This window comes from Salvelinus sp. IW2-2015, linkage group LG2, assembly GCF_002910315.2.
Source record: "Salvelinus sp. IW2-2015 linkage group LG2, ASM291031v2, whole genome shotgun sequence".
Classification (NCBI taxonomy): Eukaryota; Metazoa; Chordata; class Actinopteri; order Salmoniformes; family Salmonidae; genus Salvelinus; species Salvelinus sp. IW2-2015.
In genome coordinates, this window is record NC_036839.1 from 30354079 (window position 1) to 30419430 (window position 65352).

Below are 65352 nucleotides of genomic sequence, written 5' to 3' on the forward strand. Positions count from 1 at the left end.
TGGACTGTGCGGAATACTGCCTGATATATAAATGTTATAGAAAAAGTCAAATTAAAAGGTCAATTCAATACGGAGACTAACTTTGTGATGGTTCTCAATGGAGACTCTTTAGATGAGATCACACCATGTTCATTGTATTTAGAAAACACACCCATACAGTGTACAGTACCATTGCTACTACTGGCCTTTTTGATATTGCTAGTTGTAAGTACGAATACCTGCATACATACTGGACTGGTAAGGAGCACTGCTATAACTATTATTATTAGTAGTATTATAATGATTTAAACATTTGAACAAGTTGGTTAAACCCTTCAGTTAACTACTGTACCTATCAATTATTCAGTTGTAGGAATTATGGTTCCTCAATATACATTTAACATATTACAACGTAGGCTATGTGTTACAGCACTACTTTTGGTGTCCCCCTCAGGAATTGCTCTTGAGAAAATGTAATGTAATTGTCCCCTCCAAGGTTGATATCAGATTTTCGCCCCTGACACTACCCATATCCTAACCTTAACCATCCAGAGGGGAAATGCTAACTGACTTCAGAACAGCATCGAAGGGTTAGGTGTGTGAGAGAAAGGGTGAGAGAGAAAGGGTGAGAGAGAGAGGGAGAGAGAGAGAGACCTCAAACAATGGACGATTCTCCTGAAGCCTCTCTCTCTCGCTCTGCCGGCGGAAGAGAAAAACACTCCTCATTAATTCTCACTGACAACTTTGTGAAAACAATGAAATTCAATCATGGCCAATTACTGAGAACATGAGAGGAGTGGAGGGGAGAGCCAGACACAACAGACTTGTTGGGGTAGGCCTGATAACTGTTGACGATGAGACAGCCTAAAGGGAGGAGGTCAGTGACCTGGCAATGTGCTGCCAGGACAACAACCTCTCCCTCAACAAGTAAAAGGAGCTGATTGAGGACTACAGGAAACGGAGGGCCGAGCACACCCCCATGCACATCGACGGGTCTGTAGTGGAGCTGGTCGAGAGTTTCAAGTTCCTTGGTGTCCACATCCCTAAGGAATTAACATGGTCCACACACACCAACACAGTCGTGAAGAGGGCACAACAACGAATCTTCCCCCTCAAGAAGCTGAAAAGATTTGGCATGGGCCCTCAGATCCTCAAAACGTTCTACAGCTGCACCATTGAGAGCATGTTCACTGCAGTGGAGGCCGCTTGGGGAGGACGGCTCATAATAATGGCTGGAACGGAGTAAATGGATTGGCATAAAACGCATGGAAACCATGGGTTTGATGGATTTGATACCATTACTCCTATTTCGCTTCAGCCATTACCACAAGCCTGTCCTCCCAAATTAAGGTGCCACCAACCTCCTGTGGTTGACTGGCTGCATCACTGCTTGCTATGGCATCTGCTTGGTATCCGACCGCAAGACGTAACAGAGGGTAGTGCGTGCGGCCCAGTACATCACTGGGGCTGAGCTCCCTGCCATCCTGGACCTCTATACCAGGCGGTGTCAGAGGAAGGCCCTAAAAATTGTCAATGCCACCCAAGTCATACACTGTTCTCTCTGCTACTGCACGGCAAGAGGTACCAATGCACCAAGTCTGGAAACAACAGGATGCTGAACAGCTTCTACACCTATGCCATAAGACTGCTAAATACGGTAGTTAACCAACTAGTTACCCGGATTATCTGCGTTGACCCTTTTTGCACAAACTCTTTTCACTCATCATATGTTGCTTCATTCACCTGACAGGTGTGGCATATCAAGAATTTGATTAAACAGCAGGATCATTACACAGGTGCACCTTGTGGTCGGGACAATAAAAGCCCACTCTAAAATGTGAAGTTTTGTCACACAACACAATGTCACAGATGTCTCAAGTTTTGATGGAGCGTGCAATTGGCATGCTGACCACAAGAATGTCCACCAGAGCTGTTGCCAGAGAATTGAATCTTAATTTCTCTTCCATAAGCCGCCTCCAATGTAATTTTAGAGAAATTGGCAGTACGTCCACAACCGCAGACCATGTGTAACCACGCCAGCCCAGGACCTCCACACCCGGCTTCTTCATCTACGGGATCGTCTGAGACCAGCCACCCGGACAGCTGATGGAACTGTGGGTTAACACAACCAAATAATTGCACAAACTGTCAGAAACAGTCTCAGCAGGGTCTTGACCTCACTGCAGTTCGGCTTCTTAACCGACTTCAGTGGGCAAATGCTCACCTTGGGTGAGCATTGGCACGCTAGAGAAGTGTTCTCTTCACGGATGAATCACAGTTTCAACTGTACCGGGCAAATGGCACATAGCGTGTATTGCGCTGTGAGGGCTAGTGGTTTGCTGATGTAAACGTTGTTGAATGGAGTGCCCCATGGTGGCAGTGGGGTTATTTTATGGGCAGGCATAAGCTACGGACAACGAACACAATTCTATTTTATCAATGTTAATTTGAATGTACAGAAATACCGTGACAAAACCCTGAGGCCCATTGTCATGCCTTTCATCGACCACCATCACCTCATGTTTCAGCATGATAATGCATGGCCCTATGTAGCACGGATATGTACAGCTGAAAATGACCCAGTTCTTCCATGGCCTGCATACTCACCAGACATGTCACCCATTGAGTATGTTTGGACAACGTGTTCCAGTTCCTGCCAATATCCAGCAACTTTGCACAGCCATTTAAGAGGAGTGGGACAACATTCCACAGGCCACAATCAACAGCCTGATAAACTCTTTGAGAAGGAGATGTGTCGTACTGCATGAAGCAAATGGTGGTCACACCAGATACTGACTGGTTTTCTGATCCACGCCCCAACTTTTCTTTGAAGGTATCTGTGACCAACATATGCATAAAGTGCATTCGGAAAGCATTCAGACCCCTTCCCTTTTTCCACATTTTGTTACGATACAGCCTTATTCTAAAACTGATTGAGTGAATTTTTTCATCATCAGTGTCCACACAGTACCTCACAATGACAAAGGAAAAAAAGGTTTTCAGATAAAACATTAAAAAAAGCTTATTTAGATCTCTTAGACCCTTTCCTGTTGAGCTCAGGTGCATCCTGTTTCTATTGATCATCCTTGAGATGTTTCTACATCTTGATTGGAGTCCACCTGTGGTAAATTTAATTGATTGGACATGATTTGGAAAGGCACACAACTGTCTATATAAGGTTCCACAGTTGACAGTGCATGTCAGTGCAAAAACCTAGCCATGAAGTCGAAGGAATTGTCTGTAGAGCTCCGAGACAGGATTGTGTCGAGGAACAGATCTGGGGAAGGGTACCAAAAAATGTCTGCAGCATTGAAGGTCCCCGAGAACACAATGGCCTCCATCATTCTTAAATGGAAGAAGTTCGGAACCACCAACCCTCCTCCTAGAGCTGGCCGCCCTGCCAAACTGAGCAATTGGGGGAGAAGGGCATTGGTTAGGGAGGGGACCAAGAACCTGATGGTCACTCTGACAGAGCTCCAGAGTTCCTCTGTGGAGATGGGAAAAACTTCCCGAAACCCAGCCATCTCTGCAGCACTCCACTAATCAGGCCTTTATGCTAGAGTGGCCAGACGGAAGCCACTCCTCAGTAAAAGGCACATGACAGCCTGCTTGGAGTTTGCCAAAAGGCACCTAAAGGACTCTCAGACCATGAGAAACAAGATTATCTGGTCTGATGAAACCAAGATTGAACTTTTTGCCTGAATGCCAACCGTCACGTTTGGAGGAAACCTGGCACCATCCCTACGGTGAAGCATGGTGGTGTCAGCATCGTGCTGTGGGGATGGTTTCAGCAGCAGGGACTGGTAGACTAGTCAAGATCAAGGGAAAGATGAACCAAGCAAAGTACAGAGAGATCCTTGATGAAAATGCTAGGGGCCTCAGACTGGGGCCAAGGCAACGCTGGACCGGCTTTGGAACAAGTCTCTGAACGTCCTTGAGTGGCCCAGCCAGAGCCTGGACTTGAACCCGATCGAACATCTCTGGAGAGACCTGAAAATAGCAGTGCAGCGACGCTCCCCATCCAACCAGACAGAGCTTGAAAGGATCTGCAGAGAAGAATGGGAGAAACTCCCCAAATACAGGTGTGCCAAGCTTGTAGTGTTATGCCCAAGAAGACTTGAGGCTGTAATTGCTGCAAAAGGTGCTTCAACAAAGTACTGAGTAAAGGGTCTGAATTCTTAAGTAAATGTCATATTTTTTATTTTAATTTTTTATATAAATTTGCAAAAATGTCTAAAAACCTGTGTTTGCTTTGTCATTATGGGGTATTGTGTGTAGATTGATGAGGGGGGACATATTTTTATCCGTTTAAGAATAAGCCTGTAACGTAACAAAATGTGGAAAAAGTCAAGGGGTCTGAATACTTTCTGAATGCACTGTATCTCTATTCCCATTCATGTAAAATCTATAGATTAGGGCCTAATGAATTTATTTAAATTAACTGATTTCCTTATATGAACTGTAACTCAGTAAAATCATTGAAATTGTTGCATGTTGCATTTATAATTTTGTTTAGTGTACATACAGTATTTACTTCCTCAATTACCTCGTAACCCTGCACATCGACTCGGTAGTGGTACCCTGTGTACAGTATATAGCCAAGTTATCGTTACTCATTGTGTATTTATTCCTTGTGTTATAATTTGTTTCTATTATTCTGCTATTTTTCTCTCTGCATTGTTGGGAAGGGCCTGTAAGTAAGCATTTCACTGTTAGTCTACACCTGTTGTTTACAAACCATGTGCGTACGTGCTTGCATGTGCATGCCTGCGATTCCTATAGCTGACGGATGGCAGGGAAATCTCCAGCAGAAGTTCGGTTTCATAAGAATTAAATACGTTTCAGACCTGTTAGTTTGATTTATGTCGACTACATAATGGATCCTAAATATAAGATGGCACCGAAGAGGATGAATGTCGTTTTACATGCTCCTGACCAACTGTTCTATTTTGTTAGTTTTTTCGTTGTTTGTATCTTATTTATTATTATTTTTTGTACATAATGTTGCTGCTACCATCTCTTATGACCGAAAATAACTTCTGGACATCAGAACAGCGATTACTCACCACGAACTGGAAGAAGCTTTTTCCTTTAACGAGTCTGACGAGAAGGATATACTGCTTTCCCGAGAACAGGCCCAAAGCCCCGTCATTTGCTTGAAGAAAAGACAGAGGAAAAGAGGGCGCAGATCGGGCTGCCTTCTGAGAATCCTTAGGTGAGCGAGTAAACTCCCACTGCCATTCGTTCTACTTGCTAACATGCAATCATTGGAAAATAAAATTGATGACCTACAATTACGATTATCCTACCAATGGAACATTAAAAACTGTATTATCTTATGTTTCACCGAGTCGTGGCTGAACGACGACACGGATAATATAGAGCTGGCGGGATTTTCCATGCACCGGCAGTACAGAGAAGAAGCTACGTCTGGTAAGACGAGGGGTTGAGGTGTGCTTTTTGTCAATAACAGCTGGTGTGCGATGTCTAATATTAAAGAAGTCTCGAGGTATTGCTCGCCTGAGGTAGAGTACCTTATGATAAGCTGTAAACCACACTATCTACCAAGAGAGTTCTCATCTATATTATTCGTAGCCGTATATTTACCACCACAGACTGATGCTGGCACTAAGACCGCTCTCAACCAACGCTATAAGGCCACAAGCAAATAAGAAAATGCTCATCCAGAAGCGACACTCCTAGTGGGCAGGGACTTTAATGCAGGCAAACTTAAATCAGTTTTAGCAAATTTTTACCAGCATGTCACATGTGCAACCAAAGGAAAGAACCAAAGAAAGACCACCTTTACTCCACACACAGAGATGCGTACAAAGTTCTCCCCCATCCTCTATTTGGCAAATCTGACCATAATTCGATCCTAGCAAAAGCTAAAGCAGGATGTTCCAGTGACTCGCTCAATATGGAAGTTGTCAGATTGAGTGGATGTTACGCTATAGGACTGTTTTGCTAGCACATATGTTCTGGGATTCATCCAATGGCATATAGGGGTAAACCACCTCAGTCATCGGCTTCATCAAAAAGTGCATCGACGACGACGTCCACACAGTGACCGTACGTACAGTTGAAGTCGGAAGTTTACATACACCTTAGCCAAAAAGATTTAAACTCAGTTTTTCACAATTCCTGACATTTAATTCTAGTAAAAATTCCCCGTCTTAGGTCAGTTAGGATCACCACTTTATTTTAAGAATGTGAAATGTCAGTATAATAGTAGAGAGATTGATTTATTTCAGCTTTAATTTATTTCATCACATTCCCAGTGGGTCAGAAGTTTACATACACTCAATTAGTATTTGGTAGCATTGCCTTTAAATTGTTTAACTTGGGTAAAACATTTTGGGTAGCCTTCCATATGCTTCCCACAATAAGTTGGGTGAATTTTGGCCCATTCCTCCTGACAGAGCTAGTGTAACTGAGTCAGGTTTGTAGGCCTCCTTGCTCGCACACGCTTCTGCCCACAAATGTTCTATAGGATTGAGGTCAGGGCTTTGTGATGGCCACTCCAATACCCTGACTTTGTTGTCCTTAAGCTATTTTGTCACAACTTTGGAAGTATGCTTGGGGTCATTGTCCATTTGGAAGATCCATTTGCGACCAAGCTTTAACTTCCTGACTGATGTCTTGAGATGTTGCTTCAATATATCCACATTTCCTACCTCATGATGCCATCTAATTTGTGAAGTGCACCAGTCCCTCCTGCAGCAAAGCACCCCCACAACATGATGCTGCTACCCCCGTGCTTCATGGTTGGGATGGTGTTCTTCGGCCTCCCTCTTTTTCCTCCAAACCTAACAATGGTCATTATGGCCAAACAGTTCTATTTTTGTTTCATCAGACCAGAGGACATTTCTCCAAAAAGTACGATCTTTTTCCCTCTGTGGAGTTGCAAACCGTAGTCTGGCTTTTTTTATGGCGGTTTTGGAGCAGTGGCTTCTTCCTTGCTGAGCGGCCTTTCAGGTTATGTCGATATAGGACTCGTTTAACTGTGGATAAAGATACTTTTGTACCTGTTTCCTCCAGCATCTTCACAAGGTCCTTTGCTGTTGTTCTGGGATTGATTTGCACTTTTTGCAACAAAGTACGTTCATCTCTAGGAGACAGAACGCATCTCCTTCCTGAGCGGTATGATGTCTGCGTGGTACAATGTTGTTTACACTTGCATACAATTGTTTGTACAGATAAACGTGGTACTTTCGGGTGTTTGGAAATTGCTCCCAAGGATGAACCAAACTTGTGGAGGTCTACAATTGTTTTTCTGAGGTCTTGGCTGATTTCTTTTGATTTTCCCATGATGTCAAGCAAAGAGACACTGAGTTTGAAGGTAGGCCTTGAAATACATCCACAGGTACACCTCCAATTGACTCAAATGATGTCAATTATACTATCAGAAGCTTTTAAAGCCATGACATAATGTTCTGTAATTTACCAAGCTATTTAAAGGCACAGTCAACTTAGTGTATGTAAACTTCTGACCCACTGGAATTGTGATACAGTGAATTATAAGTGAAATAATCAGTCTGTAAACAATTGTTGGAAAAATGACTTGTGTCATGCACAAAGTAGATGTCCTAACCGACTTGCCAAAACTATAGTTTGTTAACAAGAAACTTGTGGAGTGGTTGAAAAACTAGTTTTAATGACTCCAACCTAAGTGTATGTAAACTTCCAACTTCAACTGTACATATCCTACTACACTGGCTCTGACGCTCGTCGGATGTGGCAGGGCTCGAAAACTATTACGGACGACAAATGGAAACCCAGACCTCAACTAGCCTGTACCCCCGCACACTGACTCGGTACCGGTACCCCCTGCATATAGCCTCCACACTGACTCGGTACCGGTACCCCCTGTATATAGCCTCGTAATTGTTGTGTTATTGTGTTACTTTTTATTATTTTCTCTTTTTTTATATTGGTACATATTTTCTTAACTCTTTTTGAACTGCAATGTTGGTTAAGGGCTTGTAAGTAAGCATTTCACGGTAAGGTCTACAGTTGTTGTAGTCGGCGCATGTGGCAAATAAAGTTTGATTTGATTTGATATACAAAGGGAATACCATGTGGTGATTAGGCTTAGATGTAACACTATGCACTATACAGAACCAAACCATATGGATACACTCAAGTACTGCCTGACAACCCCTATCGGTATCATGAGGATAATTATGTGATATTAAACAGCTAATCTAAAAGTCTGATTAGATATTACGGTCATTAAATAATTCAGATATTTTCAGACATTTTTGCCAAAACATTGTTTTAAGAGTTTAAAACATTGATCAGGTTGACTCTACCCTACTGATCCCTCTATCCCTGGAGGCTGCTACACCACAGCGGGTTAGAGGTAAACAGTTAAATATTCATGCATCAATTAAACCTGATTAAATTAATCTCATAAATAACACCTGACAAAGCTTTCCTAACTGCTATTACAACTGTTTTAACTCCAACTTTATTATGAAGATAAATCCTGTCCTGTGCTGCCTATGGTCTATACTGTCTATACCCAGTGATACTCTACATCAGCATTTTCCACTGCCAGGTGGTGGTAAAACAAGACCCTTCTAGTAGCATCCACAAAGATAGAGGTAAGCTAGGCCCTAGGGGGACTACTGCGCTCTCAGGTGTCTAGTCAGGGAACAGGACTGAGTTACAAAACCTGTAAGGCTCTGGGGGTGAGCGGCTTGATGTACTGTATGTGTATTTGGGGAAGGGGCGAGGGGTTGTGGTGTTTCTGGGGGTATCCCTCTTCTTGGCCCTGGTCTGAACAGTGAAATTGCTCGGAGTCTCTCTGAGCCTTTGCTCTTCCTTACAGCTGTATTAACATATTTAACACATCTCCCAGGACCCACTAACCTAAAAGCAATCATTTTCACAGCAGAACACTGGCATCACAGATTAAGCGGTGTGTGTGTGTGTGTGTGTGTGTGTGTGTGTGTGTGTGTGTGTGTGTGTGTGTGTGTGTGTGTGTGTGTGYGTGCGTGTGTGYGTGCGTGCGTGCGTGCGTGCGTGCGTGCGTGCGTGCGTGTGTGTGTGTGTCTGCATTGCTTTGTATCAGGAGACAGGAGATAATTGCCTGAGCAGTAGAACATGTTAAGATGCTGGTAATTCAGTGATTGCTTTTGTATGGTTATCTCCCCAGACTGGCTGTGTGTCAGAAAACAGACGGTAGAGACAGTAACTGCTGGACACACACACACGCACGCACGCACGCACACACACACACACACACACACACACACACACACACACACACACACACACACACACACACACACACACACACACACACAGCTCCAGAATCAATTGAGCAGTAGGTCAGCTGAGAGCACACTCAGGGGATTCTGCATGGCCATGCTATATTAAAAAGTGAATATGACATTACAGTCTGCCAACAGTGCTGCTGTTTAGACATAATCCCATCCCACCTTCCCTATTAATGTATGTCTTTCTCACAGCAAACCTATATGAGCCTTTTACCACAAAATTGTTTTTTCTACAAATCAGGGAGACAATAGGAGAATGTTTATATGTTAGTTAATGGCTAGGGTTCTGTCTGTCTCATCTTCTGCACCATAGTATCTCTCACTTTCTTTCACAAGAATGACAGTAACAAATGTTCCCTCCACCTGAATATGGTTTGATACTGTTCCGTAATGCTCAGTAAGACTTGAAAGAGCAGTATACTCCTGCATAAGGACCACAGGAGGTTGGTGGTACCTTAAAACCTTTGAAGGCTCCCGAATGGCGCAGCGGTCTAAGGCACTGCATCTCAGTGCTAGAGGCGTCACTACAGACCTTGGGTTGATCCTGGGCTGTATCACAACCGGCCATGATCGGGAGTCCCATAGGGCGGTGCACAAATGGCCCAGCGTCGTCCGGGTTAGGCGAGGGTTTGGCCAGGGTAAACCGTCATTGTAAAATAACAATTTGTTTTTAACTGACTTGCCTAGTTAAATAAAGGTTAAATAAAAAAATATGGGCTTGTGGTAATGACTGGAGCGGAATCAGTGGAATGCTATCAAATACTTCAGACACATGGTTTGCAGATGTTTGATGCTGTTTCCGACCATTATTATGAGCTACTCTTCCCTCAGCAGCCTCCTGTGATAAGAACATATAGATGAAGGACATATACGTAAATACAAGTGGTAGATATGACATGACTTGTCCTGGGTGGGCAACTACTGCCCCCTTCTGGCCAAAATCTAACAACACAGTCAGATCTGTTAGGTCAGAAAGACTAGAATGGGATGCATTTACTATCCTTTGTCTGATGATAGAAAACCCACTCAATTTCACAGTATAAATTAATTGACAAAGTCAATAGATGTCATCTAGATAAGTCTGAACTCTATAATTAGAGTGATTGGCTAGATGTGTAACCTCAGGGACAATGGGATTGGCTGAAAATTGTTCTACAGATTACTGCCTATTAATTACCCAGAGAAAGGCATCCATCTTCCCAAAAAAAAGAGTGAAAACTACCAGCTATGGCCACCAACTCACTTCTCACAGTAACAACAGTATAGAAATGGTCATAGAAAAAAACTATGAACACAGAAAGCTGAACTATAAACAGACGAAACCGAGCAAAACAGCTGTCGTTGGAAGGCTATGTGATGCCTACAATGCTAAAAAGAGGGAAGGCATGGTTTTATGGGGAAGAGTCCAACACAGTCAGGACCAGCAGATTAACGTCACTAAAATGGTATACCTAACCTAATCACACTTTCATTTTTTGCAGTCCCCACTATAGGGTTATGGTGTCCAGTACAGTTGCTTTGCATGCACTAATGCCCATTGGAATTAGATTGTCGCGGTACAGTGGTTGTTAGACATGGCCATAGAATTAGAATGCGTAAATTCTAAGAATGGAACATTGAAGAACTACGGCAGGCAGAAGGTGACCCAGGTCATGGTCTGGGTCACCTTCTGCCTGCCGTAGTTCTTCAATTCCAACAGTCTAATCAAACATTCCAAACATCAGATGTCACCTATCTCTTTTGGTGAGAGGCTTCTTTTTCAATTTGCTCTGATTTTACTCTTCATTGTTGAGAAATGTGTTTCTATTGTTATCTGGGTGGGTGTTTTGGCGTTACACATCGGAGTCCCAGGTAGTGAGGCTCTTTGTAAGGCTCGGATGCCCCCCATGATCCCAAAGCAGTGGGCCAGCACCCCACCTATCAACATCGACACACACACACAGTTCTAAGAAACATGGAATCAGGCCACTATCAGAACTCACTTCTCACCAGACCACTAGAGATACTACGCCCAGCTTTTCAGCCATGTCTGTAAAACTTCTTACCCGGTTAACTGAGCTCAGGAGTGAGGAAAGAGATGGAGTGAGGAAAGAGATGGAGTGGCAGAGCCTGTCTGGAAGAGGAAGGTTGGCGAGGTCCATGGGAGAGCTGAGAGGATGAAGGCTGCAAGATGTGTGTTCTGTGGCCCCTTTGCTCACATCCACTGTCTGTTGGGCGGCATGGGACTGATCCATTTCTGGTGGCTTCTACAGGTACAGTGATGTAAAGGGGCACAGGGGACATGAGCCTATAGGAGAACACCACAATGTTACACATTGGCAACAAGGCAATAAGATTAATAAAAAATTGCACTTTATATATAACTTTTCTTCTATTCCATCGATGGCGGATGTGTCAGAGGTGTGAGATGGAAAAGAGAAGAAGGGTGTTGAGTGGAAAAGTGACAACTGTAAAGCAAGCGAAGCTTATCCAGTATCAACCTCCCAATGCTTCACCAAGAGAGGCCGTCGCTCTCATCAATATGGGACATCATTCATGCTGACATTCGGAATTAAATTAGCTAATAAAATATACTTTTTCTTTGCACTGAATTGTCTCCAAAAAATAATCAGTAGTTTGAGGAGGGTTGAAAAGATATAAATTCTAGAAGTAGTCAAAGTATTCATGTGTGACAAAGGAAGGGTACATGCAGGGGTGGACTGGGCTGGTGCATTTTAGCCTGTCTTTTGCGCAAAATGATGGGGGCCTCAAGGAAAGAAATGGGCCCGTGGGGGGGCCTCAAGGAAAGAAATGGGCCGGTGTGTTAGAAATGCCAGAGACGGCCCCTGCGTACATCAAGAACAGTGGAGGCTGCTGAGGGGAGGACGGCTCATAATAATGGCTGGAACGGAGAGAATAACTATGTGCTTGATGTATTTGATACTATTCGACTCATTCCGCTCAAGCCATTACCTCAAGCCCGTCCTCCCCAATTAAGGTCCCAACAACCTGCTGTGATCAAGAACCATTAAAGCTGAGGTTCTCTGATGATGATGCCCCACATTAGAACATGCTGCGCCTGTGAAACCCTACCACCTGCTGGTCTGTCAGTGAAGTGCACCTGGCTGCAGGGGAGAGGTATAGTGCATTAATCACCAGGACTAACTACTACTCTAACCCAGGCCATTTCACCCAGAATGAAAACACTGGAATTAGCTGAAGTTGGTTCTCATTAGCACCTCTCCCTAAAGCTATGAGTTTAATAATGAAAATGCTCACTCATAGTCAAATCCTAAGAAACCCTATGATTAACTGGCTAATCGGGAGGAATCAGACACAAGACCTAGCCTACTGATGGAGAGTTTTAGACACACATACAGTCCAATACTAGCATTCCCCTCACAGTCTACTCTACACCACCACAGCATGTATATGTCTTTATTTATAATTGCAGAGTATTGAAAGTGCTGAAAGTAATTTAAAAAAAAGAAATTGTAGAAAGAAAAAGAAAAAGGTGTAGTGGGTAGTTGCTCAGCTGACTGAAGAGATCAATGTGTCTGTGTGGAGTAGCACTGTAGAGATGATTTATCCACTAACTCTAATGCACATTTAACGGTTTACATTCTGTCAATCAAATACCAGCATGCCTCCTGGCAATTGTTTATAAAACCAGCCTTATTGTTTGAAAAAACAAGCCTTTATTCAGGGACATTTCTAGCATTTTGAGGGCCCTAAGCGAGATTTGGTTCGGGGGGGGGGGGGGGGGCACCTCGCAGCAAAACATTTTAGTGGCCCCCCTCTTGGCGGCGGAGATAAAAATGTGCAGCTTTAAAGTTCATTTCTTGCAATTCCACACATTTTGCCATAGGCCTTGGAGAAAATGTTGCAGTTTTAAGGCACATTTCCTGCAATTCTACCAATTTTTCTATGGGGCACAGAGAAGATTTGGCAGCTTAAAAACGAATTTCATGCGATTCTACACTGTGCCATCCTCTTCACATTTTGCGATGGGATGGAGGGAACGTTTTTCCAGTTTTAAAGCTAATTTCCTGCAATCCTAAACATTCTGCCATGACTTATGCCATGTTCATAAGATATCTGAGTGAGAATCACTAACAAAATCAATAGGGGCCCGCTGGAGGTCAGAGTCCCTGGGCTCATGCCTTGTGTGCCCGGTCAGTAATTAGGCCATGATTACTGTAAGGTTTAGATATCTGGCTAGACTAACTTACCTAGCAATCAATAAAATGTTAGCTGACATGGGCTTAGTAATTGAGTGACAGTCAGTGACTGACATAACAAAAGGAAAACTGCTGATGCACTACCACATTTTGAAATTGTGCGTTGTGCATTCTACTACCCTAACTATCAATTCAATTGAAACCCCATATGAGTTTTTGGGCTTGGGGGACCCTACCAGCAGCGAAAGTACGAAATTACCTTACTTTGTGACTTTTTGCAAATCCAATCAGTTTTCCACGTTGATTCAGCGTCATCACATTGAATGTGTTTTGTTGAAACAGTTTTTGCCCAGTGGGTTGTTTGTAAAACACAGAGGCTGATCACTTTTGAGGTATTTAAAGCATAAACCTATTAATTTACGATGTTTGAAATACGTTTTTTATTTTTACTTGCATTTTGTTAGACTAATAGGCTTAGTTTGTTTCTAGCTTTTTCTTTTCAGGGCATAGTCTCGATTAGCAAAGTGAAAGTAACTGATGACCCCACTGCCACAACGTTGACACAACGTTGACATCAGCAAACCGCTTGCCAACACGACGCCATACACATGATCTGCGGTTGTGAGGCCGGTACTGCCAGATTCTCTAAAACGACGTTGGAGGCGGCTTATGATAGAGAAATGAACATTACATTATCTGGCAACAGCTCTGGTGGACATTCCTTCAGTCACCATGCCAATCGCACGCTCCCTCAAAACTTGAGACATCTATGGCATTGTGTTGTGTGACAAAACTGCACATTTTAGAGTGGCCTTTTATTGCCCCCAGCACAAGGTACACCTGCGTAATGATCATGCTGTTTAATCAGCTTCTTGACATGCCACACTTGTCAGGTGGATGGATTATCTTGGCAAAGGAGAAATGCTACCTAACAGGGATGTAAACAAATTTGTGCACAAAATTTGAGAGAAAGAAGCTTTTTGTGAATATGGAACCTTTCTGGGATCTTTTGTTTCAGCTCATGAAACATGGGCCCAACACTTTACATGTTGCATGTTTGTTGAGTGTACTTTAAAATGACTAAAGCCAAATCGAAACTATGTAGAAATGATAATGGACCTACATTCCTAAAGTTCCTTGACTGTGTCCAGCTAGCTAATAACCACCGAAATGAAAGCTAGACAATCAGGGAGCATAGACAATTCCAAAAACGATGGATAGAGGACAAAAATAGGGTTGACACTCGGCCGTTGGCCGACTTTATTTTATACTTTATTTTTTATGCTTGGCATGGCATCTTATCTCAGATATAACCATGGATATGACCATATAAATATTATTAATTAGAATTAAATAGTGTTAGCTCTATTTCTATGGATATCATGCAATCGATTAGTCTGGCTGCGCTTTCTTCCTCCCGGAGAAAGCGAGCGGTGTGTGGACCTGTGTGAAGCTAGCCACATTAAGGATTATCAACAACAGTGGAACAAGCGGTTCGACTTCAAAATAAAGGTTCCCCATTGAAAGTGATTCGAACTACATTAATTTCACATTTCCTTTCAAATGGTATCAAGAATATGAATATCCTTGCTTCAGGTCTTGAGCTACAGACAGTTAGATTTAGGTATGTCACATTAGGCGAAAAATGGAAAAAAGGGTCGGATCCTTAAGAGGTTTTTAATCAATTTTAGATCAAGGCTGTAACGTATCAAAATGTGGAAAAAGTGAAGGGGTCTGAACACTTTCCGAAGGCACTGTATATGCAATGTACAGGCTTACATATGGAACTTGGGTCCATGAAATAGGGTATCAGCCTACTCAGTGACACCAACCGATTACCATTCTAAAAAAGTTTACATAAATATTAGTGTCAACGTCATCATATTAGGGAACTTTAACTGTGGGAAATCACCTCACTATTCATCATATTGTGGGTGTTGAACATTCACATTGCAATGTACAGCCTTACCCCATTTCATGGACTCAAGATCCATAGGTATCAGCCTATTCGGTAACAGCATTTAAGATACCCAATAATGGCAAATTGCAACAGAAATAATGTTTAATCAGTATTTATTTAAAGAAACAATTTTCCAGAGAGAAGCAAAAAAGAGTAACTCATTTGAGCCAATATATGAAAAACTGAAAAATTCCCTAATCTCTTTTAGCAAGACAACCGAGCAAGCTCCTGGAAAATACACAAACCGTCAACCCATTAACTATTTACAAGAAATTGTAGAATAAAAAAGATTGAAGAATAATACTTGCTCTTTACGAGCCGCAGGCTGTTCAGCCTTTTTGATTTTTTTTGGCAGGTCAAGGCAGGCTTTGGGCTGGCTTAAATGTGTGCAGGCCCATCACCATTAGGATAACTTAGCTCGTTAACAGCTATGCCAGTTCATTATCGTTTACATTGTGTCTTTGAAGCAGTTGGATTTTCAACTAAAGTCTAGTAGGGGAGAGTGGATTAAGTTGAGCCAAAAGGATAAGTTGAGACACCATTATTTCTAGGACACCATACACAAAACTTATAATTTGACCAAATGTTTAGGAAGAGGTCACAATTTCATGGAGTCTGTGAAAGAAGAAACCACATAGAAAAAGTGTTAAGCAAGTTAGGTCTTAGGTCCAAAAAACAGATTTTTACCAAGTTAAATGCAATTATTGTGTTAGAGGTTTCGTGATGCTTGTGTCTAAACAAAAGTAGATACTTTTAAGATTATTCTATACATCAGTTGGGATCTCTGTAAGCTTCAATTGGAGGTCCTAAACCTAGCATGAAAGTGCATTCTTGTAACTGTGTGGGCTAATATAATGAAATGTTTTGCCTTGGGGTAAAATGAGCCAATAGTTGAAACCTCCATTACTTTTAGGGCCTTCCTCTGACACTGCCTGGTATATAGTTCCTGGATGGCAGGGAGCTCAGCCCCAGTGATGTACAGGGCCGTACGCCTACTCTCTGTAGCGCCTTGCGGTCGGATACCAAGCAGTTGCCATACCAAGCAGTGATGCAGCCAGTGAAGATGCTCTCAATGGTGCAGCTGTAGAACCTTTTGAGGATCTGAGGGCCCATGCCAAATCTTTTCAGCCTCCTGAGGGGGAAGAGGCTTTGCCGTGCCTTTATGACTGTGTTGATGTGTGTGGACCATGTTAGTTTCTTAGTGATGTTGATACAAAGCAATTTGAAGCTCTCGACACGCTCCATTACTGCCACGCCGATGTCGATGGGGCGTGCTCGGCCCTCCGTTTCCTGTAGTCCACGATCAGCTCCTTTGTCTTGGAGACTTTGAGAGAAAGGTTGTTGTCTTGGCACTACACTGCCAGGTCACTGACTTCCTCCCTATAGTCTGTCTCATCGTTGTTGGTGATCAGGCCTACCACCGTTGTGTCGTCAGGAAACTTAATGACAGTGTTGGAGTCGTGCGCAGCTGCGCATTCTTGGGTGAACAGAGAGTACAGGAGGGGACTAAGCACGCACCCATGATGGGCCCCAGTGTTCAAGGTCGGCGTGGCGGATGTGTTGTTGCCTACACTCACCACGTGGAGGCAGCCCATCAGTAAGTCCAGTATCCAGTTGCAGAGGGAGGTGTTCAGTCCCAGGGCCCTGAGTTTAGTGATAAGCTTGGAGGGCACTATGGTGTTGAACGCTGAGCTGTAGTCAATTATCAACATTCTCATATAGGTATTCCTCTTATCCAAGTGGGAAAGGGCAGTGTGGAGTACAATAGAGATTGCGTCATCTGTGGACCTGTGAGTGCTACGGGGCGGTAATCATTTAGGCAGGTTACCTTAGCTTCCTTGGGCACAGGGACTATGGTGGTCTGCTTGAAACATGTAGATATTATAGACTCGGTCAGGGAGAGGTTGAAAATGTCAGTGAACACACTTGCCAATTGGTCCACGTATGCTTTGAGTACATGTCCTGGTAATCCGTCTGGCCCCGCGGCTTTGTGAATGTTGACCTGTATAAAGGTCTTGCTCACATCGGCTTCCGAGAGCGTTATCACAGTCGTCCAGAACAGCTGGTGCTCTCATGCACGCTTCAGTGTTGCTTGCCTCAAAGCAAGCATAAAAGGCATTGAGCTCGTCTGGTAGGCTCGCGTCACAGGGCAGCTCGCGTCTTTGGTTTCCCTTTGTAGTCCGTAATAGTTTTCAAGCCCTGCCACATCCGATGAGCTTCAGAGCCAGTGTAGTAGGATTCAATCTTAATCCTGTATTGACGCTTTGCTTGTTTGATGGTTCATCTGATGGCATAGCAGGATTTCTTATAAGCGTCCGGATTAGTGTCCCGCTCTTTGAAAGCGGCATCTCTAGCCTTTAGCTCAATGCGGATGTTGCCTGTAATCCATGGCTTCTGGTTGAGATATGTATGTACGATCACTGTGGGGACGACGTCGTCGAAGCACTTATTGATGAAGCCGATGACTGAGGTGGTATACTCCTCAATGCCATTGGATGAATACCGGAACATATTCCAGTCTGTGCTAGCAAAAAAGTCCTGTAGCGTAGCATCCGCGTCATTTGACCACTTCCGTATTGAGCGAGTCACTGGTACTTCCTTCTTTCGTTTTTGCTTGTAAGCAGGAATCAGGAGGATAGAATTATGGTCAGATTTGCCAAATGGAGGGCGGGGGAGAGCTTTGTATGCATCTCCGTGTGTGGAGTAAAGGTGGTCTCGAGTTTCTTTTCCTCTGGTTGCACATGTGACATGCTGGTAGAAATTAGATAAAAATGGATTTAAGTTTGCCTGCATTAAAGTCCCCGGCCACTAGGAGCGCCGCATCTGGGTGAGCATTTTCTCTTTTGCTTATGGCCTTATACAGCTGGTTGAGTGCGGTCTTAGTGCCAGCATCGGTTTGTGGTGGTAAATAGATGGCTACGAATAATATAGATGAGAACTCTCTTGGTAGATAGTGTGGTTTACAGCTTATCATAAGGTACTCTACCTCAGGTGAGCAATACCTCAAGACTTCTTTAATATTAGACATCGCACACCAGCTGTTATTGACAAAAAGACACACACCCCCACCCCTCGTCTTACCAGACGTAGCTTCTCTGTCCTGCCGGTGCATGGAAAATCCCACCAGCTCTATATTATCCGTGTAGTCGTTCAGCCACAACTCGGTGAAACATAAGATATTATAGTTTTTAATGTCTCGTTGGTAGGATAATCTTGATCGTTGGTCAGCCATTTAATTTTCCAATCATTTTAGGCCGTCATTGTAAATAAGAATTTGTTCTTAACTGACTTGCCTAGTTAAGTAAAGGTTTCACATTGCACGTTGGCCAATAGAAGAGATGGCAGTGGGGGTTTACTCACTCGCCTACAAATTCTCAGAAGGCAGCCTGACCTCTGCCCCCTTTCTCTCTGTCTTTTCTTCATGCAAATGATGGGGAAAGCAGTATATCCTTTGCATCGGACTTGTTACAGAAAAAATCTGCTTCCAGTTTGAGGTGAGTAAATGCTGTTCTGATGTCCAGAAGTTAAGAGACGGTAGCAGGAACATTATGTACAAAATAAGTAAAAAAATAAGTTACAAAAAACGTGAAAAAACTGTTGGTTAGGAGCACGTAAAATGTTAGCCATCCCCTCCAGCGCCATTCTACCAACATGAAGCTGATTAAACAGCATGATCATTACACAGGTGCACCTTATACTGGGGACAATAAAAGGCCACTCTAAAATGTGCAGTTTTGTCACACAACACAATGCCACAGATATCTCAAGTTTTGAGGTAGCGTGCAATTGGCATGCTGACTGCAGGAATGTCCACCAGAACTGTTGCCAGATAATTGAATTTTAATTTCTCTCTCCAACGTCATTTTAGAGAATTTGGCTGTACATCCAAAAAAACTAGTTCTGATTGGCTGGGCCTGGCTCCCCTATGCCCTCCCAGGCCCACCCATGGCTGCGCCCCTGCCCAGTCATGTGAAATCGATAGATTAAGGCGTAATGACAATTGACTGATTTCCTTATATGAACTGTAACTCAGTAAAATCGTTTCATGTTTTGTTCATATTTTTGTTCAGTATGTATAAATTAGTGACCCAGTGTTTGTCATTATATCCTGATGAAGATAGCTTGGCTGTCAAAACATTGGTAATAAAATTGTTGTATCTGAGCTCCTAGATTGTGCTGATCTCCTTTTCTTTTTCAAATAATATATTGTGTCATTTTGGAGTTGTTACACGGAGCGGAGCAGGGGAACCCAAGAGCAGACTCAGACGAGGAGACTGGGATAAGGTAACCAATGTATTTATTGATAAACAGAGGGAAGATGGGGTGCAGGACAGGGAAAGCTCAGGCGGGTTGCAAGAGGCCAGGTGCTGAGGATGGAGTGAGGGGAGTTGGGGCTGGGTAAGCAGGTCCAGAGAGGAATCCAAGGAAGCAGTAGAGGGGGGGTCCAGGACAGGGTAGCAGGACTGACGAGATGTGGGACTGGGGACAGGGACCAGAGTTAGAGAGGACAGAATGACAGCCGGTTATGGTCTGGCAGCATGGAAGTGGCAGGCAATTTGTAGAGGTCTTGATTATGGAACAGGTTGCAGCTGGTGGGGATCTGCTCTGCCTCCAGCACACCTGTCTCCGCCCACACAATCACACACACACACACACACAGAGAAAGAGGGAGAGAGCACTGGGGGAGTGGCGGCAGATTAGGGAGACACAGGATGAGCAGTAGAGGGTGTGGCAGGCGCAGATGTAACAGGAGTCACTTTTATTGTAAATAAGAATAAAAACGTTTCTAAACACTTCTACATTAATGTGGATGCTACCATGATTGTGGATAGTCCTGAATAAATCGTTAATAACGATGAGTGAGAAAGCTACAGACGCACAAAAATCATACCCCCAAGACATGCTAATCTCTTTCTATTACAATAACATGGGAAGTTAGCGTTTTTGGGGGGGGTTATATTTGTGCGTCTATAACTTTCTAACTCATCATTATTCACGATTAATTCAGGACTATCCGTAATCATGGTAGCATCCACATTAAAGTAGAAGTGTTGAGAAACATATTAAATTCTTATTTACAATAAAAAAGACACTACACATTATTTACTATTAATTTTTATTGGGCACAAAATAATCTGAAACACAACCAAAACAAGCAGCAAATGCTTCCAACATGTTTATAGAGTCACAAGCTTGATGTAATCATTGCATGTTAGGAATATGAGATCAAATACTAAACTTTTGACTACTTTTATACACATAAGTGAATTTGTCCCAATACTTTTGGTTCCCTAAAATGGGGGACTATGTACAAAAAGTGCTGTAATTTCTAAACAGTTCACCCGATATGGATGAAAACACCCTCAAATTAAAGCTGACACTCTGCACTTCAATCGCATAGTAATTGTATCATTTCAAATCCAAAGTGTTGGAATACAGAGCCCCCCCCCAAAAAGGTCACTGTCCCAATACTTTCGGAGCTCACTGTAGGTGTACCCCTAATGCACAGGTGTCAAACTCATTCCACGGGGGGCCGAGTGTCTGCGGGTTTTCGCTCCTCCCTTGTACTTGATTGATGAATTAACATCACTAATTAGTTAGGAACTCCCCACACCTGGTTGTCTAGGGCTTTATTGAAAGGAAAAACCAAAAACCTGCAGACACTAGGCCCTCCGTGGAATGAGTTTGACACCCCTGCCCTAATGCAATTCAAAAGTCTAATACATCCACAGTGTGATTTCAACAGATTTGTTCTTATTTCGTGTCAAATTAGCCAATTATTGTCTTTTGTTAAAGTTAAATAACAAAATGATGACCTTGTTTAGCGTTATCTTGTCCAAATACAGCATGATGGCACTACTTGTATCCTGGCACTACTTGTATCCGTTTGTATCACTGTCAATGGGGGACTTTTATTTTGAAGGCAAACCGCAAATTCCACTATTGTGGCTAAGCCTTATTGTGGCTAGTGCTGTGGTTGATTACTACTGCCTGAATCAGTCTTGTTTTCATGGAATTAACTTTTGTTGGAACATCATCTCGCTTCAACACTTGCTAAACGGTGGGAATAACAGGACTGGAGTGGGAGGTTGAATGACGATACATTATTGTATATTCAGGATGTAGCTAGTTATGCAATGATTTGTAGCTATATGTTAACGCCAGCTAGCCAGCTGTTTTAACGTTAGTGTAATGTGACATGATGATGGGACCGAGGCCCATCGCTAGCTAGCGTTAGTAGTTAAAGTGTTTGACAGTTAACGTTAGTCAAGCTATCTTGTTGACACTAACTAAGTAGCTCGCTAAAATAAGTTATTGATTTGCGCAGCGTCGACGCTGATTCAAAATGTGACAGTTACAGCTGTGTATTGGGATGTCACGTCAAATAAATAATTTCCATCCTGTGTGAAAATGCGACACTGCTCGTGTGATGGCCTGCCACAACGTTAAGCTTGATTGCCAGTTAGCGATATGTGGCTACAGTTATTAATTAATAAGATACCGATTAAAGACACGTTAGATAAAACTAAAAGTTGTTTACTAATCAAACGAATTTGGAGTAAATTCTAATGGTAAATTAAGCTAGCTAGCTCGTTGCTTGATCAGCTGGCTTGCTTGTTGTGGTCAGCCATGGCAGTTAGTTATGTGATTGTGGTTTCATAGCACGTAGGCCTGTCACCACATCCCCATACAATGTGAATCTGTAGTTAGGAAAATGCTACACAATACTCATTTTTTCCCAGCCTGATCTTGAATCGAGCTTCCATGTAAATAATCCCCGCTCGTCCCTCATCACACAATAGCAAGAATGAAGATTGCTAGCAAAAGTAGCTAGTTACCACCCCCTATTTTCAGTAGACTTTATTGAATGCAGTTCCTAGTATCAGCCCAGCAGATGATATTGTAGCTACACCAACAACAGCTGTACGATAGGAGCTTGGCATGCATGTGCTTTCAGATCTATCATTGTCCTGTCTTGCACACAAGTCTAAGATTACCAAGCGTCTGCTGGAGTGGTGTAAAACTTGCCGCCATTGGATTCTGGAGCATTGGAAGAGCGTTCTATGGAGTGATGAATCACGCTTCACCATCTGGCAGTCTGATGGACGAATCTGGGTTTGGCAGATGCCAGGAGAATGCTACCTTCACCAATGCATAGTGCCAACTGTAATTTTTGGTGGAGGAGGGATAATGGTCTGGGGCTGTTTTTCATGGTTCAGCTAAGCCCCTTAGTTCCAGGGAAGGGAAATCTTAAAGCTACAGCATATGGCGTTCTAGACAATTCTGTGCTTTTAACTTTGTGGCAACAGTTTGGGGAAGGCCCTTTCCTGTTTCAGCATGACAATGCCCCATGCACAAAGCTAGGTCCATACAGAAAGGGTTTGTACAGATTGGTGTGGAAGAACTTGACTGGTCTGCACAGAGCCCAGACCTCAAACCCATCGAACACCTTTGGGATGAATTGGGACACTGACTGCAAGCCAGGGCTAATTGCCCGACTTCACTAATGTTCTTGTGGCTTAATGGAAGGAAGTTCCCGCAGCAATTTTCCAACATCTAGGGGAAAGTCTTCGCAGAAGAGTGGAGGCTGTTATAGCATCGAAGGGGGTACCAACTCCATATTAATGCCCATGATTTTGGAATGAGATGTGTGACGAGCAGGTGACCACATACTTTTGGTCATGTAGCATATACGGTCCACTGAAAAGGGTTCTCTGAATACTGTGGGCTGTAGTTTCAGTCCAGTGTGCTGCTGCATTCCTCTTCCCCTTTCACCCCTCCACCCACATAGCCACACATTCATGCTGAAACGCCTCAGACTGACCTATTTTAGCTCTTACACAATTCCTGCCATGGCAGATTGTGCTGCTACATCTCCAAAGCTGCTTACAAAGACCCTAAACCAGTAGTAGGTTTCTATTTTGCCATATCCCCACAGTTTGATATGTTCTCTGAATTGGCTTCTTGTGCACTGTTAGCCCATTCTTAGATGGTAATGTAAAACATATACCGTCTATTCACAAACCTGTCTGCCGCCCAGTGGCAAAGCTTGGATGTTAAAGGAGTAGGCTCGCCTACACTCCTTAACAGTACATCCGTGGGTACAGTCTGTGATTTGAATATGAATATAAGCCTAAATGTCGTATTTATTTTTTACTACAATGCTATAGGTTACATGAACTGAGCATCATCAAACCGTCATCATGAGGAAATACAACATAGAAACCTAGAGATAAGACACATGTTAGACTTCCTATTTCATTGGGGTCAGTGCATAGCAGAACAGCCTGGGGGGTGAGCAAGTGGGCTGTCCATTATTTCTGCTGGTTGGTTCCCATACATAAAGGACAGTCATCCTGTCAGAGACTAATCGTCTAGACTCATACTCAACCAGCTGCTTTGGACAGCACCTCAAAGAACAGCTCACATTTCTTGGGAAACTTTCTTCCTCGTTCACTATAAATATTTTGTCTTCCCTGGGTTAGTGTTCAGACTAGGTCCACACCCCAGTTGTCTCTACGGTTGTTTGATCATCCATGCAGGCCTTGGGTCTGAAGGAGGGTGTCAGGAATACATAGTTACTAAGCCAACATCTAAGGCTGCTGGAAACCTGATCTCTAAATGTATTTCACTTCATCTGAGTGTTTCAGTGCCTCAGTTCAGTTAATCTCCACTAGTCTTTATTTTACTGAGGTGACTGAGGGCTGTGCTGTTGTTGTACATCTAACCTCTTGACCTCTACAACTGACTTCCTGTTATGACTGTGTTTCTCATGGTTTGTGTTAAGACTGGATAAAAACGGAGTCTTGTCATCCATCAGTAGGCCTATCTCACTATTTTGTGTTGATTGGATGAACAGTCTTATCGTCTAACAGTATCTCACTATTCCCACTACGCTGGCAGTGGGAACTACCCGCTTTATCATGCTGTTGTGCTGTGATGCAGAGTAGCATGCAGCAGCGATACAGAAAGCTTATGTTGGCCATTGTCAATCTTGTTCCTTACTGACCCATTACAGTTATGTGTGGAGATAGACATGCTGCAGGTCCTTTCTAACCTATGTACAGCAGAGGAGGCTGGTGGGATGAGTCCCTGGAGGGCAGGTTCATTATAATGGCTGGAATGGAATCAATCATCAAATAACATTTTATTTATAAAGCCCTTTTTACATCAGTGGAGTGCTTATACAGAAATCCAGCCTAAAACCCCAAACAGCAAGCAATGCAGATATAGCAGCATGGAGCAGATGTCAATGGAATGGAGTCAAACGGGGTTTCCGTATGTTTGATACCGTTCCATTAATTCCATTCCAGCCTTTACAATGAGCCCATCCTCCTATAGCCCCATCACTGTTTTTCATTCTTATCTTTGAGACTTGTTAGTAAGTCAGAATTGAATGATATCAAAATGTATTTGGCGTCATCTCAACTCTCTCTCCTCTTTCTCTCCTTCTACAGGTGAGTGGCTAGTCCGTCACGCCGAGCCTGCGTTGCCATGGACGCCTGTGCCCGTATCCGAGGAGTTCCTCTCAGGACCAGAGCCTCCAGGAAAGAGGTTTGAGTCAGAATGCCATCTTCTGATTGACTGATCGATTGGTTGATTTAATATAATTCTTGATGGCTTGGTGCTCTGTGTGAGGCCGTTCATGTGTGTAACCTAAGTTAACCTCTAATTGTGTGTAGGTGGTGCGTGACGACGGGACTCCGTGTATGAAGAGCCTTCTGAGCAGCAGAAAGGAGCTGTGCAGCATGGGATTGGAGCTGCAGACCAGAGACACTCCATGCCTGACTGAGGTATGTGTCACAGCTCTCACCCACACTTTGATTATGACTTCATGATATGCAGAATTTCCCTGACGTCCCTTTCTTCCCTCAGATCCATTTTGTGTGTTTGCCTGGCCACTCTGAAGGGGAGGATCTAACTCTACAGGTGACAGTTACTGCACCAGCTCTGACTTCTGTAGTTCAATTAATGTCTTATTAATTGATGTTATTAATGTGTTATTTGTGTGATGTTCTGTCCCTGTCCCCAGGCCCTGTCTTCTCTCCCGGGGGACCTGGCGGAGCTGCTGAGGTCTCTCCACGTCACCAGCCTGAGAAACGAAGAGGTGCTGTTACTGAAGGACAGCAGGAGATCAGCCGACAGGAGGGACTCTTCTACTCAGGTTAACATGACAGGAGAGGAAGTTTCTAATAGGTAAAGGGGAGAGACTGTGTTTCTCAGGTCTGTAGACTGCTTCAGAGGAAATACGGTATTTCACAGGTAAATAAGAGTTCAATATACAGTACCCTTAAAGTTTGAACAAACCTACTCATTCAAGGGTTTTTCATAATTTTTACCATTTTCTACATTGTAGAATAATAGTAAAGACATCAACACTATGAAATAACACATGGAATCATGTAGTAACCAAAAAAGTGTTAAACAAATCAAAATATATTTGAGATTCTTCAAAGTAGCCACCCTTTGCCTTGAAGACAGCTTTGCACACTCTTGGCCTTCTCTCAACCAGCTTCTTGAGGAATAGTTTTCCAACAGTCTTGAAGGAGTTCCCACATATGCTGAACACTTGTTGGCTGCTTTTCCTTCACTCTGAGGTCTAACTCGTCCCAAACCATCTCAATTGGGTTGAGGTCTGGTGATTGTGGAGGCCAGGTAATCTGATGCAGCACTCCATCACTCTCCTGCTTGGTCAAATAGCCATTAGACAGTCTTTAGGTGTGCTTTGGGTCACAGTCCTGTTGAAAAACAAATGATATTCCCACTAAGCGCAAACCAGATGGGATGGCGTATCGCTGCAGAATGCTGTTGTAGCCATGCTGGTTAAGTGTGCCTTGAATTCTAAATAAGTCACAGTGTCACCAGCAAAGCACCATCCCACCACCACCTCCATGCTTCACGGTGGGAACCACACATGTAGAGATCATCCGTTCACCTACTCTGCATCTCACAAAGACATGGCGGTTGGAACCAAAAATCTCAAATTTGGACTCATCAGACCAAAGGACAGATTTCCATCAGTCTAATGTCCATTTCTCATGTTTCTTGGCCCAAGCAAGTCTCTTCTTATTGGTGTCCTTTTAGTAGTGATTTCTTTGCAGCAATTCGACCATGAAGACCTGATTCACGGAGTCTCCTCTGAACAGTTGTTGAGATGTGTCTGTTACTTGAACTCTGTGAAGCATTTATTTGGGCTGCAATCTGAGGTGCAGTTAACTCTACTGAACTTATCCTCTGCAGCAGAGGTAACTCTGGGTCTTCCTTTCCTGTGGTGGTTTCATCATAGCTCTTGATGGTTTTTGCGACTGCACTTGAAGAAACTTGAAAGGTTCTTGACATTTTCCGCGTTAACTGACCTTCATGTCTTAAAGTAATGATGGACTGTCGTTTCTCTTAGCTTATTTGAGCTGTTCTTGCCATAATATGGACTTGATCTTTTACCAAATAGGGCTATCTTCTGTATACCACCCCTACCTTGTCACAACACAACTGATTGGCTCAAATGCATTAAGAAGGAAAGAAATTCCTCAAGTTAACCTTTAACAAGGCACACCTGTTAATTGAAATGAATTCCAGGTGACTACCTCATGAAGCTGGTTGAGAGAATGCCAAGAATATGCAAAGCTGTCATCAAGGCAAAGGGTGGCTACTTTGAAGAATCTCAAATATATAAAATAGATTTTGATTTGTTTAACACTTTTTTGGTTACTACATGATTCCATGTGTGTTATTTCATAGTGTTGATGTCTTCACTATTATTCTACAATGTAGAAAATAGTAAAAATAAAGAAAAACCCTTGAATGAGTAGGTGTCAACATTTTTGACTGGTACTGTAGTTTTCAAGCTGATTCATAGGACCTTCCTTAGGCTGTGTGCAAAGGTCTGAGAGATTGACCAGAACCAGGTGTAGAGATTTCTGGGATAATGTGGCTGCTTGTTTTCTCACCAGTGATTGCCACGTTGTCTTGCCTTGTGTCTGCTAGTGTTCAGTCTGGCTCTGCAGCTTTGTGGTTACATTGTTTGTGACTGACAGACATGCAGACATGTGACAGACAGATAAACAGAAAGGCAGTACAACTCAGCCCCTCTACCCACGGTGGCCAAGATAGAAGTGGTGCATAGTGTTCTATTCTGCATATACAACAACACATCAGACCACAATCAGACATGCAGACATAACAGGGCTGTCCCGGTAGAGCCCCTCTCTCTCTGTAAGACACCGACAGAAGAATAGAAAACTCCTGTGTGAATTCCTGTGAGTTTACATATCCAGAAACACTCAAATGATTAGAAAGCTTTGGTCTGATGCACTCCCGGACATGGCAGGCACCGACAGTCTGCAGACTCTGTTTACCAGTGGCAAGTGTTCTAGTTTTTTATTCCTCAAAGAGCTGATTGTCCCTTTGCAGTAAGAATCAACAAGGCAGCCAGCAAACTGAGTCTTTTCTCTCTCCTCCACAGCAGCAGTGCTGGCTGAAGGCGGTGTGTGTTCTGAGACCCAGCCCCAGCCAGGCCATTGTTGGTGTGTTGGGGGGCCTTCTGGGGCGTTACACTGCGGGGGTCCGCTATGCCCTGGAGCTCCAGGCCCTCCACAAGGGCACGGCTGAGTCCTGCCAGCCCGAGGACGATAACACCAACCAGTCTGTGTCGTCCATCGAAGACGACTTTGTCACCGCTCTGGAACACCTGGAGGAGGAGGACAACTGTAGGTTCATCACAACTATGTAGCGGGATGTTCAATAGAGCTTGATGTGTTCATTTACTGTTGCATAATCTGACGTGTTTTTTTAAAATTAAGACATCCTCGTTTACCACTGCTCTCTATCCCTCGTCTCTTTCCCTAGCCAATGGCTCTTATCTCCATGGAAACCAGCGTGATGTGGCCTCCCAGACTGTCCCCGCCCACAAGAGAAACAAGGATCTATCAGGTTCCAGGATCATAATCAGCTCTGCCCCCAGGAAGTCCTTAACCAATCGCAGGTCTCCCCCAGAGGTGTCCATTACCGTACAGCACTCCAGAGGAGCAGAGTCCCAGTGGACCCTCTACAGCCCAAGAGCCCAGCTCCCCTCCCCCACGCGACCTGTCAGCGAATCAGAGGAATCGGACGGCTCAAGCCCTAGTCCAATCATCTTTCTAGATGAGGTTGGCTACCAGAAGAGTCTCAAAGCGACACTGGACATCCCTCAGATCCCTGGGGGGCCAACAGACAGGGTGGAGGACTCTGACTCTGAGGTCAGCGAGTTCTTCGACAGCTTTGACCAGTTTGATGATCTAGATGAACTGAGCTCAGAGAGCTGTACACTCACTCTTCCCCTAGACCCGACATCCTCCATTTCCCCCACCGGCCTAGACCAGAAGAAGAAGTACTCTGAGGCTGGTACTGGCAAGTCGGGGTCCAAGAAAGTGTCCCGAAGCTGTTCCACCATGAACCCCCACCGTTTCGACCAGCGCACCCTACCGGCCAATGTGAAGAAACCCACCCCGCTCAGAAGCCCCCTTCCCCCTGGCTCTCCCTTCGGATCCCCTGACTCCCCCCGGCCGGCACGGACCTCCTGTGAGGAGAGTGGAGGTCTTCTCTTCAGCCCTGTCAGCTCCTCTGCCTTCAGCCCTTTGGGAGACGGAGGAGCTCTGGATTTCTTCTGGAAGACCGTGGGAGAGGTAGGAGACGTGTCAGAGCTACGGAAACCCCAGGACCTTTGTACCCTCTACAAGACCTACTCAGACTTTGCCAGCAGTTTGTCCAAGGAGATCCTGGGCTCCGTGTGTGGATACCAGTCTCCCGTGGACCTCAACGACAACAAGAACCTGAGCTGTGTCTGTCACAAGGAGTTCCAGAACCAGTCTGGACACGTCATGAAGCTGTCTGAGATCCAGGAKACGGTGACTSTMTCCAAGCTGCARCAGAAGCCCCAGTCTCTKAAGGACGGCATCCAGAGGTTTGCYACAGACTTGGTAGAGATGAGTYTGGGCAGCGCYCTRAGAGACCTGCAGAAGGGARTGTCCTCYTGCACCACCACSCTCTGCCACCTGGCCGCCARACTCACCWCRTCTGTCTTCCAGATGGCCTTYCARGAGATYGGCATGCGCCRCGCCTACGTCCTGAAGGAACGGGCCATCAACGGRCTGGCTGGGTTCCTGGTKGGAGAGGCRGTGTCRGGSGCTCTGAARGACTTCCTGAYGGTGAAGAAGCAGATGTTCAACAGCACSGTGACKCAGTTTGCCGCYGACCTKGCRGAGGAGCTGGTGTTTGAGGGGATGATGGAAGTGTGTCAGTTCTCCCAYCCCTCCACCCCCCTCACCCCCAGYGAYTGGTCCTTCRGSSTGGGGGAGGASGACGATGAGGARGTGGTGTCYTCCTATGCCTCRGACCTCTCWGAGTCTGTCCTCCAGGAGGCCTTCATAGAACTGTCCCAGGCTGATGTTGCCTTCAGTACCCAGGCAGCCATCAGTGTCTCTGTGGACAACATCTGCTACGTCAGCGCTGTCGACACACACACCTGCAGTACCGCCGCAGGCCACCAGGCTTTCCACGTTAACCCAGCTGAGGAAGGCCCAGGTCCATTAGGCGAGGATGGCTGTACGGTGAAGAAGGCGCTGTTCTGTGTGTCTGGAATGGCCAGCTGTGTACCGGTCCCCCAGGCAGGCCAGGCCATCTCCCACCTCCACGACTCAGAGGAGATCTGCCAGTGTAAGACCAGCCCCAAGAGGAGCTGCAGCTCAGAGAACAGAGTGGTGACCACAACCTCCTCTGATGCTACTGCTGCCACACAAACTGACCTGCTGTCAAAGACCCGCTTTCACAACTTCTCTGGCAACATGGTGGATATGATAGTGAGTGAAGCATGTGAACTGATGACTGCCACGAAGATGAAGAAGAAGGTGGATGACTGTGCCGACTTCCTTTCTAAGACCATAGTGGGTCGGGGACCTCCATCCGGACAGGAGGGTAGTGTCACTGACCAGACCTCCCTCTACTCTCTCCACCCTCCCTTTCAGACCCCAGGAGGAGTGAACTTTGAGTCAGGCTCCAAGACCAGCAGAGCAGTCGCTGAGACCCTGCCTGTGATGATGAACACTCTAGAGGTGCCAGGGTTGGAGATGGGAGGCTGGGGAGGCAGGAAGATGACCACCTGCGAGGAGATGGTTCCCAGCCCTGGTCACAAGTCCAACAGGACCCCTGGTACACCCCCCTCGACCCCCCAGCAGCCCAGCGAGGTGTCCCAGGAGAAACAGATCAAGCAGTTCTCCAAGAAGCTGAAAGAGAAGCTGGCCAAGGAGTTCTCCACCGCCACCCCTCCTCCCACCCCACACTACCAGCCAGGGCCCGAGCCCAAAGAATCGACCTCTGAGACAGACAAGGCTGACTTCATGCTCAAACTGATGAGGTCTCTGTCTGAGGAGGCTGACGGGAACGAGGAGGAGGAGGAAGAGGGTGGAGTAGAAGGGGTTAACTCTGTAACTGAGACAGGAAGCCGTATGCAGCCAGAGCTCAACTTCTTGGATGGAGGACACAATATGGCCGACAAGGGAGCACTCCATTACGCAGAGCGCCTGGCGTGCCACATCGTCTCCATGGCGACAGAGATAGACACCCTGGGAGGAGTGGAGGATGGAGGTAGAAGGATGGTGAAGGGCAGGGAGGAGAGAGACAGCGTGGCCCAGTTCTCAGCGCAGACCCTGAACACGCTGTGGATATACGCTGGCGAGGTGGCGGGAGAGGTGATCAGCGACGTGAAGAGGATAATGTGGTCAGGACAGTGTCGCCACAGTGCGCTCACACAAGGCATCCAGGAGCAGTCGGGGGAATGCCCTCACCACCACCAACCCCAGCCCAGTGAACACAGCAGGGACTGCGGGGTGGGTCGTCTGGCTGAACAGTGGTCCAGTGACCTCCTCTCGTCTGTCCTCCACCCATCCACCTCTACCCCCAGCTCTGGCCTATCCTCTGACTACCCCAGCTGTGAGAGTGTGACAGATGAGTACGCTGGCTATCTCATCAGGGTGCTAAAGAAAGAGGGAGGCAGCAGGGAGCTGGTCCTGGATCAGTATGCCAGCCGTCTGGCCTACCGCTCTATCAAACTGGGCCTGGCCCATGCTGCCCGCAACATGAAGAAGAGACCCTCCTCCTCCAGGCACCACTCCTCCAGGAGGCTCCAGCAGAATGGCTGCAGGGGACTCAATGCCGAGCCATCTGTACCCAGGGACGAAGCAGGGAGAGTGGGATCTCCTTCCAGCGACTCTGATGATGGGAGCCAGAGGGAGTACATGGAGCTGGTGAACTTCGCAGAGTCGTTGGCGTGCAACATCACCTGTGACGTCACACGCAATCTCTGTGTGCCGTCGGTCCGACTACCCAAGTCCCGGACTGACTCGTGTCTGTATAAGAAGTCCAAGCTGGAGGACATGGCAGACAGCCTGATCAGGAACTCCTTCTCATGCCCCCTGCTGTCCAAGGAGGGGAATAGCAGGCAGTACCACAGCACAGGCAGCCTGTACGACGGCGGCTACAGCAGTGGAGTCATGGAGGTTAGTTTGGTTTATTTAATATTTGTATTTGAGTAGGGAAAGATACTGTTAACATGGAGACATTGAATTAAGAAGTCTGATTCATTCTATCATCATTGCATTGTAGCATCACATCAGCTTGCTCTAATTCCCAGCGTTTGTCTCTGCAGGTCCTGGAGCACTATGCCAGGAACATAGTGGATGACACGTTGGAGATGGGCCTGGCCTCGGCAGGAAACCCAGCCCAGAAGGGTCCATACAGACACCTCCACTCTGAGAGGCGAGCAGTGGGCTCTGCACTAGGGGAAACAACCTGCCCATACTGCCAGGTCAGGAAGTCTCTGTTTTCTATGGATTACTTATGAGGATCTAGCACCCACCATTCTTTGTTTAAGGTACAGTCTTTGAGTATGCATGTTGTTTGTTATTCCAGGTCAGGGAGTGTCTGTTCTGCTCACGGCCCAACAGGCAGCACCTCCTCGGGGGAGGAGCAGGCCAGAGGAGGAGGAGGAGGCTGGAAGGGGATGTGGGGGTGTGCAACCTGGAGATCCCTGAGATCCACATCAATCTGGACCGCAGGGCCGTGTTCGCAGAGGAGATGGTCACTACGGCGATGGAGGGGGCCAAGCGCGAGCTGAGCAACACCAGCCTGAACGCCGACAGCGGGATCGGACACGACGGGTACAGCTTCGCCGAGAGCCTGACCGCCGAGATCATGACGTCAGCACTATCCAACACACGCCAGACCACCAACCTCAGGTACACTGTGACAACGTCTGTAAGACAACACCGGTATTGAAACCATGGAACATAACTACCTTCCAGTGCCTGCATTATAACATTGGCTGAAATAGTACTCACACACAACTACTTCATTTTTCTAAATGATTTCTTTATTCAGACGAAGGGTACTGCTATGGGATCCCCCATGGCTCCTAACGATGCTCATGTGTATGTGGGTTACATGGAGAAACAGTCTATTTTCAACCCTCTCAAAAATGTTTTCTTGCCTAACATCATTATGTGGAAACGGTATATTGATGATATTTTTGTTCTGTGGAGGGGTGATGCAAAACAGCACCAGGCGTTCCATGCTTTTCTTAACTCCTGTTCTGAGCACCTGAGATTTACTATGCAATCTGACACGTCAAATCAGTTTTCTTGATCTTCTGATTTTGTGTGAGGATAATGTTCTATACACTGATCTTTACAGAAAACCTACTGATCCTAATAGTTTGTTGAGGGTTGATAGCTGTCACCCGCTTCCCTTGAAAAACAGTTTGCCCTACAGACAATTCTGTCCAATCAAAAGAATTTGCAAAAAACTATCAGATTTCGACAGAAATATGACTGAGATGCAAAGAAAATTCAAGGAGAAGTGGTACAAAAATTGTCAGATTAATACTGTCATTGAGAAAAATCCAAAACAAATCGAGACATCTCTTTCAAGGACAGTCTCGCAAAATAAGCATTCTTGCGTTCTTACTACCCGCTATTCAAAGTGTTCTGAACAAATTAAGGGAATCGTTCACAAACGGCACATTCTAAGATCCGATGACAGTATCGGTAATGTGTTTTCAGACCTTCCCTTGGTCGTATTCTTGCGGGGCAGAAATCTCAGAGACCAATTGGTACACTCTGATTTACCACCCCAAGATATTCCTGAACAATGTCTATTTGCGCCTCTACCGGCTGGAAACTACACGTGTAATGGCTGTGCTCAATGCAATGGCACTTATAAATGTAGATCCTTCAAACACCCTCAAACAGGGAAACCGATCCATATCAAAGGCGTTATCACATGCTCCACTAAGGCAGTTATTTATCTTATACAGTTGCAAGAAAAAGTATGTGAACCCTTTGGAATTACCTGGATTTCTGCATAAATTAGTCATACAATTTGATCTGATCTTCAGCTTAGTCACAACAATAGACAAACACGGTGTGTTTAAACTAATAACACACATTATTGTATTTTTCTTGTCTATTGAAGATACAATTTAAACATTCACAGTGTAGGTTGGAAAAAGTGTGTAAACCTCTAGGCTAAGGACTTTTCCAAAAGCTAATTGGAGTCAGCTAACATCAAATCAAAGTGTATTTGTCACGTGCGCTGAATACAACAGGTGTGGACCTTACAGTGAAATGCTTACTTACAGGCTCTAACCAATAGTGCAAAAAAAGGTATTAGTTGAACAATAGGTAGGTAAAGAAATAAAACAACAGAAAAAAGACAGGCTATATACAGTAGCGAGGCTATAAAAGTGGCGAGGCTATAAAAGTGGCGAGGCTATAAAAGTAGTGAGGCTACATACAGACACCGGTTAGTCAGGTTGATTGAGGTAGTATGTACATGTAGATATAGTTAAAGTGACTATGCATATATGATGAACAGAGAGTAGTAGTAGTGTAAAAGAGGGGTTGGCGGGTGGTGGGTGGGACACAATGCAGATAGCCCGGTTAGCCACTGTGCGGGTGCACTGGTTGGTCGGCCCAATTGAGGTAGTATATACATGAATGTATAGTTAAAGTGACTATGCATATATGATAAACAGAGAGTAGCAGCAGCGTAAATAGTCTGGGTAGCCATTTGATTACCTGTTCAGGAGTCTTATGGCTTGGGGGTAAAAAATTGTCCAATCAATGAGACGGGATTGGAGATGTTGGTTAGAGTTGCCCTGCCCTATAAAACAAACTCACAATTTGAGTTTGCTATTCACAAGAAACATTGCCTGATGTTTGTTTATTTATTTTATTTCACCTTTATTTAACCAGGTAGGCCAGTTGAGAACAAGTTCTCATTTACCACTGCGACCTGGCCAAGATAAAGCAAAGCAGTGCGACAAAAACAACAGAGTTACACATAAACAAACGTACAGTCAAGAACACAATATAAAAAACTATATACAGTGTGTGTAAATGTAGTAAGATTAGGGAGGTAAGGCAATAAATAGGCCATAGTGGCGAAATAATTACAATTTAGCATTAACACTGGAGTGATCGATGTGCAGATGATGATGATGTGAACCATGCCTCGACAAAAGAGATCTCAGAAGACCTGAGATTAAGAATAGTTGACTTACGTAAAGCTGGAAAGGGTTACAAAAGTATCTCTAAAAGCCTTGATGTTCATCAGTCTACGGTAAGACAAATTGTCTATAAATGGAGAACGTTCAGCACTGTTGCTACTCTCCCTAGGAGTGGCCGTCCTGCAAATGCTCAATGAGGTTATGAAGAATCCTAGAGTGTCAGCTAAAGACTTACAGAAATCCCTGGTACATGCTAACATCTCTGTTGATGAGTTTACGTTACGTTAAACACTAAACAAGAATGGTGTTCATGTGAGGACACCACGGAAAAAGCCACTGCTGTCCAAAAAAAACATTGCTGCATGTCTGAAGTTTGCAAAAGTGCACCTGGATGTTCCACAGCGCTTCTGGCAAAATGTTCTGTGGACAGATGAAACTACAGTTGAGTTGTTTGGAAGGAACACACAACACTATGTTTGGAGAGGGGAAAAAGGCACAACACATCAACCTCATCCAACTGTAAAATATGGTGGAGAGAGCATCATGGTTTGTGGCTGCCTCAGGGCCTGGACAGCTTGCTATCATCGACAGAAAAATGAATTCCCAAGTTTATCAAGACATTTTGTAGGAGACTGTAAGGCTATCTGTCAGCCAATTGAAGCTCGACAGAAGTTGGGGGATGCAACAGGACAACGACCCAAACACAGAAGTAAATCAACAACAGAATGGCTTCAACAGAAGAAAATACGCCTTCTGGAGTGGCCCAGTCAGAGTCCTGACCTCAACCCGATTTTAAAATGCTGTGGCATGACCTCGAGAGCAGTTCACAACAGACATCAAGAATATTGCTGAATGAAAACCGTTTTGTAAAGATGAATGGTCCAAAATTCCTCCTGACCGTTGTGCAGGTCTGATCCGCAACTACAGAAAACGTTTGGTTGAAGTTATTGCTGCCAAAGGAGGGTCAACCAGTTATTAAATCCAATCACATACTTTTTCCACCCTGCACTGTGAATGTTTATGCGGTGTGTTCAATAAAGACATGAAAACGTATAATTGTTTGTGTGTTATTAGTTTAAGCAGACCGTGTCTGTCTGTTGTTGTGACTTAGATAAAGATCAGATCAAATTTTATGACTAATTCATGCAGAAATCCAGGTCATTCTAAAGGGTCACATACTTTTTGTTGCCACTGTAACGTGTCCTTGTGGTAAACATGATTTGGGTAAAACGAAGCGCGAATTAAAAGTATGAATCTCGGTGCATCGTAGCACCATTAGGTGCAAAAACTCGACGTACCCTGTTGCGGCCCACTTTTTGGAAGCAAACCTTCGCTATTTCAGCATCGAACGCGTCACCCTGTCTAGGAGAGGGGGTGACCTTGACAATTTATTGTTAAAACGAGAGGCTGCCTGGATGTTTAATTTACAGACCCTTGCTCACTTCAGTCTCAACGTAGACTTTGATCTGAAGCCATTCTTGTGATTATTGTGCTTTTCCTATTCATTGTAAATGTTTATAGGCCTATGTAGCCAAATTGTATCTATGATCGTAGGTTATCCATTCATGCTTTTTATATGTTCTATTTATATCTGTAAATCAAGCCACTCCCAGCCATGATTACAGACACCTGTGTGTCCTTTCAAAGTATATAAACTAGTGACCCGCAGTGTTTGTCATTATACCCTGATGAAGACAGCTTGTCTGTCAACGTTGGTTATTAGGTTAAATTATTGCATCTGAGCTCCTAGAGTGTGTGGCTCTCCTTTTTAAATTTAAGACACAACACCACCACTCTGTGACTAGCACTGATGTTGCAGAGTACAACCACATGCGGAGACAATTCCTGTAAGTTTCCATGACTGTTCACATGGGTTAACTGCAATGGTTAGTAATAGGTAAGGCAAGTTCTTGTGACGCACCATATTGGGCATTTCATTGTAGAGTGAGTCCAAACATTTCTTATTTCCATATTTGACCAGATTACGCAACCATAGTAAAGGAGCCAAGAAGGGGTTCACCATCTTGATAACTAACTATTCTCTGAGTCCCTATGTTGATACTGTTACCAATTTGTATTTCTATGTATAAAAATTCTTTATTACTGTTTCTGGTTCCCTCCCCTGTCCCTGTGGTAGTTTCCCAGGCAGGGAGGCCACAGAGTCCTCGGTGTCCCAGCAGCTCAGTCTGAGTGTGGGAGACGACAGCCTGGGCAGCTGGTCCCGCCTCAGCTTCGAGGACGAACACCCTGACGAGACCAGCAGCTTCCTGCACCTCAGCGACAGGTAGAGAACACACCGAACATCATGTAGTCTCAAACTATTCTGCTCTTTTCTTTTAGTTTCTCTGAAGGCTAAATTAAATGTCTCTAGTCTCTAGATTAGCTGACTAATGATTCACCTCTTGAAACACTTCTCTATTGTCTTTGAGCACTGTTGTCTCTCTCACACCAGCGAATGACTCTAACCCATGTTCAATGTCCACAGATGGATTGATATGAGTAGTAGAGCTTTCGACTATGGTTGTGGCATTCAGCCTAGACTTAAATGAATGCTGAAACTAATGAATGGAAGTCAGTCATCACCGTTTTGGCTACACTGCCCATGAGAAATAGATGTATTTTTCAGTCGAGAGGTCAAATGGTGTTTCCCATGTCGTTTTAAGGTGACTGTGGTGATTTAGTGATTAGCTGGTTTGATCCTTTGAGACTGAGTTGAGATCGGTACAAGACCGGTTCCTCCATGTTGCCTGTCAGGCTGACATTAGCAGGCCTCTGGAGGATGTGAAGTCACTAGGTCACTGACAGCAGAATGTATCATTTGGGAACCTCTAGAATAGCGCTATTACACTCTTACCAGGTCTAAATCAGTCCCTGGTTAGAGGAGAACGATTAAAAAAACGCAATGGAACTGGCTTTGAGGTCCAGAGTTGAGTTTGAGGGCTCTAGTACCTTCCCCTGCCATGAAACGATTAACTCTGATTTGAGCAAATATAGTCTCTCCTCGTGTCAATGTTATAGATTTTAAATGGCTGTTAAATGCCGAGTTCTGCTGAGATTGTTTGAGTAACTGCATAAGGATAATGTCTAGCTTTTTAAGAGAACTGGCTTTTCATTTCTGATAGACACACACACACACACACTGGTCTGTCGGTGTGAATGTGGTGTAATGCTCTGAGAGTGACGTGGTCTCACCAGTCTAGTCTCAGGGTAGGAGTAGACTTCTTGACATTCCAAGTCTCAGCCTGCTATCTCTATGGAACAGACCCAGTACACATGTACACTTCTCTCCCCAGATAGTGAAAAGGAGAATGTGTGAGGAGAGCAGCTAGTTACTTTGGCCAACAGCCTAGTGAAGGTATCATAATATTTTCTAACGGATGTGTCTGTAGCAGCCTGTCTCGTTCTCTGCCCCAGGCCCTTTCCACAGGAACAAGGTCCATCCATGTGTAATTCATTAGCCTCTCTCCCTTTAAAAGACGTATCCAACCATCTCCCATTTGTCAACAAATAAACAAAATAACCCAGGAAAGGAACGGCTCCATTTGAAAAGTATTCAAACTTTTAACGACCTTTCAGCATACCACTCTCACAAACCACAGCTCCAGAGACACTTCTATTTTAGCTGGGTCATTAATGAGCTAATTGACTAGATGGAGTTATTTTTAGATTGCCACATCATTCTCTACATACCAGAGCAGGTACCAGCCAGCCTGATAATGGAGACTAATTACAGTGATACAGTGTGTTGTGATGGATGTCCTGGTGGAGAATGCAGTGATCTCACATCATTAGCAGTCATCAGTTGTTGTTTGATTGAAAGTTCTTTCAGGACCAAGCCTATACCAAGCCTCACATTTATATGGACAACATTAATAATGGATCAGTTGTTTTTGCCAGGTAAGACAGACATGCTTAGGAAGACCTTTGTGTTTCCAACGCCTCAAACTGTGTGTTTGTGTGTGCCCAGTGTTAGCTGCCAGTGTTGAGCAATGGTCTTGTCTCTTGCAGCAATGGGAACAGCAGTAGTTGGAGCAGCCTGGGGTTAGAGGGAGAGGTGTATGAAGAGCACCTGTCCTTCTCTCCCTCCGACAGGTCGGTCCGTACATACAGCTAACAGTGCTAATTCTAACCGCTAGTCTCTTTATAGCTCCAGATCTAGGATCAGATCCTATCCACATATCCTAACCTTTGCCATTACATCATCTGACCCTGTCTCAGTAGTTAGGGCCAACTTCTGCTTACGCCCCTAATCACTGCATGATGTCAGAGCTGTGATCAGCAAAGCTGTAGAATGTGACTGTGAATGAGACAACGGCTTCTACCCTCTACAGATCCCTCTAGATAACCATAGAGGATAGAGCATGTCTTTGTGGAATTAGCCTAGTCAATGTAATCTGTGTGTGTACAGTGGCAAGAAAAAGTATGTGAACCCTTTGGAATTACCTGGATTTCTGCATAAATTGATCATTAAATTTGATCTGATCTTCATCTAAGTCACAACAATAGACAAACATGGTGTGCTTAAACTAATAACACACAAATTATTGTATTTTTCTTGTCTATATTGAATACATAATTTAAACTTTCACAGTGTAGGTTGGAAAAAGTATGTGAACTCCTAGGCTAATGACTTCTCCAAAAGCTAATTGGAGTCAGGGGTCAGCTAACCTGGAGTCCAATCAATGAGACGAGATTGGAGATGTTGGTTAGAGCTGCCTTGCCCTATAAAAAACATTCACAAAATGTGAGTGTGCTATTCACAAGAAGCATTGCCTGATGTGAACCATGCCTCGAACAAAAGAGATCTCAGAAGACCTCAGATTAAGAATTGTTGACTTACATAAAGCTGGAAAGGGTTACAAAAGTATCTCTAAAAGCCTTGTTGTTCATCAGTCCACGGTAAGACAAGTTGTCTATAAATGAAGAAAGTTCAGCACTGTTGCTACTCTCCCTAGGAGTGGCCGTCCTGCAAAGATGACTGCAAGAGCACAGTGCAAAATGCTCAATGAGGTTATGAAGAATCCTAGAGTGTCAGCTAAAGACTTACAGAAATCTCTGGTACATGCTAACATCTCTGTTGATGAGTTTACGTTACGTTAAACACTAAACAAGAATGGTGTTCATGGGAGGACACCACAGAAGAAGCCACTGCTGTCCAAAAAAAACATTGCTGCATGTCTGAAGTTTGCAAAAGTGCACCTGGATGTTCCACAGCGCTTCTGGCAAAATGTTCTGTGGACAGATGAAACTACAGTTGAGTTGTTTGGAAGGAACACACAGCACACCATAATCAAAACCTCATCCCAACTGTAAAGTATGGTGGAGCGAGCATCATGGTTTGTGGCTGCTTTGCTGCCTCAGGGCCTGGACAGCTTGCTATCATCGACGGAAAAACGAATTCCCAAGTTTATCAAGACATTTTGTAGGAGACTGTAAGGCTATCTGTCCACCAATTGAGGCTCGACAGAAGTTGGGGGATGCAACAGGACAACGACCCAAAACACAGAAGTAAATCAACAACAGAATGGCTTCAACAGAAGAAAATACGCCTTCTGGAGTGGCCCAGTCAGAGTCCTGACCTCAACCCGATTTTAAAATGCTGTGGCATGACCTCGAGAGCAGTTCACAACAGACATCAAGAATATTGCTGAACTGAAACCGTTTTGTAAAGATGAATGGTCCAAAATTCCTCCTGACCGTTGTGCAGGTCTGATCCGCAACTACAGAAAACGTTTGGTTGAGGTTGTTGCTGCCAAAAGAGGGTCAACCAGTTATTGAATCCAATCACATACTTTCCCCACCCTGCACTCTGCATGTTTATGCGGTGTGTTCAATAAAGACATGAAAACGTATAATTGTTTGTGTTATTAGTTTAAGCAGACCGTGTCTGTCTATTGTTGTGACCTAGATGATCAGATCCAATTTTATGACCAATTTATGCAGAAATCCAGGTATTTCCAAAGGGTTCACATACTTTTTCTTGCCATTGTACGTGTCTGTTTACGTGTGTGTATGCGTAAGCCTACTGCATGTGTCCTGAAGTAGCTGTGGGAAGGGCTGAAGCTGGTTTCTCTGTCTGTCTGCATGCTGCATGTCTGAGTGAGAAGCAGGCACCCTGACCAGAGCTCTCCTCAGACTCTCCTCAACTAGTGCAAACTGATGACAACAGACTCATTTAGACCTCCCACCCTAGTCCTGCGGTAAGGGATATCTAGCCAGTAGACAGTACAATGAGAAAGCCCACCCTACTCCAGGAGGAAAGTCATATATATATATACAGTATAGGCTAGACAATGGGAGAGGTTAATGATCCAAGTTTAATGGAATCTGTTGTCTCTTGCCCTGGGATCTGTAAATAAATGTACAACTGTAGATTTTATTTTTACAAGTTTACCGCTTGGCACATCACACTGTAAATATTTGCATTATGTATACACTACCGGTCAAAAGTTTTAGAACACCTACTCGTTCAAGGGTTTTTCTTTATTTTTACTTTTTTCTACACTGTAGAATAATAGTGAAGACATCAACACTGAAATAACACATATGGAATCATGTAGTAACCAAAAAAGTGATAAACATATCAAAATATATTTTATATTTCAGATTCTTCAAATAGCCACCTTTTGCCATGACAGCTTTGCACACTCTTGGCATTCTCACAACCAGTTTCATGAGGTAGTCACCTGGAATGCATTTCAATTAACAGGTGTGCCTTGTTTAAAAGTGAATTTGTGGAATTTCTTTCATTCATAATGCATTTGAGCCAATCACTTGTATGGGTGGTATACAAGGTAGGGGTGGTATACAGAAGATAGTCCTATTTGGTAAAAGATCAAGTCTATATTATAGCAAGAAGAACTCAAATAAGCAAAGAGAAACGACAGTCCATCACTACTTTAAGACATGAAGGTCGGTCAATACGGAAAATTTCAAGAACTTTGGAAGATTCAAGTGCAGTCGCAAAATCCATCAAGCGCTATGATGAAACTGTCCTCATGAGGACCGCCACAGGAAAGGAAGACCCAGAGTTATCTCCCTCTGCTGCAGACGATAAGTTCATTAGAGTTACCAGCCTCTGATATTGCAGCCCAAATAAATGCTTCAGAGTTCAAGTAACAGACACATCTCAACATCAACTGTTCAGAGGAGACCGTGTCAATCAGGCCTTATTGGTTGAATTGCTGCGAAGAAACCACTATTAAAGACTACCAATATAAAGAAGAGACTTGCTTGGGCCATGAAACACGAGCAATGGACATTAGACCGGTGGAAATTTGTCCTTTGGTCTGGTCCAAATTGGAGATTTATGGTTCTAACCCCATGTCCTTATGTGGGTGAACGGATGATCTCTGCATGTGTATTTCCCACCGTAAAGCATGGAGGTGTTATGGTGTGGGGGTGCTTGGCTGGCGGCACTGTGATTCATTTAGAATTCAAGGCACACTTAACCAGCATTGCTATCACAGCATTCTGCAGCGATACGCAATCCCATCTGGTTTGCGCTTAGTGGGACTATCATTTGTTTTTCAACAGGACAATGACCCAACACACCTCCAGGCTGTGTAAGCGCTATTTGACCAAGGAGAGTGATGGAGTGCAGCATCAGATGACCTGGCGTCCACAATCCCTGTACCTCAACCCAATTGAGATGGTTTGGGATGAGTCGGACCGCAGAGTGAAGGAAAAGCAGCCAACAAGTGCTCAGCATATGTGGGAACTCCTTCAAGACTGTTGGAAAGGCATTCCAGGTGAAGCTGGTTGAGAGAATGCCAAGCGTGTGCAAAGCTCTCAAGGCAAAGGGTAGCTATTTGAAGAATCTTAAATATATTTTGATTTGTATAACACTTTTTGGGTTACAACATGATTCCATATGTGTTATTTCATAGTTTTGATGTCTTCACTATTATTCTACAATGTGAAAATAAAGAAAAGCCCTTGAATGAGTAGGTGTTCTAAAACTTTTGACTGGTAGTGTATGTACAGTAGAGATATGGAAAGTATGATTTTATAAGTCCTTAGACATTACATTTAATCTCCTGCTAATGGTTAAGCATAGTGAAGAGTGAATACTCACTATGGTAGGAATGTAGGTCTATGAGAGAAGCTCTGACTGTTTCCACTAAGGGGCAGTTGGGGAGAGCTAAAGTCAGGGGACTGGGAGAGATGAGCATGCTAGGAGTTGCTGATGATAAATCAAATTATCGACACCGACCATACCAATCATTTATCGCAGGGATTATGCTGATATTGTTCATTACGAGAAGTAGCCTATACGAGAGAAATGTGAAGTTTGAAATTAAATAAGTTTGCTAATATGGTGATTGTTAACGGGACAATTGATGGCTACAACCATCAAACTAGTAGTAGTAGTTTTAAAGGATCATTAAAACAAACACTCATGCACATTACTGTTATAAACTTATTGTTCTATTTATCGTTAGCGCATTAATTCAGGCAATTTATCGCGATATGGATTTTTGTCAATATCACCCAGGTCTAGTTCACTAATGTAATGTCCCAGGTCTAGTTCACTAATGTAGTGTCCCAGGTCGAGTTCACTAATGTAGTGTCCCAGGTCTAGTTCACTAATGTAATGTCCCAGGTCGAGTTCACTAATGTAGTGTCCCAGGTCGAGTTCACTAATGTAGTGTCCCAGGTCGAGTTCACTAATGTAGTGTCCAGTTCCCGACGTTCCACTAATGTAGTTCGTCCCAGGTCGAGTCACTAATAGTAGGTCCCAGGTCGAGTCACTAATGTAGCCTGTCCAGGTCGACCGTCTCACTAATGTAGTGTCCAGTCGAGTTCACTAATGTAGTGTCCCAGGTCGAGTCACTAATGTAGTGTCCCACCGTCGAGTTCACCTATGTAGGTCCAGCGCGAGTTCACATATGTAGTGTCCCAGGTCGAGTTCACTAATGTAGTGTCCCAGGTCGAGTTCACTAATGTAGTGTCCCAGGTCACGATTCCACTATTGTAGTGTCCCAGGTCGAGTTCACTAATTGTAGTGTCCCAGGTCGGAGTTCACTAATGTAGTGTCCCAGGTCGAGTTCACTAATGTAGTGTCCCAGTCGAGTTCACTAAGTGTAGTGTCCCAGGTCGAGTTCACTAATGTGCAGTGGTGCACTTCAGTGGTCCCAGGTGAGTTCACTAATGTAGTGTCCCAGGTCGACGTCCACTAATGTAGTGCTCCAGGTCGAGTTCACTAATGTAGTGTCCCGGTCGAGTTCACTAATGTAGTGTCCCAGGTCGAGTCACTAATGTAGTGTCCCAGGTCGAAGTTCACTCTTGTAGTGTCCCAGGTCGAGTTCACTGATGTAGTGTCCCAGGCTCGGTTCACTGATGTGTCCCAGGTCGAGTTCACTAATTGTAAGTTCCAGGTCGATGATGTTCACTTGATGTAGTGTCCCAGGTCGAGTTCACTAATGTAGTGTCCCAGGTCGAGTTCACTAATGTAGTGTCCCAGTCGAGTTCACTGATGTAGTGTCCCAGGTCGAGTTTCACTGATGTAGTGTCCCAGGTCGAGTTTCACTGATGTAGTGTCCCAGGTCGAGTTCACTGATGTAGTGTCCCAGTCGAGTTCACTGATGTAGGTTCCCAGTCGAGTTCACTAATGTTAGTGTCCCAGGTCGGACGTTCACTAATGTAGTTCCCAGTCGATGTTCACTGATGTAGTGTCCCAGGTCGAGTTCACTGATGTAGTGTCCCAGGTCGAGTTCACTGATGTAGTGTCCCAGGTCGAGTTCACTGATGTAATGTCCTAAGGAATAGATAGGACTGCAGACAGAAGTAGTGCACTATAACCTATATGAAATTCAGATTTGCTATGTGCCAAGTTGCATGTTGGGAGCTGTGATCTGTCTCGCAGTATCCTCTTGCATGCTGTGTGGCTCCAGTCTGCCTGCTCGCTCTCCCTCTCTCTCTCCTATCTGCTCTTTCACTCTTCTTCCTCTCTCTCTCTGCACGCTCTTTCTCTCCCTMTCTTTTCTCTGTGTCTACAATGGTCCTGTGCTGGTCAGTTCTCTTACCAGTGTAATATTTCTCACTCCACAGCGAAGGCACTGAGGACAAGGAGATCGAGACCAAGGATGAATCCTGCGGTATGACATAGTTACTTCTATCATTAACTGCACCGGATATCGATGGCAAATAGGCTGCTTTATATTCTCTTAGTAATTTCTACATGAAGCATTTGATAGTAACTTGGTCCCTATCAGCTACAAACAGTACATACCTTACCATGTTGCAAAGCCACACTACAAACAGAACCACCTCAGCATGCACCTGAGCAGCATGAAGACATATCCCTGTCCTTCTAAGTCCTGTGTGGTAATACGTAGTTCCCTGCTATAGATTAAGAGTGGTTAGACTAGGAGACTTGGCGATGTGTGTGTGTCTGTGCTGCTAGGAGGGGAATTCACCCAACGCCCACACATTCAGCCACACTGCCACTCATTCATCTATTCTGCCTGAGGTCTCTGCCTGAGGTCTCTGCCTGTCAGACCAGATTCCCCAGTGGACTGAGGGGTTAAGGCTCCAGGCTGTGTCAGACCCAGGCTCAGCCAGCTAAGTGGGGGAGGGAGCGTGGGAAACAGGCTTGGCCCAGAGGAAATACAGGGAGAGCTGGTTGGATGATATATTACTGTACTATAGGGACGACTGTCAGACAGAGACAGGAGTGGGAGGAAGCTGATATCTCTTCTCTCCCCCTTCAGGTTCAGTGCGTGTGGGCCAGGCTCAGGCTTACAGGCACCTCCTGGTGGTAAATTCTGAGCTCAGGGAGATGACTACTGACCCACAGCACATGACCTTTGACCCCCAGCTCAGGAGCATGCTGCAGTGGGCAGCGGCCTCCATGGCTGACCTGCCCATGGTACAGCTGAGTCCTAGTGGCAGCAGGGGGCTGCAGCAGGTGAGTAACCTTAACCCACGACCAAAGGATTACACACACAGTGGTACCTCAGTCTTTACTGCGGTGTGTATTAGTTACTGCTTGCTGAGCTGTGTTCTGTCTGCCCTTCCAGCTGCCTGCGGTGGTCCAGAGGCTGAAGGAGAGGGAGTGGAAGGTGGGAGAGCTGCTCCAAGCCCTGCTGCGTTACTGTGAGGAGACCCAAACCCACACCCCACCCCAGTCTGAACCCAGAGAGGCGGGGAGAGCATCCCACCACACTCCCCTCTTCCAGTGGCTCCTGGAGCACGCTTAGGCTGACTGCACCTCCCCTCCCTCCTTACCTCTCCCCAACACTGCTTACTGTACAGTATATCTGTGAAGCCTGCTACATAGTGAGCACTACCTGTTAAACTAAACCCTATGAAGATTCCCATCACTTCTCAGTGATGTGCAGCGTACCTGCCAAACCCCCAATCTAGCCTCCTCGTACCGTGGATCCTGTCCCTTATAGGGCTGTACCCCCATCATTACCCAGAGGGCGCTATTAAAAACAGCTATTCTTATTATTGTGTGCGTGCGTGGGCATATTGCATGCCGTGACTGAAAGCAATGGTGTATTTTCTTCTCTTTTCTCTGGTTTTGTTGTGGTTGTTTTTAAAGGGATTCTTCTGGATTTTCTATTCCCTCAGTCAGATGAACACCCGGATAGCATTGGCGCAATGACTGGGAGTCTATGGTGTCTACTAGCATGCCAGCAGTTACCTATAGACTTCCACACATTGTGCTAACGCTAGTTAGCAATTGCACTAACACTAGTTAGCAACGTTCAAACTGCATGCAAAGGCATATCCGGTATCCATTGGTTTACCTGACTCTTCATTGCCGAAATCTCAAAGTATCCCTTTAATATTGGTCTGTATATCAAGTGTTGATTAGTGTGCTGTCGTTGACGACTGGCTTTGTTAAAGCGCTCCTACCCTGGTGCTACAGAGAGTAACTTTAACCTCTGTTACAGACAGTAACCTTCTGTTACAGTGGGAAGGCGAGAGAGGAACCTTAAACTCTGTTACAGACAGTAACCTTCTGTTACAGTGGGAGGGCGAGAGAGTAACCTTAACCTCTGTTACAGGGGGAGAGCGAGAGAGTAACCTTAACCTCTGTTACAGGGGGAGAGCGAGAGAGTAACCTTAACGGCCTGTTACACAGAGAAAGGGAAACCTGACAGATGTACGGAGACAGAGGGGGGGGGGGGGCCTGAACCGTGTTAGATTGAGAGCTAGGGGTAGAGAAATGTCAGTGAAAGGGAGAGGAGGGAGAAAGAGATGAAGTGAAAGTGTTTCTGTTCGGAGTCCCCATAGCTGCCAGATGTCATCACCTTAGCTCTCCTCTGTGGTGGTGTTTCCACATGATTGGGGACCAACGACACACACATGAATACACTCACATGAATACACATGCGCCACATGAATACACATGCCTACATGAATACACTCGCTCACATGAATACACATACACTCACATGAATACCCTCACATGAATGCACACTCACATGAATATGCACACATGAATACACATACACGCACATGAATACACGCACATGAATACACATACACGCACATGAATGCACACACTCACATGAATACACCCACTCACATGAAACATTCACATGAATACATTCACATGAATACACACACACACACACACACACACACACACACATGAATACACATACACTCACATGAATACACACATACACACATGAATACACATACACTCACATGAATACACATACACTCACATGAATACACATGCTCACATGAATACACATACACTCACATGAATACAAGTGCATGTGATTCTAACCCCCTTCACGATGTGTATAACTGAGTTTAAAGATCACATGTCCTTTGAAAAGATAATTGTTTACAACATATGAGTGGCCTCAATATAATGGGTCACATTACATGATATAATATCTACGTGTCTACCATGTTCTAAGTGTAAAACACACAATGAACCTAGCAGCAGACTTGTTTATCAAACATTTTATTTTGTAAAGGATGTTACTAAATTTAAGATTTAATTGAAATATGAGAAACTGCTCTATTATATGAAGGAAGCCTTGATTATCAGTCAGCTGTATGTTTCCATTAGCTACAGTAGAGACTTCCTACTATAGAGTGCGTGCTTTATCCATGTGATGCGCTGGTTATCTAGAAGGCCTTGTCCACTGCTGGGAACGTCCTATGACACACACACACACAGTACATGTCTAATAAAAACATGTTCCAGTCTGCACCTCTCAACCACAACTGATCGGTTATAGCTCAGCGCACACACACAGTTTAGGGAATCTGACCCCCCAACTTCCCTCTCCTACCCCCAACACAGAAAACACACACACAGTTTAGGGAATCTGACCCCCACAACTTCCTTCTTACCCCCAACACAGAAACACACACACACAGTTTAGAAATCTGACCCCCACAACTTCCCTCTCTTACCCCAACACAGAAACACACACAACAGTTTAGGAATCTGACCCCCAACTTCCCTCTCCTACCCCCAACACAGAAACACACACACACAGTTTAGGAACTGACCCGCAACTTCCTCTCCTACCCCCAACACAAAACACACACACAGTTTAGGGAATCTGACCCCCACAACTTCCCTCTCTTACCCCAACACAGAAACACACATCCCTCTCTTACCCCCAACACAGAAACACACACACACAGTTTAGGGAATCTGACCCCACAACTTCCCTCTCTTACCCCCAACACAGAAACCACACAACACAGTAGGGAATCTGACCCCGCAACTTCCCTCTCTACCCCAACACAGAAACAACACACACAGCTTAGGAATCTACCCCGCAACTCCCTCTCTTACCCCAACACAAAACACACCACACAGTTTAGGAATCTGACCCCCGCAACTTCCCTCTCTTACCCCCAACACAGAAACACACACACAGTTTAGGGAATCTGACCCCCGCAACTTCCCTCTCTACCCCCAACACAAGAAACACACACACAGTTTAGGAATCTGACCCCCGCAACTTCCCTCTCTTACCCCAACACAAAACACACACACAGTTTAGGGAATCTGACCCCCGCAACTTCCCTCTCTTACCCCCAACACAGAAACAACACACACAGTTAGAGGAATCTGACCCCCGCAACTTCCCTCTCTTACCCCCAACACAGAAACACACACACAGTTTTAGGGAATCTGACCCCCGCAACTTCCCCTCTCTTACCCCCAACACGAAAACACACACACAGTTTAGGGAATCTGACCCCCGCAACTTCCCTCTCTTACCCCCAACACAGAAACACACACACAGTTTAGGGAATCTGACCCCGCAAACTTCCCTCTCTTACCCCCAACACAAGAAACAACACACACAGCTTAGGGAATCTGACCCCCGCAACTTCCCTCTCTTACCCCCAACACAGAAACAACACACAAGCTTAGGGAATCTGACCCCCGCAACTTCCCTCTCTTACCCCCAACACAGAAACACCACACACAGCTTAGGGAATCTGACTCCCGCAAACTTCCCTCTCTTACCCCCAACACAGAAAAACACACACACAGCTTAGGGAATCTGAACCCCGCAACTTCCCTCTCTTACCCCCAACACAGAAACACACACACAGCTTAGGGAATCTGACCCCCGCAACTTCCCTCTCTTACCCCCAACACAGAAACACACACACAGCTAGGGAATCTGACCCCCGCAACTTCCCTCTCTTACCCCCAACACAGAAACACACACACACAGCTTAGGGAATCTGACCCCCGCAACTTCCCTCTCTTACCCCCAACACAGAAACACACACACACAGCTTAGGGAATCTGACCCCGCAACTTCCCTCTCTACCCCCAACACAGAAACACAACACAAAGCTAGGGAATCTGACCCCCGCAACTTCCCTCTCTTACCCCCAACACAGAAACACACACACAGCTTAGGGAATCTGACCCCTGCAACTTCCCTCTTCTTACCCCAACACAGAAACACACACACAGCTTAGGAATCTGACCCCTGCAACTTCCCTCTCTTACCCCCAACACAGAACACACACACACAGCTTAGGGAATCTGACCCCTCCAACTTCCCTCTCTTACCCCAACACAGAAACACACACACAGCTTAGGGAATCTGACCCCCAGCAACTTCCCTCTCTTACCCCCAACACAAGAAACACACACACAGCTTAGGGAATCTGACCCCCCAACTTCCCTCTCTTACCCCCAACACCAAAACACACACACAACTTAGGGAATCTGCCCCCCACACTTCCCTCTCTTACCCCCAACACAGAAACACACACAAAGCTTAGGGAATCTGACCCCCACAACTTCCCTCTCTTACCCCCAACACAGAAACACACACACAGCTTAGGGAATCTGACCCCCCAACTTCCCTCCTTACCCCCAACACAGAAACACACCACAAAGCTTAGGGAATCTGACCCCCACAAACTTCCCTCTCTTACCCCCAACACAGAACACACACAACACAGCTTAGGAATCTGACCCCCGCAACTTCCCTCTCTTACCCCCAACACAAACACACACAAACTTAGAATCTGCACCCCCACAACTTCCCTCTCTTACCCCCAACACAGAAACACACACACAGCTTAGGGAATCTGACCCCCGCAACTTCCCTCTCTTACCCCCAACATAGAACCACACACACACACACACATCCGGCACTACTCCTGCTATGAATGCACTTTTAGGGAGGTGAGGTGAGGATGGGCATTCCCACTCTGGTTGCCCCAGGCTTCTGCCTCCTTAAAGATGATACCACAACTTGATGACACTTCTGAGTGAGTGGCCCCATATCCTGTTAAGGTTAACCTTAATCACACACAGTCAGTCAACCACAGTAGCCAACACACACACAGACCCTAAAGGAATCTCTGGCGTTGTGACACGCTGTGATGATGATTTGTATTATTAAGGGAATTTCAGACAATGTGAAATTATGGGGATATTGACCATGATGTGGCATCTCTACGCTGTATTATAAACTGGGTGGTTCAAGCCCTGAATGCTGATTGGCTGACAGTCCATATACCACGGGTATGACAAAGCGTTTATTTTTATTGTTCGAATTATGTTTTTTAACCAGTTTATAATTGCAATATGGCACATCGGGGGTTTGTTGTTTATGGCCAATATACCACGGCTAAGGGCTGTATCCAAGCACTCTGCGTTGCGCCTTTCCTAAGAACAGCCCTTAGCCGTGGTATTTTGGCCTTATACCACACCCCTCATGCCTTATTGCTTAAATATACCATGGCCTGCATGCCCACATTGAAAAGTTGAGTTTGCATGGCTGTTCTGCTGCTGATGTCACTGTAACAACAAACAGATTCTAGTTCATTAACCCTTTGAGGAGGGAGATCTTAGAACACTCTCAGTATTATATTATGACATTTCAATGATTGCATTAGCAGGCCTTTGTGCTGTGATCAATTACAACCAGTATGCCTGTACGTACTCCTGAAATGGTTAATTTCTATATTTCTGCACTGTACTATAGCTACACCATCAGCAGAGCCATTCTGTGTTTAGTAGCAGCATGGCCTGATCCTCATGCTCTTCATCACTTGAATATTATTATATTGACATGCCTGTCCTTGAACGAGCCCCAATGACACTTCAGCTGTGCAATATCCCCTGTTAAAACTCTCCGACAGCATACAGTATAGACTATAGACTCCCACGTTGTCAAACTCCCTGACAGCATACAGTATAGACTCCACGTTGTCAAACTCCCCTGACAGCATACAGTATAGACTCCACGTTGTCAAACTCCTGACAGCATACAGTATAGACTCCACGTTGTCAAAACTCCGACAGCATACAGTATAGACTCCCACGTTGTTCAAACTCTCCCTACAGTCCATACAGTATAGACTCCACGTTGTCAAACTCCTGACGCATAACAGTATAGACTCCACGTTGTCAAACTCCGACAGATACAGTATAGACTCCACGTTGTCAAACTCCCTGACAGCATACAGTATAGACTCCACGTTGTCAAACTCTCGACAGCATACAGTATAGACTCCACTTGTCAAACTCCCTGACAGCATACAGTATAGACTCCACGTTGTCAAACTCCTGACAGCATACAGTATAGACTCCACGTTGTCAAACTCCCTGACAGCATACAGTATAGACTCCACGTTGTCAAACTCCGACAGCATACAGTAATAGACTCCACGTTGTTCAAACTCCGACAGCATACAGTATAGACTCACGTTGTCAAACTCCGACAGCATACAGTATAGACTCCACGTTGTCAAACTCCGACAGCAAACAGTATAGACTCCACGTTGTCAAACTCCCTGACAGTATAGACTCCACGTTGTCAAACTCCCTGACAGCAACAGATAGACTCCACGTTGTCAAACTCCCTGGACAGCATACAGTATAGACTCCATGTTGTCAAACTCCCTGACAGCATACAGTATAGACTCCACGTTGTCAAACTCCCTGACAGCATACAGTATAGACTCCACGTTGTCAAACTCCCTGACAGCATACATGATAGACTCCACGTTGTCAAACTCCGACAGCATACAGTATAGACTCCACGTTGTCAAACTCTGGCAGCATACAGTATAGACTCCACGTTGTCAAACTCCCTGACAGCATACAGTATAGACTCCACGTTGTCAAACTCCCTGACAGCATACCAGTATAGACTCCATTGTTGTCAAACTCCGACAGCATACAGTATAGACTCCACATTGTCAAACTCCCTGACAGCATACAGTATAGACTCCAGGTTGTCAAATTCCGACAGCATACAGTATAGACTCCACTGTTGTCAAACTCCGACAGCATACAGTATAAACTCCACGTTGTCAAACTCCCCTGACAGCATACAGTATAGACTCCACGTTGTCAACTCCGACAGCATACAGTAATAGACTCCACGTTGTCAAACTCCCTGACAGCATACAGTATAGACTCCACGTTGTCAAACTCCGACAGCATACAGTATAGACTCCACGTTGTCAAACTCCCTGACAGCATACAGTATAGACTCCACGTTGTCAAACTCCCTGACAGCATACAGTATAGACTCCACGTTGGTCAAACTCCGACAGCATACAGTATAGACTCCACGTTGTCAAACTCCGACAGCATACAGTATAGACTCCACGTTGCAAAACTCCGACAGCATACGTATAGACTCCACGTTGTCAAAACTCCGACAGCATACAGTATAGACTCCACGTTGTCAAACTCCGACAGCATACAGTATAGACTCCACGTTGTCAAACTCCGACAGCATACAGTATAGACTCCACGTTGTCAAACTCCCTGACAGTATAGACTCCACGTGTTCAAACTCCCTGACAGCATACAGTATAGACTCCACGTTGTCAAACTCCGACAGCATACAGTATAGACTCCACGTTGTCAAACTCCGACAGCAACAGTATAGACTCCCACGTTGTCAAACTCCCTGACAGCATACAGTATAGACTCCACGTTGTCAAACTCCACAGCATACAGTATAAACTCCACGTGTCAAACTCCCTGACAGCATACAGTATAGACTCCACGTTGTCAAACTTCCTGACAGCATACAGTATAGACTCCACGTTGTCAAACCCTGACAGCATACAGTATAGACTCCACGTTGTCAAACTCCCTGACAGCATACAGTATAGACTCCACGTTGTCAAACTCCCTGACAGCATACAGTATAGACTCCACGTTGTCAAACTCCCTGACAGCATACAGTATAGACTCCACGTTGTCAAAACTCCCTACAGCATACAGTATAGACTCCACGTTGTCAAACTCCGACAGCATACAGTATAGACTCCACGTTGTCAAACTCCCTGACAGCATACAGTATAGACTCCACGTTGTCAAATCCGACAGCATACAGTATAGACTCCACGTTGTCAAACTCCTGACAGCATACAGTATAGACTCCACGTTGTCAAACTCCCTGACAGCATACAGTATAGACTCCACGTTGTCAAACTCCCTGACAGCATACAGTATAGACTCCACGTTGTCAAACTCCCTGACAGCATACAGTATAGACTCCACGTTGTCAAACTCCCTGACAGCATACAGTATAGACTCCACGTTGTCAAACTCCCTGACAGCATACAGTATAGACTCCACTTGTCAAACTCCCTGACAGCATACAGTATAGACTCCACGTTGTCAAACTCCCTGACAGGCATACAGTATAGACTCCACGTTGTCAAACTCCCTGACAGCATACAGTATAAGACTCCACGGTGTCAAACTCCCTGGACAGCATACAGTACATAGGACTCCCGTTTGTCAACACTCCCTGACAGCATACAGTATAGACTCCACGTTGTCAAACTCCCTGACAGCATACAGTATAGACTCCACGTTGTCAAACTCCCTGACAGCATACAGTACAATAGTAGGCCACTGCTGATGCCTTATGTATTAACACTGATTCTCTGAGCTGCCAAATGTTGCTGATCCATGTGAAATATGAAGGAAATGTTTCACATTGTTTATAACCTTAACGTATCAGAACACTTAATCAAAAGTACTTTAATAGTTGTAGTAAAAAAAGCACATTCCCAAAATGTATAGGGGAAACGTAGGTATTAATAGGAGAAAATCTATGTAATCAAAGAGGAATGTATGGAGGAGAGAGTATATAGAACCTGTAAGAGTAAGCCAACTATGCCACATTATAATAACACCGTTTGCAGAGTCTGAGGGGGATTGTAATATGTTGAGTTTGTAAACATATAGACAGCTCATCTGTCGGGCCCTCCTGTATCGATCACTGTACCTGTACATTCCTATGTTTTCCTTCACAGGCCACCTGTCTGGCCGCCTGCCTGCCGCTATGTGTTATTTAAAGCTGAATGTGCGTCTGCAGAGAAATGACTCCACAGTATCAGATGTACTATCAGGTGTAAAGTCTGTTTTGTTACTGTCAGTGTTGCAGTGTTACTATCATCCTGTCTTGCACAGCAGAAGGCAACCTGTGTTTACGCGATCCTGTATTTTTCCTGTTCTTTGTAAAATCTTGTCAATTAAGATATTTAATGCTAATTTATGTAAGTTATAACAGTGAGTACACTACTAGTCCCCTTCTAGTGACATTGCTAAAAAGCTCACATTCTAAGCTTGACGTCGAAGCACTATTTGTAATTGTTTAAGCTGTGTGTAACAATAAAGCTTTTTCATGTGCTCTGATATTCTGATTCTGCCTAATTACCTACCTAGTATACAGATTTGTTTGTGTGATGTAGAGAATGTTGTCACTTATAGGTTATGCTGGAAATCATTAAGGTTGACTCTGTAAGACGTGCTTTTGGTCTTGCATACACCTCGTCCAGGTGTTTTGGGATTATTTTGGAGTGGGGGGGTGCTTTTTCTCAGAACTGCCATTCAAACAAGCAGTCGCTTCACTTGCATCATGTCAATGGTGGTACCACATAAACGGATCATTTGTAATTCTAAGAGGAAACAGTGAGATTCCTTAACGAAGCCAAACTCTTCTGTTCCTGACCAGTGTTTTTCATACGTGTTTATTCATCCATGCTGCCACACAGACAGCCATTGTTGGTACTGTATGTAATTACACATGGTTTCCCTCCCGTCCATATGTCTGTAATTATGCATTAGTGTTACAGCACAATGCTGAGGGCCTGTCAGTGTGCTGTTCTGCCCCAGAGGCCTGAGATGAATGGTAGCTAGTGTCTGTCTTTCTGACAGGAGGGGGGAGAAAGCTAATTGCAGGCTTATCACTGTGATACACAAGCTTTGGAATGTGACAGAGAGGCACATCTCTGCCAGTCAGAGAAGCCTGGATTTTCAAGTGGGACCAAGTGAATGAACTTGCGCTGCAATGAGGACTTCCATATCTTTATCATAGTCTGTCAACACCTCATGTTATAGGGTGTGCGCTCTTATTTGATCATGGACATCGGACTCCTCCTCAGGGCCTGAGCGGCGCATGTGCAACCAACTGAGCTATTGGAACCACAAAGTTCTGTTAGTCAGCGCCTCACCCTCTCGGGTGCGTATTCAGTATTCTGTTATTTACATTATTGACATCTGACTCTCAGGCTGTGACTGGTGTGGTCTGCCTCTGACGTCAGACGGGCTGGGCCCAGGTCTGGAATCCACCCCTGGGTCGGCCGTGATTCAACAGGCCAGTGACATCACTTCCCTCCCTACACCAACAAACGGCAAGGTTGTGGGGAGAGACCACTGGAGAGGAAGAGGGGGGTTTAAGTCAGGCCTATGGAATCCATTACATACGGGCTCAAGGCTTTGTGTCTGTGAGGGGAACTCCAGCTACATCATCTATTCATCTTTTTTAAAATCTATTTTCCTTTATTATTTTCCAGTAACCCTACTACCCCTCCCCGAATTGGAGTAAACTAATGAACAATAACACTTAGGCTTTTACTTTCAGCTTATATACATTTTACGGACACAATGTATTTTACAATAGTTTTGTTTTTACTCCTATCCCTCAACCCCTCCCATCTATTTCTGAAGACCATCCAGTTCTATTTGCCATATTTTTAACTGCTGTTTCACAAAAGTTCTGAACCTATATAAATTTTATGGACACAGTATATTTTACATGAGTTATCTTATTAGCCTAGTGGTTAGAGCGTTGGGCCAGTAACCGAAAGGTTGCTAGATCGAATCCCCGAGCTGACAAGGTAAAAATCTGTTGTTCTGCCCCTGAACAAGGCAATTAACCCACTGTTCCTAGGCCATCATTGTAAATACGAATTTGTTCTTAACTGACTCACCTAGTTAAATAAAGGTTAAATAAAAAAATAATTAGTCCCACCCTTCAGCTCCACTCAACCCCTCCCATCTCTCTCTTAACACCATCCATATTGGATTTCTATTTGCCATATTTTAACTGAGCTGTGATGTTTTACAAAAGTTCTGAACCTTTCTATTCTCATAGTTTCTACAGATTGTAAATTAAATAAACATTTTTGCTAAAAGTATTATGTTATGGATTGATTGACTGACTTTTCAAATCACCCAGTATTGCTATCTGCAGCATTAGCTCCAGGTAAATGTTGCAATTCTTCAGCCATTCCTGGACCTGCAACCAAAAACAAACTACATATGGACAGTAACAAAACAAATTATCTAATGATTGTCTCTTCGCAGAAAAATTTGCGGAGCTGGGATGGTTGTATCCCCAATATAACATATTGGTTGCAAATTCTAAGTTTTGAATCAGGTGTTGTTTTTATCAGTTCATTAACCATGTAACATGGAATCGGTACATCGAAAATCTCTTCCCAACTATTTTGCAAAATGTAGCTGCCAATTTCTTTGTTCCTTAAATTAAACTGGTATACTTTATTTGTCATCATTTTCTTTAACCAAGTTTGGTCGTTAATGCAGGGCCAACAGACAAGTTCTTTACATTTTCCCCCTTCTACTTGCCTCTTCCATTTTTGCGGTAATGCTGCAATTAGTTGGTTGTAATTTTGGGTAGAGCAGTAATTTCCATATTTTTGTTAGCAACATGTGTGACAACTCCACCAATCCTATTTGTGATATCATTATTATATCAAGATTATACTTATTTTATTTATTTGAAAAATGTTTTTTTTTATCAGTTAGTACATTTGAGTTTAAACACACTATTTGTTGTATTATTTGTTCTGTCTTTTCTGGTGGATTAAACTGAAATTGCAACCAACTTTTATATGGCTATTTTTAAAAATAGCGATATTTTGGAGATTATTTCATATTCCAATAACCGAGTGAGAGGTTGTAATCTGAATAAAGGGGAAAAGGCCATTCTTGAACATGTGGTGAGACGTTCTTACTAATCTGCTAGAGAACCAGTTTGAATTTAAGTACAACTTTTGTATGACTGATATGACTGGCTTCTAGTGATAGGTCTAATGCTTTAATATTTAGTCATTTCTGCCTTCTGAATTCATATTCATTATATAAATAGGCCCATTTAATTTTGTCTGGCTTGCCGTTCCAAATTAAATGTTTAAAAAAAAAATGATTTAAAAAACAGATCACTAGGTGTAGACAAGACCATAAGCAAATAGGTCAAATGGGATATGACTAAAGAGTTAATCAGGGTGATTTTTCCACAAATAGACAGGTACAGTGCATTCAGAAAGTATTCAGACCCTTTGACTTTTTCCACATTTTATTACATTACAGCCTTATTCTAAAATGGATTAAAAAGACATCTAAAATCTCAATCTACACACAATACCCCTGATAAAAGCAAAAGCATTTATTTTATTTTATAAATAAACTGAAACATAAATATTCAGATCCTTTTCAAATTACTTTGTTGAAGCAGCTTTGGCAGTGATTACAGCCTTGAGTCTTCTTGGGTATGACGCTTCAAGCTTGACACAACTGTATTTGGGGACTTTCTCCCATTCTTCTCTGCAGATCCTGTCAAGCTCTGTCAGGTTGGGTGGGGAGCGTCACTGCACAGCTATTTTCAGGTCTCTCCAGAGATGTTCGGTTGGGTTCAAGTCCGGGCTCTGGTTGGGCCACTTAAGGACATTCAGAGACTTGTCCCAAAGCCACTCCTGCGTTGTCTTGGCTGTGTGCTTAGGGTTATTGTCCTGTTGGAAGGTGAACCTTCGCCCCCTGAGGTCCTGAGTGCTCTGGAGCAAGTTTTATGCTGTAATAGACTATGTGCCGGGGGGTTAGGGTCAGTCTGTTATATCTGGTGTAATTCTCCTGTCTTATCCGGTGTCCTGTGTGAATTTAAGTATCTTCCATCAAATTCTCTCTCTGCCCTCCCGGAGGACCTGAGCCCTGGGACCATGCCTCAGGACTACCTGGGCTGATGACTCCTTGCTGTCCCCAGTCCACCTGGTCGTGCTGTTGCTCCAGTTTGAACTATTCTGCCTGCGGCTATGGAACCCTGACCTGTTCACCGGACGTGCTACCTTGTCCCAGACCTGCTGTTTTCAACTTTCTCTCTACTGCACCTGCTGTTTCGACCTCTGAATGTCCGGCTATGAAAAGCCAAGTGACATTTACTCCTGATGTACTGACCAGTTGCACCCTCTACAACCACTGTGATTATTATTAGATCCTGCTGGTCATCTATGAACGTTTGAACTTCTAACTTCTAACTTCCATTAAGTCCAGAACAATCTGGACTTAATGGCCATGTACTGTTATCTCCACCCGGCACAGCCAGAAGAGGTCTAGCCACCCCTCAGAGACTGGTTCCTCTCTAGGTTTCTTCCTAGCCACCGAGCTTATACATCTGCATTGTTTGCTGTTTGGGGTTTTAGGCTGGGTTTCTGTATAGCACTTTGACATCTGTTGATGTAAAAAGGGCTTTATAAATACATTTGATTGATTGATTGTTTTTATCAAGGATCTCTGTACTTTGCTCCATTCATCTTTCCCTCGATATTGACCAGTCTCCCAGTCCCTGCCTCTGAAAAACATCCCCAAAGCATGATTCTGCCAACACCATGCTTCACCGTAGGGATGGTGCCACGTTTCCTCCAGACGTGACGTTTTGATATTCAGGCCAAAGAGTTCAATCTTGGTTTCATCAGACCAGAGCATCTTGTTTCTCTTGGTCAGAGTCCTTTTGGCAAACTCCAAGCGGCATGTCATGTGCCTTTTACTGTACCAGCCGGGAGTGGCTCCCGGCTGGTACTCTACCATAAAGGCCTGATTGGTAGAGTGCTGAAGAAATGGTTGTCCTTCTGGACAGTTCTCCCATCTCCACAGATGAACTCTGGAGCTCTGTCATAGTGACCATCGGGTTCTTGGTCACCTCCCTGACCAAGGCCCTTCTCCCCGATTGCGCAGTTTGGCCAGGTGGCCAGCTCCAGGAAGAGTCTTGGTGGTTCCAAACGTGTTCCATTTAAGAATGATGGAGGCCACTGTGTTCTTGGAGACCTTCAGTGTTGCAGAATTATTTTGTTACCCTTCCCCAGATCTGTGCCTCGACGCAATCCTATTTCGGAGCTCTACGGGCAATTCCTTCAACCTCATGGCTTGGTTCTTTCTCTGACATGCACTGTCAACTGTGGGACCTTATATAGACAGATGTGTGCCTTTCCAAATCATGTCCAATCAACTGAATTTACCACAGGTGGACTGCAATCAAGTTGTAGAAACATCTCAAAGATGATCAATGGAAACAGGATGCACCTGAGCTCAATTTCAATTCTCATAGCAAAGGGTCTGAATACTTATGTAAATAAGGTATGTTTTTTATATTTTATTAACTAGCAAACATTTCTAAAAACCTGTTATCGCTTTGTCATTATGGGGTATTGTGTGTAGATTGATTACGAAATTGTTTAAAAAAAATCAATTTTAGAATAAGGCTGTAACGTAACAAAGTGGAAAAGGTCAAGGAGTCTGAATACTTTCCAAATGCACTGTATTTTCCTTTCCACGGAAGCATAATCTATTCTACACCAGGCCTCTGTTCACCCTCGCTCTGTTCAAGAAAATACCTTTCTGTTATTCTTGTGTGGGTGGAGTTTCTGTCTTGATAATTCAGTGTGGGTGTTTCGTTAATTAGGGAACTCAGAAAGGCTGGGGAGTTTGTGGGTGACCTGTGCTCTCTACAGGGGGAAAAACGTGGCAGATCACATAGATTCATATCCTTTCTGGGTTTAATAAATCTATGAAGGTTTTATGGTTAACAGACCACTTCACTTATGTAACAGCATCATAGCCCTGTTTTGCTGGGGCCACATTAAGAACCTATCTTCTTACAAGGTCATCTAAATGTTTATATGAAAATGATTATTGATGGTGTGATAAATTATGTCATACATATTTACATGAGTCTCCTTTAATCATGTTGACTTAATGACTGTTGGAGCAGAGATGAAACATCCTAATGAGCGACCCCCGAGTCACCACTCATCTTTCAACACATGAAGAGAACAATGCCCACCACTCCTCAGTGTTAGTTTTTGTTTATCAGTGAGAACACTTACAAATTCAAACTGTTTTATCTGATTTCAGGAGTGACCACAGAACATTGTTTTAGAGTTGCCTACAGAGTCGATAGTAGTCGTGGTAACCAGGAAGTCTTCAGAGTTCCGAGAGTGTGATGGTGAGTGTGTGTGTTGTCACATTCAAAACAACCGGTAACACGAAAATCCCCGACTTCAGTGCTTTCAAGACAACTGGGAAGTCGGGAACAAATGAGCTCCGACTGGGAATAATCGCTTTGAACTGTCATCCAACTCGGAATTCCAAGTTGGGAACTCGGGCATCTTTCTAGAGCTCTGACTTTCTGCCCGGAAGATCACTGACTTCATGATTTGACCTTGTTTTTTTACAGAGTTCCCAGATGTCTTGAAAGCACCATACGTGTGTGTTGTTTGTGTTCAGGGCAGTTCCGTATGGAAACGAGCTGCAGCTCTCTCACAGCCCCAACGACGAACACGACCTGACCCTGGTTACTATGGAAACCACCAACACCTGGGGAGAGAGATGAAAGAAAACAGAGGGAAATAAGAGGTCTGGTTAGAGGAGCAGCTGACTATGTTAAAAGGAGGGAATGACGAGAAAGTGTTTATCACCGTATGAACGGATGAGATGAGAAAGAGAAGACCTTTGGCGGAAGGGGAAATATCTCTGTCTAAGTGGGCCTGTTCGTGTTTTCCCTTGACCAGTGACTGAAACCCATGTTTTGACTAGGGTGACTGAAAACAGCAGATGGGAAGGGATAATAATTCAGTTTCACGAATTGTCTGTTCCTTTCCTCTGATCAACCTACACAGTATGCGCCAATGATGCCAAGCCTGACTCAGCGTTTGCGTGTTTGCGTGTTTGCATCCATGCGTGCTTGGTAAATGTGTTTTTGTTTTAAAAAAAGGGATACCCCTCAACAACTCACCTTTTTCCATGACATCAGGCCACTATCACATTCCCTGCACATCCCAAACACACACACACACACACACTTTGTGCATTACACACACATCACAGCCATATATCTCCAGGGTTGTAGTGTTTGAAGTGACCACAGAGAGGAAGGAGAGGTTAGGTTCAGAGGTTTTGTGAGGGAGATTGATGTCATTGTTGATCCTGCCCCAGTGTTGTACCTCCCAGATTCTGAAGAGCAGGCTACTGTAGTGGAGCTGGAACTGGCCTGGCAGCAGACATCCTATTGTCTGAATTAATGTTTCACCAGAGAGATGTGGTTTGAAGATGAACGGCACTAAGGAGGTCAACTAAAAAATCCAAAACTACAAACACACAGAACATGACTCCTCACATCCCTCCAGTCAGTAACAGCCTCTCACATATCTTTCTCTGTCTCTCTCCGTTTCTGTTTTCTCTCTCTTTGTTTCTCTCTCACAGTTCACACAGAGCAGCAGGTGTTCGGTCACTTGCCATAAGCAGTCGTAATATACTATGGCAGGTTATGACAATTGGCCAAACATAGTGACACAGGCAGTAGTTTAGATCGATGTTTGCTGTAGTTACTGTAGCTAGCTTATGGGTTCACTATTGTTAGTGTTACAGTTGAAGCACAGTGTGACCAATTCACACAGGCAGGAAACCGTCAGAGGGGAGAGAGGGATGAGGGAGTAGTAAAATGGAGAGATGAAGAGGCAGATGAAAGAAGTGATGTAATGCAGGGGTCCTGGTGAAGCAAAGACCGGCTGTGTTTATGTCATGTTGACAGGCGAATCACAGAAGAGATAATGTTTACCATACACACACACACACACACACACAACTACTTCAGTAAGATAATTAGAGGCTGGGCAGCCCTCAGACCCACAGCATTCTTCAGCTGAGATGCATTTCTCTTGGTGTGTTTTCGTGTTGTTTTTTTTGCAGGCAAATGTGTGTGTTGTAGACATTCAGATTTCTCAACCAGAGGTCATTCAGAGGGCAGTAGATGGCTGCCTCCCCTACACACACACTCACTTTCTACACACACATACACACCCTGATGGAAGTCATGGTCATGGTGTGATACTGCTCTCTTGAAACGTTTTGTCCCACGGTAGGAAACCCTACCAGCAGCATTAATACTGAAACATCATTAGTAAATAAACAGTGAATGTGATTCTGATGCCATGTTTGTATCTCCACCAGGGGACTGTGTTTCAATCCACAACCCACTGTCTGCTCTAATAATGTTCTGCATTCACCACCCCAACTCACCCACTCATAAAGCCACCCACAATCTAAACTATAGTGAACAAAAATGTAAAACGCAACATGTCAAGTGTTGGTCCCATGTTTCATGAGCTGAAATAAAAGATCCCAGAAATGTTCCATACGCACAAAAAGCTTATTTCTCTCAAATTGTGTGCACAAATTTGTTTACATCCCTGTTATTGAGCATTTATCCTTTGCTAAATAATCCATCCACCTGACAGATGTGGCATATCAAGAAGCTGATTTAACAGCATGATCATTACAGGTGCACCTTGTGCTGGGGACAATAAAAGGCCACTCTAAAATGGGCAGTTTTGTCACACTACAGAATGCCACAGATGTCTCAAGTTGAGGGAGTATTCAATTAGCATGCTGACTGCAGGAATGTCCACCAGAGCATTTAATATGTATTTCTCTACCATAAGCCACCTTCAACGTCATTTGAAGAATTTGTCAGTACGTCCAAGCGGTCTCACAACCGCAGACCATGTGTAACCACGCCAGCCCAGGACCTCCACATCTGACTTCTTCACTTGTGGGATCGTCTGAGACCAGCCACCCAGACAGCTGCTGATAACTGTGGGTTTACAGAACCGAAGAATTTACTGCACAAACTGTCACAAACCATTTCAGGGAAGCTCATCTACATGCTCATCATCCTCACCTTGGTCTTGACCTGACTGCAGTTCGGTGTCGTAACTGACTTCAGTAGCCAAATGCTCAACTTCAATGGCCACTGGCACGCTGGGGAAGTGTGCTCTTCATGGTTAAATCCCGGTTTCAACTGTACCGGGCAGATGACAGACAGCGTGTATGGCGTTGTGTGAGTGAGTGGTTTGCTGATGTCAACATTGTGAACAGAGTGCCCGGTACATGACATCAATCTCCCTCCCTAAACCTCTTAACCTAACCTCTTCTTCCTCTCTGTGGTCACTTCAAACACCACAGCCCTGGAGATATGATACAGTGTTAAGGTTAAATAAAATACATTTAAATACATTTTTGCGGTGGGGTTATAGTATGGGCAGGCATAAGCTATGGACAATGAACACAATTGCATTTTATCGGTGGCAATTTGAATGCACAGAGATATCGTAACGAGTTCCTGAGGTCCATTGTCGTAAAGATCTGTACACAATTCCTGGAAGCAGAACATGTCCCAGTTCTTCCATGGCCTGCATACTCACTAGACATGTCACCCATTGAGCATGTTTGGGATGCTCTGGATCGACGTGTATGACAGCATGTTCCAGTTCCCGCCAACATCCAGCAACTTCGCACAGCCATTGAAGAGGAGTGGGCCAACATTCCACAGTCCACAATCAACAGCCTGGTCAACTAGCTCTATACAAAGGAGATGTGTTGCGCAGCATTTGGCAAGTGGTGGTCACACCAAATACTGACTGGTTTTCTGATCCACGCCCCTACTTTTTTTAAAGGTCTCTGTGACAAACCGATGCATACAGTGGGGCAAAAAAGTATTTAGTCAGCCACCAATTGTGCAAGTTCTCCCACTTAAAAAGATGAGAGGCCTGTAATTTTCATCATAGGTACACTTCAACTATGACAGACAAAATGAGGGGAAAAAATCCAGAAAATCACATTGTAAGATTTTTAATGAATTTATTTGCAAATTATGGTGGAAAATAAGTATTTGGTCAATAACAAAAGTTTATCTCAATACTTTGTTATATACCCTTTGTTGGCCCTGTAACCTTCTTCTTTAAGGAGGCTCCTCTGTCCTCCACTCGTTACCTGTATTAATGGCACCTGTTTGAACTTGTTATCAGTATAAAAGACACCTGTCCAACCTCAAACAGTCACACTCCAAACTCCACTATGGCCAAGACCAAAGAGCTGTCAAAGGACACCAGAAACAAAATTGTAGACCTGCACCAGGCTGGGAAGACTGAATCTGCAATAGGTAAGCAGCTTGGTTTGAGACACATCAACTGTGGGAGCAATTATTAGGAAATGGAAGACATACAAGACCACTGATAATCTCCCTCGATCTGGGGCTCCACGCAAGATCTCACCCGTGGGTCAAAATGATCACAAGAACGGTGAGCAAAAATCCCAGAACACACGGGGGCCCTAGTGAATGACCTGCAGAGAGCTGGACCAAAGTAACAAAGCCTACCATCAGTAACACACTACGCCGCCCAGGGACTCAAATCCTGCAGTGCCAGACGTGTCCCCTGCTTAAGCCAGTACATGTCCAGGCCCGTCTGAAGTTTGCTAGAGAGCATTTGGATGATCCAGAAGAAGATTGGGAGAATGTCATATGGTCAGATGAAACCAAAATAGAACTTTTTGGTAAAAACTCAAGCTCG

The 65352-nt window shown here is 44.5% G+C and overlaps 1 protein-coding gene across 3 annotated transcripts; it reads left to right on the forward strand.

Moving 5' to 3' along the window:
- Positions 1-21365: 21365 nt before the first annotated feature.
- On the forward strand, positions 21366-46377 carry akap11 (A kinase (PRKA) anchor protein 11). 3 transcript variants are annotated; one of them, XM_024007829.1, is made up of 14 exons: positions 21366-21447; positions 24845-24941; positions 25070-25180; positions 25263-25316; positions 25420-25551; positions 27850-28093; positions 28233-31915; positions 32065-32223; positions 32328-32653; positions 37061-37207; positions 38932-39015; positions 44977-45023; positions 45639-45835; positions 45948-46377. In XM_024007829.1, the coding sequence occupies exons 2-14, from the start codon at positions 24882-24884 to the stop codon at positions 46125-46127; spliced, it is 5424 nt and encodes a 1807-aa protein (XP_023863597.1). In that variant the 5' UTR covers positions 21366-21447; positions 24845-24881; the 3' UTR covers positions 46128-46377. The 3 variants fall into 3 exon arrangements, with proteins under 3 accessions (XP_023863597.1, XP_023863607.1, XP_023863616.1); XM_024007839.1 differs by having other exon boundaries at positions 27853-28093; XM_024007848.1 differs by lacking the exon at positions 38932-39015.
- The last annotated feature ends 18975 nt before the right edge of the window (positions 46378-65352 follow it).